We start from the raw sequence: 71,851 nt of genomic DNA, 5'->3' as shown, positions 1-71,851 counted from the left end.
GTGGAATCTATATGGATAGAGCTGCAGAATACCAAAGGGCAAAAGACGTTAGTGGGAGTTGTGTACATACCTCCAAACGGTAGTAGTGATGTTGGTGAGGGCATCAAACATGAAATTAGGGGTGCGTGCAATAAAGGTGCAGCAGTTATAATGGGTGACTTTAATATGCACATAGATTTGGTTCACCAAACTGGAAGCAATACGGTGGAGGAGGATTTCCTGGAGTGCATAAGGGATGGTTTTTTAGACCAATATGTCGAGGAACCAACTAGGGGGGAGGCCATCTTAGACTGGGTGTTGTGCAATGAGAGAGGATTAATTAGCAATCTCGCTGTGCGAGACCCCTTGGGGAAGAGTGACCATAATATGGTGGAATTCTGCATTAGGATGGAGAATGAAACAGTTAATTCAAAGACCATAGTCCAGAACTTAAAGAAGGGTAACTTTGAAGGTATGAGGCGTGAATTGGCTAGGATAGATTGGCGAATGATACTGAAGGGGTTGACTGTGGATGGGCAATGGCAGACATTTAGAGACCGCATGGATGAACTACAACAATTGTACATGCCTGTCTGGCGTAAAAATAAAAAAGGGAAGGTGGCTCAACCGTGGCTATCAAGGGAAATCATGGATAGTATTAAAGCCAAGGAAGTAGCATACAAATTGGCCAGAAATAGCAGCGAACCTGGGAACTGGGAGATATTTAGAACTCAGCAGAGGAGGACAAAGGGTTTGATTGGGGCAGCGAAAATGGAGTAGGAGAAGAAGCTTGCAGGGAACATTAAGACGGATTGCAAAAGTTTCTATAGATATGTAAAGAGAAAAAGTTTAGTAAAGACAAACGGTGGTCCCCTGCAGTCAGAATCAGGGGAAGTCATAACGGGGAACAAAGAAATGGCAGACCAATTGAACAAGTACTTTGGTTTGGTATTCATTGAAGAGGACACAAACCACCTTCCGGATATAAAAGGGGTCGGAGGGTCTAGTAAGGAGGAGGAACTGAGGGAAATCCTTATTAGTCGGGAAATTGTGTTGGGGAAATTGATGGGATTGAAGGCCGATAAATCCCCAGGGCCTGATGGACTGCATCCCAGAGTACTTAAGGAGGTGGCCTTGGAAATAGTGGATGCATTAACAGTCATTTTCCAACATTCCATTGACTCTGAATCAGTTCCTATGGAGTGGAGGGTAGCCAATGCAACCCCACTTTTTAAAAAAGGAGGGAGAGATAACAGGGAATGATACTGAAGGGGTTGACTGTGGACGGTTGAGCCACCTTCCCTTTTTTATTTTTACGCCAGACAGGCATGTAGAATTGTTGTAGTTCATCCATGCGGTCTCTAAATGTCTGCCATTGCCCATCCACAATCTGACATCGGTAGTGGGTAAAATGATGGAATCAATTATTAAAGATGTCATAGCAGTGCATTTGGAAAGAGGTGATATGATAGGTCCAAGTCAGCATGGATTTGTGAAAGGGAAATCATGCTTGAAAAATCTTCTGGAATTTTTTGAGGATGTTTCCAGTCGAGTGAACAAGGGAGAACCAGTTGAAGTGGTATATTTGGACTTTCAGAAGGCTTTCGACAAGGTCCCACACAAGAGATTAATGTGCAAAGTTAAAGTACATGGGATTGGGGGTAGTGTGCTGACATGAATTGAGAACTGGTTGTCAGACAGGAAGCAAAGAGTAGGAGTAAATGGGGACTTTTCAGAATGGCAGGCAGTGACTAGTGGGGTACGGCAAGGTTCTGTGCTGGGGCCCCAGCTGTTTACACTGTATACTAATGATTTAGACGAGGGGATTAAATGTAGTATCTCCAAATTTGCGGATGACACTAAGTTGGGTGGCAGTGTGAGCTGCGAGGAGGATGCTATGAGGCAGCAGAGCGACTTGGATAGGTTCGGTGAGTGGGAAAATGCATGGCAGAAGAAGTATAATATGGATAAATGTGAGGTTATCCACTTTGGTGGTAAAAACAGAGAGACAGACTATTATCTGAATGTTGACAGATTGGGAAAAGGGGAGGTGCAACGAGACCTGGGTGTCATGGTACATCAGTCATTGAAGGTTGGCATGCAGGTACAGCAGGCGGTTAAGAAAGCAAATGGCATGTTGGCCTTCATAGCGAAGGGATTTGAGTGCAGGGGCAGGGAGGTGTTGCTACAGTTGTACAGGGCCCTGGTGAGGCCATACCTGGAGTATGTGTACAATTTTGGTCTCCTAACCTGAGGAAGGACATTCTTGCTATTGAGGGAGTGCATTGAAGGTTCACCAGACTGATTCCCGGGATGGCGGGACTGACCTTTCAAGAAAGACTGGATCAACTGGGCTTGTATTCACTGGAGTTCAGAAGAATGAGAGGGGAACTCATAGAAACGTTTAAAATTCTGACGGGGTTAGACAGGTTAGATGCAGGAAGAATGTTCCCAATGTTAGGGAAGTCCAGAACCAGGGGACACAGTCTAAGGATAAGGGGTAAGCCATTTAGGACCGAGATGAGGAGGAATTTCTTCACCCAGAGAGTGGGGAACCTGTGGAATTCTCTACCACAGAAAGTTGTTGAGGCCAATTCACTAAATATATTCAAAAAGGATTTAGATGATGTCCTTACTACTAGGGGAATCAAGGGGTATGGTGAGAAAGCAGGAATGGGGTACTGAAGGTGCATGTTCAGCCATGAACTCATTGAATGGTGGTGCAGGCTAGAAGGTCCGAATGGCCTACTCCTGCACCTATTTTCTATGTTTCTATGTTTCTAAATACAGTGGAGGAGGATTTCCTGGAGTGTATTTGGAATGGTTTTCTTGACCAATATGTCGAGGAACCAACTAGAGGGCTGGCTATCCTAGACTCGGTGATGTGGAATGAGAAAGGACTAACAGCAATCTTGTTGTGCGAGGCCTCTTGGGGAAGAGTGACCACAATATGGTACAATTCTTTATTAAGATGGAGAGTGGCACAGTTAATTCAGAGACGAGAATCCTGAACTTGAGGAAAGGTAACTTCAATGGTATGAGATGTGAATTGGCTAGAATAGACTGGCAAATGAGACTTAATGGGTTGATGGTGGATAGGCAATGGCAAACATTTAAAGATCATATGGATGAACTTCAACAATTGTACATCCCTGTCTGGAGAAAAAACTGAAACGGGGAATGTGGCTCATCCGTGGCTAAGAAGGGAAATTAGGGATAGTGTTAATTCCAAGGAGAGGCATATAAATTGGCCAGAAAAAGCAGTAAACCTGAGGACTGGGAGAAATTTAGAATTCAGTCGAGGAGGACAAAGGGTTTAATTAGGAGCGGAAAAATAGAGTATAAGAGGAAGCTTGCAGGGAACATAAAAACTGACTGCAAAAGCTTCTGTAGATATGTGAAGAGAAAACGATTAGTGAAGACAAACATAGGTCACTTGCAGTCAGAATCAGGTGAATTTATAATGGGGAACAAAGAAATGGCAGACCAATTGAACAAATACTTTCGTTCTGTTTTCACGAAGGAAGATACATATAACCTTCTGGAAATACTTGGAGACCGAGGGTCGAGCGAGAAGTAGGAACTGAAGGAAATCTTTATTAGTCAGGAAATTGTGTTAGGCAAATTGATGGGATTGAAGGCCAATACATCCACAGGGCCTGATAGTCTGCATCCCAGAGTATTTAAGGAAGTAGCCCTAGAAATAGTGGATGCATTGGTGATCATTTTCCAACAGTCTATCGACTCTGGATCAGTTCCTATGGACTGGAGGGGAACTAATGTAACAACACTTATTAAAAAAGGAGGGAGAGAGAAAATGTATAATTATAGACCGATTAGCCTGACATCAGTAGTGGGGAAAATGCTGGAATCAATTATTAAAGATGAAAAAGCAGCACATTTGGAAAGGAGTGACAAGATCTGTCCAAGTCAGCAAGGATTTATGAAAGGGAAATCATGCTTGACAAATCTTCGAGAATTTATTTAGGATGCAACTAGCAGAGTGGACAAGGGAAAACCAGTGGATGTAATGTGTTTGAACATTCAAAAGGCTTTTGACAAGGTCCCACACAAGAGATTAGTTTGCAAAATTAAGGCATATGGTATTGGGGGTAATGTATTGATGTGGGTAGAGAACTGGTTGGCAGACAGGTAGCAGGGAGCAGGGATAAATGGGTCCTTCTCAGTATCGCAGGCAGTGACTAGTTGGATGCCACTGGACTCAGTGTTGGGACCCCAGCTATTTACAATATACATCAACGATTTAGATGGAATCAACGGAATTGATTGTAATATCTCCAAGTTTGCAGGTGACTCTAAGCTTGGTGGCGGTGTGAGCTGTGAGGAGGATGCTAATAGGCTGTAGGGTGACTTGCACAGGTTCGGTAAGTGGGCAAATACATGGCAGATGCAGTATAGTGTAGATAAATGTGAGGTTATCCACTTTGGTGGCAAAAACGTGAAGGCAGAATATTATCTGAATGGTGACAGATTAGGAAAAGGGGAGGTGCAACGTGACCTGGGTGTCATGGTACATCAATCATTGAAATTTGGCATGCAGGTACAGCAGGCAGTGAAGAAGACACATGGCATGTTGACCTTCATAGCTGGGGAATTTGAGTATTGGAGCAGGGAGGTCTTACTTCAGATTTAAAAGGCCTTGGTGAGGCGTCACCTGAAATATTGTGTATCAGTTTTGGTCTACTAATCTGAAGAAGGATGTTCTTGCAATTGAGGGAGTGCGGCGAAGGTTCACCAGACTTATTCACGGGATGGCAGGACTGACATATGAGGAGAGACTGGATCGACTGGGCCTGCATTCACTGGAGTTTAGAAGAATGAGAGGAGATGTCATAGAAACATATAAAATTCTGACGGTACTGGGCAGGTTAGAGGCAGGAAGAATGTTCCCGATGTTTGGGGAAGTCCAGAACCAGGGGTCAGAGGCTAAGGGATAAGGGGGAAGCCATTTAGGACCGAGATGTGGAGAAACTTCTTCACTCAGAGAGTTGTTAACCTGTGGAATTCTTTGCCACAGAGAGTTGTCGATGCCAGTTCGTTAGATATATTCAAGAGGGAGTTAGATGTGGCCCTTAAGGCTAAAGGGATCAAGAGGTATGGAGAGAAAGCAGGAAAGGGGTACTGAGCTGAATGATCAGCCATGATCTTATTGAATGGTGGTGCAAGCTCGAAGGGCCGAATGGCCTTCTCCTGCACCTATTTTCTACGTTTCTATATTTCTATGTCCTGCTACTGCTTTTTTAATAATGGACGCCAACATTTTCCCAACCATAGACGTTAGGCTAACTGGTCTATAGTTTCCTGCTTTTTGTCTTCCTCCTTTTTTAAATAGGGGCATTACATTTGCTGTTTTCCAATCTGCTGGGTCCTCCCCAGAATCCAGGCAGTGCATGTCCACAGATCCCTGAAATTAGCAGGCCAGGTCGATAAGGTGGTTAAGAAGGAATATGGAATGCTTGCCTTTATTATCCGAGGAATAGAATACAAGATATGTGGTCGGTGGGGCAGGTTTGGCCACTGCTGGAGTACTGCGTGCAGTTCTGGTCGCCATATTACAGGAAGGACATGATTGCACTGAAGAGGATACAGAGGAGATTTACGAGTCTGTTTCCGGGAGTGGAGAATCTTATCCATGAGGACAGATTGGATAGGCTGGATTTGTTTTCCATGGAACAGAGCCTGAGGGGAGACTTCATTGAGCTGTATAAAATTATGAGGGGCCTAGATATAGTGGATAGAAAGGGCCTATTTCCCTTAGCAGAGGGGTCATCAACAAGGAGGCATAAATTTAAAGTAATTCGTAGAAAGTTTAGAGGGGACATTTCTTCACGCAGAGGGTTGTGGGGGTCTGGAACTCACTGCCTGAAAGGGTGGTAGAGGCAGAAACCCTCACCACATTTTAAAAGTGCTTGGATGTGCACCTGAAGTGCAGTAACCTGCAAGGTTATGGACCTAGAGCTGGAAAGTGGGATTAGGCTGAAGAGCCTCTTGTTGGCCGACGCGGACACGATGGGCCGAAATGGCCTCCTTCCGTGCTGTAAACTTCTATGATTCTATGATCTCCTTCACAAAGAGTTGAGGTGCGTGTGAGGTGACTTGGGCACATCTTTCCTCACGTGACAACATTTCAAAGGCAACTCAACGACTGTAAAGCACTTTGGGGCATCATGAGTTCCTGACAGACGCTGCAGGAATGCAAGTCCTTCTTTGCAAAAGTTCGATGCAAATTCAAAATTCGCGGCAAAATGAGGGCTCGTCCGGGATTTGAACCCTGTACCGCTCGCATATTTCAAATAATAACCCCGAAGCGAGAATCATACCTCTAGACCAACAACCCAACTATGTAATGTATTTGGAGATAATGTGTAACCATTATTAAGCAATTTTAGTTTGTTGCTATTCCTGATTGGAGGAGCACATGAGACGGAATCAGTGACTTTGTCTTTTTGACATGTCTTCTGAAGCGCCACACGGTCCCACTCCTGCAGTCAATGACCTGTCGGTACGTTAATGTATCCATCATCATCATCATCATAGGCGGTCCCTCGAAATGAGGATGACTTGCTTCCACGCCAAAAAAGGATGAGTTCATGGTAGTATGGTGTTACTCCTCCCTGTGCGATCCCCAAGTTTGGCCAGGGAGCGTACAGCACCTTTGGTGCCTGACCTGACGGCCTCTGCATTTCACTCAACAAGTGAGACACCATAAGTAAAGAATAATCGCGACTTGACAGACAACCAAAAAATGGGAAGCTATTCTGATCCCGGCAGGAACTTCTATATTTCTGAAAATGTCCCACCAAGGTGGAATTGTGATCTCTAGAATCTTTCTCCCGATCTCAATTGTTTTCTGTTCTCGAGAATCGAAATGTTTTTGTGAGATTACTACAGCTGCTAGCAGAGCAGTAAGTTGTTCGGGTAGTGGGGGAATTTCATCGCCAAATGTACAACATAATCCTGCAGGTTTGTGATGTTTTCTCTCACAGTGAGGTGAACAGTGGAGGGTTCAGGAATGGGGACAATCCGTTCCTGGGACACTTGAACTTCTGCCTCGGGTTTAAAGCAAAAACTGCTGTCACTGACCGGACACCAGAAGTGTCCATGTTGGTAGTGGGGCGCACTGGTGGTGACACAATATGTCCCACCCCCGATGTATGCTCCCTGTGGAGGGACATGGTTTTGTGCCATTACCTCCATGGTACAGTTGATAGACTGTGCACCAGCAGCTTTAAACCCACACTGTGGTTTAGAATAGGTGTTCAAGTGCTGGGGACACAGTATTATGTGTGCACCCGGAGAGGTCAGTGCCCGTCACAGCGTGTTCCCACTTTATGACATCGGGTGGGACTGCTGTGAAATGAACATGTGGAGCTCCTTGAATGACTCCAATGTTCTCCACCCTGTATACAGTGTGGGAAGGGCTGTCCCACCCATGACCGACATCCTTAGTACTATCCCCATGATGGTGTGATTAGAACATCGCGATCGACTGGGACAGGGTAAGTTTCAGAAGCTAGGCCGAGCTGGCACGGGCGTAGTGAGTTACTGTACGGGTGGAGGGCTGCGCGGTGCTTGTTACTGATCCCGTAGGGGACTAAATCTTGTTTTAAATCGTCCAGGTTGTTGCGGCCCTCGCCCAACAACCATGCCCCGTACAGCACACACACCTCGTTCTGTGCAACCTGGTCAGAAGCATTCCTATCCTCCCGTATGAGTGCATTCCCTGTCTGTGCATGTTTTTCCAGCTCAGCCACGATTTCCTTTCAATGGATCATCATAGCCTGGTCCTCGTGTAGCTCTGAGCCTTCTCCTGTGTTTTCTTCTTTCATGATATTTCTCAATTGGTTCTTTAGACCATTTATCTGCATGTGTAGTTCTATATCTTCCAGGCTATTTATCACAGAGGATCCTGCATGATATGCAGTTAAAATGTCGTTCAAGGTGCCCCTTCTAGGTCTTCCCGTGCCCATGGTGTCCCTAGCGTATAGGATGTATATATCTGTTTTGTCTCCATTCTCAAATTCTAAATCATAAAAGTTCTTGAACATTTCTCTGAGTAGGGCCTGGTATAGCTGCTCTGTTTCCTTCGGGCACCAGTCAGGTATTTGTACCTCGGTAAAGTTTAAAATAACTGAAGCTACTGCATAATGTAGCCCCTGGTATAACACCTTTTCGGTTGGTACCAATACTAATCTGTTCCCGAGTCACTTGGTGGTGGTCGGACACCTTTCTATTATTGTTCTCACTGGCGGGGTCGTGGGCAGGGGTTTCTTAATGTGTGCTGTAAGTTCGGTGGTGTTAATTGGGAGTGGGGAGTGTGGGACCACACACCCGTGTAGGCTGGAATCCCACCCCATCCCTTCCCCCTCATCTTGCCATTGCCTGGCAAAGGCGATTGATATGCCTGCAGGACAGATATCCTCTGACCACCACATGCAGACGTAAATTCGCTGTTCAGACTCCCACCACTTGTTCTAACACACCTTCACTCCTCCCCGTGTCCCCGTGATGGTACGGTACGTGTCATTCCCGAGTCTTTCCCAGTCAGAGTGCTGATCCCCCACATCCTTGCTCAGCTTCCTGAGCCAGCACCATCTACCCAGGGGAATCTTTCCTTTACAAGTCAAACACACGTTTTCCCTCCGTGACAATGACCCACGCAGCAACGACCCGTATCCTGGGGCATGGAATGGAGGCCTCCCCAGAGGTAAACCCTTCCTGGCTGGAGTAGTGGGTGGAATGAGACCCCATCCACCCTGGCCACCTTCCCTCGTGGGCGTACACGGCGAGCTCTTCCACACCCGGGGTGTCACCACCTGCAGTCACGATCGGTGCTCCTTCTCCTGAGACCATAAATGGGGGATTCTTCCACGTCTCCTCAGCTGTCACTGCTCATCCTTATCAGGGTGAGCAGGAACAGGACCCTGTTCATGTTGTTATCGATCTTGTAGTGCCTCTTTTACTGCCGACAAGGTGGGGTCTTTTCCTTTCCCCAACACATATGTTACTATTTAGTCACCGGCTGTCGGCTGAAACTCTTAACTTCTATATTGATATAAACATCCTTATCCTATTCTACTCGTTTCACACCTTCCATATGTGTGGTTTCCTTTCGGTTGTGGTGCCCTGAAATCATTACACGCATAATCTACACTACGCTAGATTCTTACTAAACATACCTTAACACATATCGTATTATTTATGTACATCTACCACCCATCTCCGGGTGGCCAGGTTAATTCCTGTCCTTCTCTTTTCTTCCCTGGCCTCTGTGTTTCCAGCGGGGCCGGTCGTAGGTCGGACTCTACCGCAGGACCTGGAGTGTCCTGACCGGAGGTGGGTCTGAGTCCCACACTATTGGGGGAATGTTATCTCCGGTGATACAGCACACCGCTCCTTTGGGGGTGGCTGCCTGGTTCATTTTGTCCCCTGGAGGATCTGCTTGGTTGAGGGCCGTGGGCTGGGGACCCCCAATTAGTGGCTGGTCCACCACTATCTTTTCTGGGGCTCCCTCGTCGCCCGAGGCGACCGGCTGGGTGTCCCTGCTCGCAGGCTGGTCCCTGATCTTAGGTACGCTTTCACGGCAGGTCCCTCTCCCGGGGCTGAACCACTTAAATTGGGGCGCTGGTGACCGCGGTGCCTTAGGCCGTGGCGTGCGGAGAGTCGTTCTCAGGTTTTGACCCCTGGGGGTGCGTCCGAGTCCCAAATGATTGGGGGGATAGCTCCTCCAGTAACTCAGTCCATCGCCCCTCTGGGTACAGTCTGTGGGTCTGCCACGTCCCCTGTGGGATTTCCACAGTCGGGGGCTGCTGGCTGAGGGTCCCTGCCTTTAAAACGGTTCTCTGTTTCTGGCTGTCCCTTACGTTTAGCTGCTGTCCCGGGGTTGAAATGTTTGCACTGGTTTATGTGGAACCACTTTGTACGGCGAGGCATTTTCACGGCACAGACCATGGGGCTTGCCTTGTCGACAATGTGGTACGGCCCCATGTACAGTGCCTCATAAACCCCTACTCGAGCGTAGTTGCTGACCACAACCTGGTCCCCTATCTCCCATTCATGCTGTTTCAGGGGCTCCAGCAGCAGTCAGTAGCTCCGATGCTGTTTTCCCATATTGTCAGCAGCCTGCCAGTGAATCTGTTTAATGTGTTCAAACAGGTTCCTGACGAAGCTGTCCCAGCTCGCTTCCCGGAGCTGACCTTCCGTGAGTACCGGGGCTAATACATGGGTGGGGGTTCGCCTGGCTCTGCCGGTCATGAGCTCATACAGGGAGTACCCCGTGATCTTTGACTGGCTGGCCCGCATCCCTATGAGGACCAGTGGTCGGACCTCTACCCACCTCTTGGGTGAGTCCCCTGTCTCTTTTCGCAGCCTTTCTTTGATGTTGCGGTTTATACGCTCCACAGCCCGGATGACTGCGGGTTGTGGGCGACATGCCATGTACCTTTAATGCTGAGCACCTTAAGGATCTCCTGCATCACCTGCCCGGTGAAGTGGCTCCCCACGTCGGACTTCACGTACTGGGGAAGTCCCCATCGGGAGACCACCTCCCTGACCAGGATCCTGGCTGTTCCCAGGGCAGTGGCTGTTCGGCATGGGAAGGCTTCCACCCATTTGGTGAATACATCCACCAACACGAGACAGTACTTGTAACCTCCCTGGGCAGTGGGTAGGGGCCCAATGTAATCGACCTGGATCGACTGCCAGGATCCCTCTACCCTCCTGATATGTCCCATAGACACCTTCCTTTTCTGGGGGTCGGGGTTGTTGGCAGCGCACACCAGACAGCTGGCACAGAACTCACGGACGTCTTCCCTGAGTCCAGGCCACCACCCTGCCTGTTCCACCCGTTGCCAAGTGGTCTCAGGTCCAGGGTGTCCTGCTCCTGGACCCTCGTGGGCCAGCTGGAGGAATTCTCTCCGCTGTTGCTGGGGTACTACCCATTGCTCCCCCCTGAACAGCATTCCTTCTGTACGGGCCATCTACCCTATCCCCTTTTTCTTGCGTGTTCAGGACAGTTTTGGGGACGGGGTCTTGGATCTGAACCGTTTTTAGTTCCGGGGACAATGCTACCCCTGCCCTCCCTGTCATCCCAATCCTGCCCCTGACTGCTGCGATGGGGCCTGGGTTGTACAGATCCGAGAGCTTGCCTGTGCACGCACCTTGCTTGGCCAACATGTCAGCCTGCTGGTTTCCCTCGCTACGGGGTTCAGTGGTGGAATGTGCCTTCACTTTATGTATATAGATCTTCCCTTCCTCCCCCACGGCTGTCATGATCTTTTCCAGTCGGGGCTTAATTGCCAGGGGTCTCCCGTCTGCAGATGTGTATCCGCGACGGGACCAGATAACCAAGTACTCCAGACACGAATTGCATGTGAACATACTGTCCGAGAAAATCGTGTGTGGGCTGGGGAATTCTTCGGGGTGTGTGACTACATACACCACCGCAGACAGTTCAGTGTGCTGGGCACTCATCGTTCTGGGGAGTTTAATCACCAGGGCAATGCCTGCCTCTGGGTCATAAACTCCGCAGCCTGTGAGTCGTTCACCTGCAGATCCGTGCTTGAACAGTACACAAGGATCTCTCAGCCTCTGCGGTGTAACCCAGCCCGAAAACCGATGATAATTTCCCACCGTACACCGGTGGGCGGTCCCTGGTTAGATCATGTTGGCTGCGAGCCTTGGCTCGCAGAGACCCTTTACCCTCAGGTCCATCTGGCAGAGGAGTAGGGTCCAGCGAGCAATGCAGGCACTGCTCTCTGTCCCGTCCTTGATCCGACCGTCCAGGCGCATTTGGGAGGGCGGATGGTGGGGACCGCCCTGTGAGGATCAGTGAACTTTTCACAGCCCAGTGAGTGGCTAGGAGGTGCCGCTCACAGTTGGAGTGTCCCTTCTCCACATCCGTGAGTATCCTGGAGGAGGAGACCACTGGTCTCAGCCGGCCGTGCCGCTCTTGGAGCAGTACTGCACTCAGGCTGTCCCTTCACTGGCTGCTACCTCCAGGAAAAACTCTTTACCCCCATCAATAGCCCCTAGAGCTGGTGCGATCTGCAGGTCTTTCTTGAATTGGATAAATGCTGCCTCTCAGCCTTCGTCCCATTCCCACTCCACTCCCTTGTGTCGGAGTCGGAGCAGAGGGGCTGCTGTGGCTGCATAATCCTCAATGAGATCTCTGCTGTACCCGGTTAGCCCGAGAAAAGATCTTGCTTCTGTTACTGTGTCGGGAGCTGGTAACTTCTGCACTGCTTCCCTTCTAGCTTTGTCAATGTCCCTTTCCCCAGCGCGCACAGCCAGTCCCAGGAATTTTACTTCCTTCAGGCCGATCTGTGCCTTTGTGGGATTCACTTTAAACCCTTCTTCTTTCAGCAGCTCCAGCAGTTCAGCCAGCAGTGGACCATGCTCCTCCCCCTCATCGGTGAACAGGAGCAGGTCGTCCACATACTGTACCAGCTGCTGGGGTCTGCTGATGCTCTTTAAACAGTTGGCCATACATTGATGGAAAATGCTAGGGCTGTTGTGGAAGCCCTGAGGGAGACAGTTCCAAGTGTATTGCTGTCCTTTAAAGGTAAAAGCAAACTTGTACTGATCGTTCCTTCTTAAAGGTATGGACCAAACCCGTTGGAAATGTCCAACACTGTGAAGGTGGTCGCGGAGGCTGGGATACGTCCAATGAGGTCGACGACAGCAGCAACAGTGGGTGCACAGGCGGGGATGTTACGGTTGAGTACTCGATAGTCCACCGTGGCTCTCCAGGAGTTGTCCTGTTTCTTAACCGGCCACAACGGAGAGTTCACATGGGTAGCTATTGGTCTCAATACCCCTGTTTCACTAAAGAACCCAAGGCTGTTTCCATGTCTGCCTCCGCGTCCCTGGGGAAGTTATACTTTTTCTACGGTCGGGTCATAGGGTCCCCATCTATGCTAACCTCGACCACGTTTATCCTCCCACAGTCGTGTTTGTGAGTGGCAAAAGCTGCAAGATTTGCCCTTACATACTTTTGGTACTCCATCGGAGTGTTACTGACCAGTGATTCACGGTCGTAACACTCCTTTGGCTTCATGGTGCACACTGTCCCCTTTCCCCGTTTTTCTGGGATAACCATCACCTCACTCTCCTGTCCCGTACAGACTGACCCCCAAAGACAGTCGTTTCTTAAATCCACTAGGATCCCGTGGCCTAGAATAAAGTCAGCCCCCAGGATCCCTCTCCCTTCCTGTTCCCACATCATCAGGACACAAGTTCACTTGGTGTGGAGTGTTCCTAAATGAACAGAGAGCGGAATGGAGAATGAGCCAACCTGCTCGGTGCCTGTGAAACCCACTAAGCTCTCGGGGACCCCGTTAGACAGAGGTGAGGTGGCGGGGTTATTTACATAGACAAGGGTGCTTGATGCACCGGTAACCAGCAGGTCAGTCCCTTTCACCTTCTCCACTTCCATCTGAACGGTCGGTCTCCCCCACGCATCGTACTCGAGGGAACACAGGGGAACAGGCTGTGACTGTTCTAGTCACTGTTTTGGGTGGGATGGGGCAGATGGGATTTCGGTACCGGTGGCGGTGGCTACCCTCCCAGAGCCATCCAGCATTGTTCGCAGCGCAGTCAGAAAGGTATCAAACGTGTGGGGAGGGGCTGGCTTCTCGGTCTCGGTCTTTTGGGCAGGGGCAGGAGAACTCTTCCCTGCGCTACTCTTCCATGGGTTTCTACAATCCTTTCTCCAGTGCCCACTCTTTCCGCTCCCAAAACAGGTAAGTTTTGTACCGGAGGGGTTGCCCCCCTCGTGGCACCATTCCCTCTTGTCCTGACTAGGTCTGATTTCGAGGACCCTTCCCTTGGGTGGGTGCTCTTCCATCCCCCTGCCGTTCCAGTAGGCTCGGGTCAATTCCCTGACCACTCCCTGTTCGGTGGCCTGGGGATTTCTCGGGTCAAACCAGGCCTCAGCCTTTGTCCTTATACGTGGTAAACTGTTTGCCATCAGGCTTCGTAGCCAGTGGGCTCTCTCATCCCGGCTTAGGTGATTCCGCTCGAGGTCCCCTCCACAGACGCTCTGGTACACAGGCCACAGCCTGTCTGCGAAAACCTGTCGGGTTTTCCCTGTGAGCTGCACTGTTGGGACTCCCATCATTACAGTCCATGGCTTCTAGATATCTTCCTGGACAGCTGCACATGTCCTCTGCCCCCTTTTACTCTCGGCAGAGAGGGACTGGTACAGCTTGCCGTCAAGTGAGAGGAGGTGCATATTTGCTATCTCAGCATCATCACACGCGTTAATATCCCTTGCCTGTTCCACTTCCATAAAGTGGACTGAGGTGTCCCCCTTTGGGGTGAGCTTTCCCAGGTGACTTATCATAGCTCTAAGGTGTTGGTTCATGTGGGGAACCACAAACTGACTTTCCACGGGCCCCAGACCCCCAGCACCGGTGGGCGGGCCAAACGTTTGTTGCCGGACCAGGCACATTGGCCCTGGTTCTGGCCCTTCCTGTTCAGGCTCGCCGACCCCTCCTCCCTGCTGCCAAGCCAAGCTGAAACTCGGGGCCACAGGTGGTGGTGGTCCGCTATCCCTGTCCGCCCCACAACTCGTTCACCCTCCTGCTGCCGAACCGGTATAGTCACCGGCACCACAGGTGGTGGTTGAACAGTTTCCTCCTTCTCTTCCAGGTTTACCCGGGCCATACCCGGGTTTATTAGGAATACCTTGCCTTTTGCCTTGCACAGAGCAAGGGTTAAACTTTTGTTTGTTGCTGGCAGGGACCGTGGTCTCCTGACTCAAACCCATTAGTGCTGGCTACTTTATAAGCTGCTGTACGTCTCTTAACTTATCCTCCAGCTCTTTTACTTGAAGGGTGAGGCGAGTGTTTTCCTCCCACAGTATCTTTTCATTATTCTTCGCCTCGGTAACCTGACACTGAAAATAGTCCTGGCTGTTTTTGCACCTTTCCATTCGCTGTTTCTTTCCATGTTTTAGTTTACGGAGTTCCCCCCACACCTTTCTTCTGCCATAGCCCTGTCATGTGATGTTTCTGCACATTCACATCGTTCTGCCTGCAGTGACTCGATGTTCTTATCTAGGGGTTGGACCTGTTGCTGTCGTCAGGACAACCAAATTGCCTTTTCTACTGATTCCTTATGGTACTTGCTGGCTGTCCACTGGGCCGCAGCGTCTCCTGAACGCTCAGCGCGCAACAGACCAAGCACCCATTCCTTAGTGACATTCACTTTCTTGTACACATAGGAGGAAATCCTCTCTTCCATCTTTATTCTTTCCTCCAAAACAGCAATCTCTGCATCACATCCTTTACACCAAAGTCCTGCCATGGTCGCCATTCTGTCGGGCGTGGTGTGTGGGGTGAGGTTCACCTCTGACCTTCTGAGCGGTTTGAATCGCTCGCACTATCTGGGTTCTAGACTTTGGATTTATTTGGGAATGTGACAAAGTGCAAGAAACAACTGGTTTTGGTGCAAAGAACCTCAATTTTATTCAGAGCAAGAACGTAAAATATCGAGCTTGTAATTACTAAAATAAAAAAACACTTATCATACTTTAAAGGGGTTACAGAAAAATAATACACCTCCCACCTCCCAATGCCTAACTCTGACTCGGTGAAACTCGAGGGCAAACAGGGATTATGCTCACCAATCCTCTTATTGTCAGTTGGCGGTGGTTTGCAGTTTCGAGGTTCGCTGGACTCTGTAAGTTCTGCTTGCCGTACCCCGAACGTCGTGGAAGACTTCTTACTGCGTGGTCTTCAGTTGGGTGGTGTCCGCTGATGCAGTAGTGTGCGTATTGGATTTATGGGGTGAGTACCCACTTTCTTCCGTCAGCAGTAGGTTTTAAAGTTCTTTTGGGTAATGTTTCACCTGTTGGTATCGAGGAACAGATTGTAGAGGGGAAACTTTCAAACTTCGGTTTCTTCTTGAGGACTTTTGTTCTTCGAATTTGTCGATCGCGGTGTTTTCGATGTTACCACATTGGCTGTGGTCAGTTGCTGCCACGATGATGATGTCCGAAGTTACTGGGAACTGCTTTCTCTGCTGTGATGATGTTCTTCCTTCTCCTTCGGTAGCAGGGCAGTGTGGTCCAGGAGTATCGTCGAGGCTGAAGATGTCGGAGCTCAGAAGAGCTGTATAGGAGGCTGTGTAGCAAGCTCTCTGGAAGGCTTGTTACAAACTGCTGCAGCGATCTCTCTCCTTTTTCCCTCCTTCCCGTTCTCCTTCTTTTGTTAAAAATCTGGGATCCAGTTATACTTTGGGAGCCGTTCTAATCTGCGTGACAAATGAGCCCCGAATCTTTGTTTTAATTTTGGCGTGCTTGATATCTCTTTGTTATATTTTGGCGGGCCCATTAATGGTAACCTGTCTCGGATGTGTCGATCTTTTTAATTTGTTAATTGATCGTGAAAATTAGATTTTTGGTATTTGCAATGTCTGCCGACACCTGGGTTTTCCATGCGGGCTGGATGGGCCATTGTCATTATGTATACGCTGGATGGGTTTCCTGCTCAGAGTGATGGCTGGCTATCTCTGGGTTGATTGTTGCTATGTTAATGTCCCCCAGGGAGATGGGTTTTCGAGTTTACACAATTCCCCAGACAATTTGTTCAGCTTCAATATCCCAGACAGATTCAATACCCAAACTGCTTTCTTTGAACGATCCTTTAGTTCTCCACCCTTTCCACACGGAACCAATCTGCCTTATAAAATCCCAAATTTGATTAAAACTAGTAGTTTCTTCCATATGCACTTTAAGATCCCAAACTTTCTGGTTGATTGTTCCAAATTAAATTTCCTTTCCAATCAGTCCACACACTGCGGGGTTGTCCAACGAATTTTTGCAATCCTACTCCGGCACCTATTTTCTATGTTTCTATGTTTCAAAAACTTTGGCATGATTGGTTCCATGGTGTAATGGTGAGCATTCTGGACTCAGTAAACCAGTGATCTGAGTTCACATTGTGGTGGGACCTCAATTCTTGCTGTCCCTGCTGCTGAAAATTTGGGACAAACAAGTGAAAGACAAGTGGGCAGTTGTGTTGCCTTTGTCAGTGATGCTTGATCTGCGAGTCTAGTTGTCAAATCGTGTGTTCATCCATCAGTTACCTGTTACAAATCAGCGGAGGATAAACCAGTTTTTTATCTTATGCTGCCTTTACCTGCACAATGTGTGCTGAGATTATCTGTGCAATATGCTTTCAGCAGGATGAATAAAAGCAACGCTTTTTGAAATGCAGGCACTGCATGTTTTGCACTCGAAAAAATTTGCATTTTCTTTTCATGCCAAGCATTTACATTAATGCATTGCAATGCCAATGCAATTTTTACCTGTCAAGACTGAAGTACAAGCTGTGATGAACAGTGTGAAACAAAAACAGGCACTTGAGAACCCAAAGCCTCGACGGCATCTGTGTGAATTGGTCTGCATCGATAATTAGCAGAACGTAAAGAGGGGAACGCTATGGAAGAGAAAAGTCTGAGCCAAAGTGTAATGTTGGAGATGATTTTATTGTTTTTGAGAAATGTTTCAAATAATTTTTGCATTGTTGGTTCCATGGTGTAATGGTAAGGACTCTGAATTCAGCGATCTGAGTTCAAATCTTGGGGGAACCTGAATGCTTGTTGACCCAGCTGCTGAAAATTTGGGACAAACAGATGAAAGACACCTGGTGGGCAGTTTTGTTGCCTTTGTCATTTAAGCTTGATCGACAAGTCTCGTTGCCAAATCGTGTGTTCATTCACTGGAGTTTAGAAGGATGAGAGGGGATCTCATAGAAACGTATAAGATTCTGACGGGACTGGACAGGTTAGATACAGGAAGAATGTTCCCGATGTTGGGGAAGTCCAGAACCAGGGGTTATAGTCTTAGGATAAGGGGTAGGCCATTTAGGACCAAGATGAGGAGAAACTTCTTCACTCAGAGAGTTCTTAACCTGTGGAATTTCCTGCCGCAGAGAGTTGTTGATGCCAGTTCATTGGATATATTCAAGAGGGAGTTAGATATGGCTCTTACGGTTAAGGGGATCAAGGGGTATGGAGAGAAAGCTGGATGGGGGTACTGAAGGAATGGTCAGCCATGATCTTATAGAATGGCGGGGAAGGCTCGAAGGGCCGAATGGCCTAATCCTGCACCTGTTTTTTTCTATGTTTCTATGTTGCTAACCATCAGTTACCTGTTACAAATCAGCGGAGGAGAAATCAGTTTATTGTCTATAATACTGCCTTTACCTGCACAATGTGTGCTGAGATTATCTGTGTAATATGTATTCAGCAAGATGAACAAAAATAACGCTTTTTGAAATACAGGCACTGCCACGAGAGATAAAAAAAGGCCGAACCAAAGTGTAATGTTGGAGATGATTTTGCTGTTTTTGAGAAATGTTTCAAAGATTTTGGTGTAGTTGGTTCCATGGTGTAATGGTGAGCACTCTGGACTTTAAATCTAATTATCTGAGTTCAAATATCAGTAGAACCCGAATGCTTGTTGTCCCAACTGCTGAAATTTAGGGACAAACAAGTGAAAGATACCTGGTGCTGGAGGGAAGTTTTGTTGCCTTTGTCATTGATGCTTGATCTTCAAGTCGAGTTGTCAAATCGTCTGCTCAACAATCAGTTACATTTTACAAATCAGCGGAGGAGAAATCAGTTTGTTGTCTAATGCTGCCTTTGCCTGCACAATGTGTGCTGAGATTATCTGTGCAATATGCATTCCGCAGGATGAATAAAAGCAACGCTTTTTGAAATGCAGGCACTTCATAGAAACATCGAAACATAGAAAATACTTGCAGGAGTAGGCCATTCAGCCCTTCGAGCCTGCACCATCAAACAATAAGATCATGGCTGATCATTCACCTCAGTACCCAATTCCTGCTTTGTCTCCATACCTCTTGATCCCTTTAGCCGTCAGGGCCACATCTAACTCCCTCTTGAATATATCCAATGAACTTTTATCAAAAACTCTCTGCAGTAGTGAATTGCACAGGTTAACAACTTTCTGAGTGAAGAAGGTTCTCCTCATCTCGGTCCTAAATGGCTTACCCATTATTCCGAGACTGTGTTCCATGGGTCTGGACTTCCCCAATATTGGGAACATTCTTCCTGCATCTAACCTGTCCAGTCCCATCAAAATTTTATATGTTTCTATGAGATCCCCTCTCATTCTTCGAAACTCCAGTGAATAAAGGCACAGTCGATCCAGTCTCTCCTCATATGTCGGCCCTGCCATCACGCGAATCAGTCTGGTGAACCTTTGCACTCGACAAAACGTTGCATTTTCTTTTCATGCCAAGCATTTTACATTAATGCATTGCAATGCCAACGCACTTTTTACCTGGCAAGACTGAAGTACAAGCTGTGATGAACAGTGTGAAACAGAAACAGCTACTCGACGGCATCTGTGTGAATTGCTCTTCGTCGATAATTAGCAGAGTGCAAAGAAGGGAAACTGACATGAAACATGAGAAAAGGCCGAGCCAAAGTGCAATGTTGGAGATGATTTTTTTGTTTTTGAGAACTGTTTCAAAGATTTTTGTGTGGTTGGTTCCATGGTGTAATGGTGAGCACTCTGGACTTTGAATCCAGTGACCTGAGTTCAAATCTCAGTGGAACCTCGATTCTTGTTGTCCCAGTGGCTGAAAATTTGGGACAAACAAGTGAAAGACACCTGGTGTTGGTGGGCAGTTGTGTTGCCTTTGTCAGTGATGCTTGATCTGCGAGTCTCGTTGTCAAATCGTGTGTTCAACAATCAGTTACCTGTTACAAATCAGCGGAGGAGAAACCAGTTTTTTTATCTAATGCTGCCTTTACCTGCACAATGTGTGCTGAGATTATCTGTGCAATATGCTTTCAGCAGGATGAATAAAAGCAACGCTTTTTGAAATGCAGGCACTGCATGTTTTGTACTCGAAAAAATTTGCATTTTCTTTTCATGCCAAGCATTTCCATTAATGCATTGCAATGCCAATGCACTTTTTACCTGTCAAGACTGAAGTACAAGCTGTGATGAACAGTGTAAAACAAAAACAGGCACTTGAGAACCCAAAGCCTCGACGGCATCTGTGTGAATTGGTCTGCATCGATAATTAGCAGAACGTAAAGAGGGGAACGCTATGGAAGAGAAAAGTCTGAGCCAAAGTGTAATGTTGGAGATGATTTTATTGTTTTTGAGAAATGTTTCAAATAATTTTTGCATTGTTGGTTCCATGGTGTAATGGTAAGGACTCTGAATTCAGCGATCTGAGTTCAAATCTTGGGGGAACCTGAATGCTTGTTGACCCAGCTGCTGAAAATTTGGGACAAACAGATGAAAGACACCTGGTGGGCAGTTTTGTTGCCTTTGTCATTGATGCTTGATCGACAAGTCTCGTTGCCAAATCGTGTGTTCATTCACTGGAGTTTAGAAGGATGAGAGGGGATCTCATAGAAACGTATAAGATTCTGACGGGACTGGACAGGTTAGATACAGGAAGAATGTTCCCGATGTTGGGGAAGTCCAGAACCAGGGGTTATAGTCTTAGGATAAGGGGTAGGCCATTTAGGACCAAGATGAGGAGAAACTTCTTCACTCAGAGAGTTCTTAACCTGTGGAATTTCCTGCCGCAGAGAGTTGTTGATGCCAGTTCATTGGATATATTCAAGAGGGAGTTAGATATGGCTCTTACGGTTAAGGGGATCAAGGGGTATGGAGAGAAAGCTGGATGGGGGTACTGAAGGAATGGTCAGCCATGATCTTATAGAATGGCGGTGAAGGCTCGAAGGGCCGAATGGCCTAATCCTGCACCTGTTTTTTTCTATGTTTCTATGTTGCTAGCCATCAGTTACCTGTTACAAATCAGCGGAGGAGAAATCAGTTTATTGTCTATAATACTGCCTTTACCTGCACAATGTGTGCTGAGATTATCTGTGTAATATGTATTCAGCAAGATGAACAAAAATAACGCTTTTTGAAATACAGGCACTGCCACGAGAGATAAAAAAGTCCGAACCAAAGTGTAATGTTGGAGATGATTTTGCTGTTTTTGAGAAATGTTTCAAAGATTTCGGTGTAGTTGGTTCCATGGTGTAATGGTGAGCACTCTGGACTTTAAATCCTATTATCTGAGTTCAAATCTCAGTAGAACCTGAATGCTTGTTGTCCCAACTGCTGAAATTTAGGGACAAACAAGTGAAAGATACCTGGTGCTGGAGGGAAGTTTTGTTGCCTTTGTCATTGATGCTTGATCCACAAGTCTAGTTGTCAAATCGTCTGCTCAACAATCAGTTACCTTTTACAAATCAGCGGAGGAGAAATCAGTTTTTTGTCTAATGCTGCCTTTGCCTGCACAATGTGTGCTGAGATTATCTGTGCAATATGCATTCCGCAGGATGAATAAAAGCAACGCTTTTTGAAATGCAGGCACTTCATAGAAACATCGAAACATAGAAAATACTTGCAGGAGTAGGCCATTCAGCCCTTCGAGCCTGCACCATCACACAATAAGATCATGGCTGATCATTCACCTCAGTACCCAATTCCTGCTTTGTCTCCATACCTCTTGATCCCTTTAGCCGTCAGGGCCACATCTAACTCCCTCTTGAATATATCCAATGAACTGTTATCAAAAAGTCTCTGCAGTAGTGAATTGCACAGGTTAACAACTTTCTGAGTGAAGAAGGTTCTCCTCATCTCGGTCCTAAATGACTTACCCATTATTCCGAGACTGTGTTCCATGGTTCTGGACTTCCCCAATATTGGGAACATTCTTCCTGCATCTAACCTGTCCAGTCCCATCAAAATTTTATATGTTTCTATGAGATCCCCTCTCATTCTTCTAAACTCCAGTGAATAAAGGCACAGTCGATCCAGTCTCTCCTCATATGTCGGTCCTGCCATCCCGTGAATCAGTCTGGTGAACCTTTGCACTCGACAAAACGTTGCATTTTCTTTTCATGCCAAGCATTTTACATTAATGCATTGCAATGCCAACGCACTTTTTACCTGGCAAGACTGAAGTACAAGCTGTGATGAACAGTGTGAAACAGAAACAGCTACTCGACGGCATCTGTGTGAATTGCTCTGCGTCGATAATTAGCAGAGTGCAAAGAAGGGAAACTGACATGAAACATGAGAAAAGGCCGAGCCAAAGTGCAATGTTGGAGATGATTTTTTTGTTTTTGAGAACTGTTTCAAAGATTTTTGTGTGGTTGGTTCCATGGTGTAATGGTGAGCACTCTGGACTTTGAATCCAGTGACCTGAGTTCAAATCTCAGTGGAACCTCGATTCTTGTTGTCCCAGTGGCTGAAAATTTGGGACAAACAAGTGAAAGACACCTGGTGTTGGTGGGCAGTTGTGTTGCCTTTGTCAGTGATGCTTGATCTGCGAGTCTCGTTGTCAAATCGTGTGTTCAACCATCAGTTACCTGTTACAAATCAGCGGAGGAGAAACCAGTTTTTTTTATCTAATGCTGTCTTTACCTGCACAATGTGTGCTGAGATTATCTGTGCAATATGCTTTCAGCAGGATGAATAAAAGCAACGCTTTTTGAAATGCAGGCACTGCATGTTTTGTACTCGAAAAAATTTGCATTTTATTTTCATGCCAAGCATTTACATTAATGCATTGCAATGCCAATGCACTTTTTACCTGTCAAGACTGAAGTACAAGCTGTAATGAACAGTGTGAAACAAAAACAGGCACTTGAGAACCCAAAGCCTCGACGGCATCTGTGTGAATTGGTCTGCATCGATAATTAGCAGAACGTAAAGAGGGGAACGCTATGGAAGAGAAAAGTCTGAGCCAAAGTGTAATGTTGGAGATGATTTTATTGTTTTTGAGAAATGTTTCAAATAATTTTTGCATTGTTGGTTCCATGGTGTAATGGTAAGGACTCTGAATTCAGCGATCTGAGTTCAAATCTTGGGGGAACCTGAATGCTTGTTGTCCCAGCTGCTGAAAATTTGGGACAAACAGATGAAAGACACCTGGTGGGTAGTTTTGTTGCCTTTGTCATTGATGCTTGATCGACAAGTCTTTTTGCCAAATCGTGTGTTCATTCACTGGAGTTTAGAAGGATGAGAGGGGATCTCATAGAAACGTATAAGATTCTGACGGGACTGGACAGGTTAGATACAGGAAGAATGTTCCCGATGTTAGGGAAGTCCAGAACCAGGGGTTCTAGTCTTAGGATAAGGGGTAGGCCATTTAGGACCAAGATGAGGAGAAACTTCTTCACTCAGAGAGTTCTTAACCTGTGGAATTTCCTGCCGCAGAGAGTTGTTGATGCCAGTTCATTGGATATATTCAAGAGGGAGTTAGATATGGCTCTTACGGTTAAGGGGATCAAGGGGTATGGAGAGAAAGCAGGATGGGGGTACTGAAGGAATGGTCAGCCATGATCTTATAGAATGGCGGGGAAGGCTCGAAGGGCCGAATGGCCTAATCCTGCACCTGTTTTTTTCTATGTTTCTATGTTGCTAACCATCAGTTACCTGTTACAAATCAGCGGAGGAGAAATCAGTTTATTGTCTATAATACTGCCTTTATCTGCACAATGTGTGCTGAGATTATCTGTGTAATATGTATTCAGCAAGATGAACAAAAATAACGCTTTTTGAAATACAGGCACTGCCACGAGAGATAAAAAAAAGGCCGAACCAAAGTGTAATGTTGGAGATGATTTTGCTGTTTTTGAGAAATGTTTCAAAGATTTTGGTGTAGTTGGTTCCATGGTGTAATGGTGAGCACTCTGGACTTTAAATCCAATTATCTGAGTTCAAATCTCAGTAGAACCTGAATGCTTGTTGTCCCAGCTGCTGAAATTTAGGAACAAACAAGTGAAAGATACCTGGTGCTGGAGGGAAGTTTTGTTGCCTTTGTCATTGATGCTTGATCCACAAGTCTAGTTGTCAAATCGTCTGCTCAACAATCAGTTACCTTTTACAAATCAGCGGAGGAGAAATCAGTTTGTTGTCTAATGCTGCCTTTGCCTGCACAATGTGTGCTGAGATTATCTGTGCAATATGCATTCCGCAGGATGAATAAAAGCAACGCTTTTTGAAATGCAGGCACTTCATAGAAACATCGAAACATAGAAAATACTTGCAGGAGTAGGCCATTCAGCCCTTCGAGCCTGCACCATCACACAATAAGATCATGGCTGATCATTCACCTCAGTACCCAATTCCTGCTTTGTCTCCATACCTCTTGATCCCGTTAGCCGTCCGGGCCACATCTAACTCCCTCTTGAATATATCCAATGAACTGTTATCAAAAACTCTCTGCAGTAGTGAATTGCACAGGTTAACAACTTTCTGAGTGACGAAGGTTCTCCTCATCTCGGTCCTAAATGGCTTACCCATTATTCCGAGACTGTGTTCCATGGTTCTGGACTTCCCCAATATTGGGAACATTCTTCCTGCATCTAACCTGTCCAGACCCATCAAAATTTTATATGTTTCTATGAGATCCCCTCTCATTCTTCTAAACTCCAGTGAATAAAGGCACAGTCGATCCAGTTTCTCCTCATATGTCGGTCCTGCCATCACGCGAATCAGTCTGGTGAACCTTTGCACTCGACAAAACGTCGCATTTTCTTTTCATGCCAAGCATTTTACATTAATGCATTGCAATGCCAACGCACTTTTTACCTGGCAAGACTGAAGTACAAGCTGTGATGAACAGTGTGAAACAGAAACAGCTACTCGACGGCATCTGTGTCAATTGCTCTGCGTCGATAATTAGCAGAGTGCAAAGAAGGGAAACTGACATGAAACATGAGAAAAGTCCGAGCCAAAGTGCAATATTGGAGATGATTTTTTTGTTTTTGAGAACTGTTTCAAAGATTTTTGTGTGGTTGGTTCCATGGTGTAATTGTGAGCACTCTGAACTTTGAATCCAGTAACCTGAGTTCAAATCTCAGTGGAACCTCAATCCTTGTTGTCCCAGTGGCTGAAAATTTGGGACAAACAAGTGAAAGACACCTGGTGTTGGGGGGCAGTTGTGTTGCCTTTGTCAGTGATGCTTGATCTGCGAGTCTCGTTGTCAAATCGTGTGTTCAACCATCAGTTACCTGTTACAAATCAGCGGAGGAGAAACCAGTTTTTTTATCTAATGCTGCCTTTACCTGCACAATGTGTGCTGAGATTATCTGTGCAATATGCTTTCAGCAGGATGAATAAAAGCAACGCTTTTTGAAATGCAGGCACTGCATGTTTTGTACTCGAAAAAATTTGCATTTTCTTTTCATGCCAAGCATTTACATTAATGCATTGCAATGCCAATGCACTTTTTACCTGTCAAGACTGAAGTACAAGCTGTGATGAACAGTGTGAAACAAAAACAGGCACTTGAGAACCCAAAGCCTCGACGGCATCTGTGTGAATTGGTCTGCATCGATAATTAGCAGAACGTAAAGAGGGGAACGCTATGGAAGAGAAAAGTCTGAGCCAAAGTGTAATGTTGGAGATGATTTTATTGTTTTTGAGAAATGTTTCAAATAATTTTTGCATTGTTGGTTCCATAGTGTAATGGTAGGGACTCTGAATTCAGCGATCTGAGTTCAAATCTTGGGGGAATCTGAATGCTTGTTGTCCCAGCTGCTGAAAATTTGGGACAAACAGATGAAAGACACCTGGTGGGCAGTTTTGTTGCCTTTGTCATTGATGCTTGATCGACAAGTCTCGTTGCCAAATCGTGTGTTCATTCACTGGAGTTTAGAAGGATGAGATGGGATCTCATAGAAACGTATAAGATTCTGACGGGACTGGACAGGTTAGATGCAGGGTGAATGTTCCCGATGTTGGGGAAGTCCAGAACCAGTGGTTATAGTCTTAGGATAAGGGGTAGGCCATTTAGGACCAAGATGAGGAGAAACTTCTTCACTCAGAGAGTTCTTAACCTGTGGAATTTCCTGCCGCAGAGAGTTGTTGATGCCAGTTCATTGGATATATTCAAGAGGGAGTTAGATATGGCTCTTACGGTTAAGGGGATCAAGGGGTATGGAGAGAAAGCAGGATGGGGGTACTGAAGGAATGGTCAGCCATGATCTTATAGAATGGCGGGGAAGGCTCGAAGGGCCGAATGGCCTAATCCTGCACCTGTTTTTTTCTATGTTTCTATGTTGCTAACCATCAGTTACCTGTTACAAATCAGCGGAGGAGAAATCAGTTTATTGTCTATAATACTGCCTTTACCTGCACAATGTGTGCTGAGATTATCTGTGTAATATGTATTCAGCAAGATGAACAAAAATAACGCTTTTTGAAATACAGGCACTGCCACGAGAGATAAAAAAGGCCGAACCAAAGTGTAATGTTGGAGATGATTTTGCTGTTTTTGAGAAATGTTTCAAAGATTTCGGTGTAGTTGGTTCCATGGTGTAATGGTGAGCACTCTGGACTTTAAATCCTATTATCTGAGTTCAAATCTCAGTAGAACCTGAATGCTTGTTGTCCCAACTGCTGAAATTTAGGGACAAACAAGTGAAAGATACCTGGTGCTGGAGGGAAGTTTTGTTGCCTTTGTCATTGATGCTTGATCCACAAGTCTAGTTGTCAAATCGTCTGCTCAACAATCAGTTACCTTTTACAAATCAGCGGAGGAGAAATCAGTTTTTTGTCTAATGCTGCCTTTGCCTGCACAATGTGTGCTGAGATTATCTGTGCAATATGCATTCCGCAGGATGAATAAAAGCAACGCTTTTTGAAATGCAGGCACTTCATAGAAACATCGAAACATAGAAAATACTTGCAGGAGTAGGCCATTCAGCCCTTCGAGCCTGCACCATCACACAATAAGATCATGGCTGATCATTCACCTCAGTACCCAATTCCTGCTTTGTCTCCATACCTCTTGATCCCTTTAGCCGTCAGGGCCACATCTAACTCCCTCTTGAATATATCCAATGAACTGTTATCAAAAAGTCTCTGCAGTAGTGAATTGCACAGGTTAACAACTTTCTGAGTGAAGAAGGTTCTCCTCATCTCGGTCCTAAATGACTTACCCATTATTCCGAGACTGTGTTCCATGGTTCTGGACTTCCCCAATATTGGGAACATTCTTCCTGCATCTAACCTGTTCAGTCCCATCAAAATTTTATATGTTTCTATGAGATCCCCTCTCATTCTTCTAAACTCCAGTGAATAAAGGCACAGTCGATCCAGTCTCTCCTCATATGTCGGTCCTGCCATCACGCGAATCAGTCTGGTGAACCTTTGCACTCGACAAAACGTTGCATTTTCTTTTCATGCCAAGCATTTTACATTAATGCATTGCAATGCCAACGCACTTTTTACCTGGCAAGACTGAAGTACAAGCTGTGATGAACAGTGTGAAACAGAAACAGCTACTCGACGGCATCTGTGTGAATTGCTCTGCGTCGATAATTAGCAGAGTGCAAAGAAGGGAAACTGACATGAAACATGAGAAAAGGCCGAGCCAAAGTGCAATGTTGGAGATGATTTTTTTGTTTTTGAGAACTGTTTCAAAGATTTTTGTGTGGTTGGTTCCATGGTGTAATGGTGAGCACTCTGGACTTTGAATCCAGTAACCTGAGTTCAAATCTCAGTGGAACCTCGATTCTTGTTGTCCCAGTGGCTGAAAATTTGGGACAAACAAGTGAAAGACACCTGGTGTTGGTGGGCAGTTGTGTTGCCTTTGTCAGTGATGCTTGATCTGCGAGTCTCGTTGTCAAATCGTGTGTTCAACCATCAGTTACCTGTTACAAATCAGCGGAGGAGAAACCAGTTTTTTTTATCTAATGCTGTCTTTACCTGCACAATGTGTGCTGAGATTATCTGTGCAATATGCTTTCAGCAGGATGAATAAAAGCAACGCTTTTTGAAATGCAGGCACTGCATGTTTTGTACTCGAAAAAATTTGCATTTTATTTTCATGCCAAGCATTTACATTAATGCATTGCAATGCCAATGCACTTTTTACCTGTCAAGACTGAAGTACAAGCTGTGATGAACAGTGTGAAACAAAAACAGGCACTTGAGAACCCAAAGCCTCGACGGCATCTGTGTGAATTGGTCTGCATCGATAATTAGCAGAACGTAAAGAGGGGAACGCTATGGAAGAGAAAAGTCTGAGCCAAAGTGTAATGTTGGAGATGATTTTATTGTTTTTGAGAAATGTTTCAACTAATTTTTGCATTGTTGGTTCCATGGTGTAATGGTAAGGACTCTGAATTCAGCGATCTGAGTTCAAATCTTGGGGGAACCTGAATGCTTGTTGTCCCAGCTGCTGAAAATTTGGGACAAACAGATGAAAGACACCTGGTGGGTAGTTTTGTTGCCTTTGTCATTGATGCTTGATCGACAAGTCTTTTTGCCAAATCGTGTGTTCATTCACTGGAGTTTAGAAGGATGAGAGGGGATCTCATAGAAACGTATAAGATTCTGACGGGACGGGACAGGTTAGATACAGGAAGAATGTTCCCGATGTTAGGGAAGTCCAGAACCAGGGGTTCTAGTCTTAGGATAAGGGGTAGGCCATTTAGGACCAAGATGAGGAGAAACTTCTTCACTCAGAGAGTTCTTAACCTGTGGAATTTCCTGCCGCAGAGAGTTGTTGATGCCAGTTCATTGGATATATTCAAGAGGGAGTTAGATATGGCTCTTACGGTTAAGGGGATCAAGGGGTATGGAGAGAAAGCAGGATGGGGGTACTGAAGGAATGGTCAGCCATGATCTTATAGAATGGCGGGGAAGGCTCGAAGGGCCGAATGGCCTAATCCTGCACCTGTTTTTTTCTATGTTTCTATGTTGCTAACCATCAGTTACCTGTTACAAATCAGCGGAGGAGAAATCAGTTTATTGTCTATAATACTGCCTTTATCTGCACAATGTGTGCTGAGATTATCTGTGTAATATGTATTCAGCAAGATGAACAAAAATAACGCTTTTTGAAATACAGGCACTGCCACGAGAGATAAAAAAAAGGCCGAACCAAAGTGTAATGTTGGAGATGATTTTGCTGTTTTTGAGAAATGTTTCAAAGATTTTGGTGTAGTTGGTTCCATGGTGTAATGGTGAGCACTCTGGACTTTAAATCCAATTATCTGAGTTCAAATCTCAGTAGAACCTGAATGCTTGTTGTCCCAGCTGCTGAAATTTAGGGACAAACAAGTGAAAGATACCTGGTGCTGGAGGGAAGTTTTGTTGCCTTTGTCATTGATGCTTGATCCACAAGTCTAGTTGTCAAATCGCCTGCTCAACAATCAGTTACCTTTTACAAATCAGCGGAGGAGAAATCAGTTTGTTGTCTAATGCTGCCTTTGCCTGCACAATGTGTGCTGAGATTATCTGTGCAATATGCATTCCGCAGGATGAATAAAAGCAACACTTTTTGAAATGCAGGCACTTCATAGAAACATCGAAACATAGAAAATACTTGCAGGAGTAGGCCATTCAGCCCTTCGAGCCTGCACCATCACACAATAAGATCATGGCTGATCATTCACCTCAGTACCCAATTCCTGCTTTGTCTCCATACCTCTTGATCCCGTTAGCCGTCCGGGCCACATCTAACTCCCTCTTGAATATATCCAATGAACTGTTATCAAAAACTCTCTGCAGTAGTGAATTGCACAGGTTAACAACTTTCTGAGTGACGAAGGTTCTCCTCATCTCGGTCCTAAATGGCTTACCCATTATTCCGAGACTGTGTTCCATGGTTCTGGACTTCCCCAATATTGGGAACATTCTTCCTGCATCTAACCTGTCCAGACCCATCAAAATTTTATATGTTTCTATGAGATCCCCTCTCATTCTTCTAAACTCCAGTGAATAAAGGCACAGTCGATCCAGTTTCTCCTCATATGTCGGTCCTGCCATCACGCGAATCAGTCTGGTGAACCTTTGCACTCGACAAAACGTCGCATTTTCTTTTCATGCCAAGCATTTTACATTAATGCATTGCAATGCCAACGCACTTTTTACCTGGCAAGACTGAAGTACAAGCTGTGATGAACAGTGTGAAACAGAAACAGCTACTCGACGGCATCTGTGTCAATTGCTCTGCGTCGATAATTAGCAGAGTGCAAAGAAGGGAAACTGACATGAAACATGAGAAAAGTCCGAGCCAAAGTGCAATATTGGAGATGATTTTTTTGTTTTTGAGAACTGTTTCAAAGATTTTTGTGTGGTTGGTTCCATGGTGTAATTGTGAGCACTCTGAACTTTGAATCCAGTAACCTGAGTTCAAATCTCAGTGGAACCTCAATCCTTGTTGTCCCAGTGGCTGAAAATTTGGGACAAACAAGTGAAAGACACCTGGTGTTGGGGGGCAGTTGTGTTGCCTTTGTCAGTGATGCTTGATCTGCGAGTCTCGTTGTCAAATCGTGTGTTCAACCATCAGTTACCTGTTACAAATCAGCGGAGGAGAAACCAGTTTTTTTATCTAATGCTGCCTTTACCTGCACAATGTGTGCTGAGATTATCTGTGCAATATGCTTTCAGCAGGATGAATAAAAGCAACGCTTTTTGAAATGCAGGCACTGCATGTTTTGTACTCGAAAAAATTTGCATTTTCTTTTCATGCCAAGCATTTACATTAATGCATTGCAATGCCAATGCACTTTTTACCTGTCAAGACTGAAGTACAAGCTGTGATGAACAGTGTGAAACAAAAACAGGCACTTGAGAACCCAAAGCCTCGACGGCATCTGTGTGAATTGGTCTGCATCGATAATTAGCAGATCGTAAAGAGGGGAACGCTATGGAAGAGAAAAGTCTGAGCCAAAGTGTAATGTTGGAGATGATTTTATTGTTTTTGAGAAATGTTTCAAATAATTTTTGCATTGTTGGTTCCATGGTGTAATGGTAGGGGCTCTGAATTCAGCGATCTGAGTTCAAATCTTGGGGGAACCTGAATGCTTGTTGTCCCAGCTGCTGAAAATTTGGGACAAACAGATGAAAGACACCTGGTGGGCAGTTTTGTTGCCTTTGTCATTGATGCTTGATCGACAAGTCTCGTTGCCAAATCGTGTGTTCATTCACTGGAGTTTAGAAGGATGAGATGGGATCTCATAGAAACGTATAAGATTCTGACGGGACTGGACAGGTTAGATGCAGGGTGAATGTTCCCGATGTTGGGGAAGTCCAGAACCAGGGGTTATAGTCTTAGGATAAGGGGTAGGCCATTTAGGACCAAGATGAGGAGAAACTTCTTCACTCAGAGAGTTCTTAACCTGTGGAATTTCCTGCCGCAGAGAGTTGTTGATGCCAGTTCATTGGATATATTCAAGAGGGAGTTAGATATGGCTCTTACGGTTAAGGGGATCAAGGGGTATGGAGAGAAAGCAGGATGGGGGTACTGAAGGAATGGTCAGCCATGACCTTATAGAATGGCGGGGAAGGCTGGAATGGCCTAATTCTGCACCTGTTTTTTTCTATGTTTCTATGTTGCTAACCATCAGTTACCTGTTACAAATCAGCGGAGGAGAAATCAGTTTATTGTCTATAATACTGCCTTTACCTGCACAATGTGTGCTGAGATTATCTGTGCAATATGTATTCAGCAAGATGAACAAAAATAACGCTTTTTGAAATACAGGCACTGCCACGAGAGATAAAAAAAGGCCGAACCAAAGTGTAATGTTGGAGATGATTTTGCTGTTTTTGAGAAATGTTTCAAAGATTTTGGTGTAGTTGGTTCCATGGTGTAATGGTGAGCACTCTGGACTTTAAATCCTATTATCTGAGTTCAAATCTCAGTAGAACCTGAATGCTTGTTGTCCCAACTGCTGAAATTTAGGGACAAACAAGTGAAAGATACCTGGTGCTGGAGGGACGTTTTGTTGCCTTTGTCATTGATGCTTGATCCACAAGTCTAGTTGTCAAATCGTCTGCTCAACAATCAGTTACCTTTTACAAATCAGCGGAGGAGAAATCAGTTTGTTGTCGAATGCTGCCTTTGCCTGCACAATGTGTGCTGAGATTATCTGTGCAATATGCATTCCGCAGGATCAATAAAAGCAACGCTTTTTGAAATGCAGGCACTTCATAGAAACATCGAAACATAGAAAATACTTGCAGGAGTAGGCCATTCAGCCCTTCGAGCCTGCACCATCACACAATAAGATCATGGCTGATCATTCAGCTCAGTACCCAATTCCTGCTTAGTCTCCATACCTCTTGATCCCTTTAGCCGTCAGGGCCACATCTAACTCCCTCTTGAATATATCCAATGAACTGTTATCTAAAACTCTCTGCAGTAGTGAATTGCACAGGTTAACAACTGTCTCAGTGAAGAAGGTTCTCCTCATCTCAGTCCTAAATGGCTTACCCATTATTCCGAGACTGTGTTCCATGGTTCTGGACATCCCCAATATTGGGAACATTCTTCCTCCATCTAACTTGTCCAGTCCCATCAAAATGTTATATGTTTCTATGAGATCCCCTCTCATTCTTCTAAACTCCAGTGAATAAAGGCACAGTCGATCCAGTGTCTCCTCATATGTCGGTCCTGCCATCACGCGAATCAGTCTGGTGAACCTTTGCTCTCGACAAAACGTTGCATTTTCTTTTCATGCCAAGCATTTTACATTAATGCATTGCAATGCCAACGCACTTTTTACCTGGCAAGACTGAAGTACAAGCTGTGATGAACAGTGTGAAACAGAAACAGCTACTCGACGGCATCTGTGTGAATTGCTCTGCGTCGATAATTAGCAGAGTGCAAAGAAGGTCAACTGACATGAAACATGAGAAAAGGCCGAGCCAAAGTGCAATGTTGGAGATGAATTTTTTGTTTTTGAGAACTGTTTCAAAGATTTTTGTGTGGTTGGTTCCATGGTGTAATGGTGAACACTCTGGACTTTGAATCCAGTGATCTGAGTTCAAATCGCAGTGGAACCTCAATTCTTGTTGTCCCAGTGGCTGAAAATTTGGGACAAACAAGTGAAAGACACCTGGATTTGGTGGGCAGTTGTGTTGCCTTTGTCAGTGATGCTTGATCTGCGAGTCTAGTTGTCAAATCGTGTGTTCAACCATCAGTTACCTGTTACAAATCAGCGGAGCAGAAACCAGTTTTTTTATCTAATGCTGCCTTTACCTGCACAATGCGTGCTGAGATTATCTGTGCAATATGCTTTCAGCAGGATGAATAAAAGCAACGCTTTTTGAAATGCAGGCACTGCATGTTTTGTACTCGAAAACATTTGCATTTTCTTTTCATGCCAAGCATTTACATTAATGCATTGCAATGCCAATGCACTTTTTACCTGTCAAGACTGAAGTACAAGCTGTGATGAACAGTGTTGAACAAAAACAGGCACTTGAGAACCCAAAGCCTCGACGGCATCTGTGTGAATTGGTCTGCATCGATAATTAGCAGAACGTAAAGAGGGGAACGCTATGGAAGAGAAAAGTCTGAGCCAAAGTGTAATGTTGGAGATGATTTTATTGTTTTTGAGAAATGTTTCAAATAATTTTTGCATTGTTGGTTCCATGGTGTAATGGTAAGGACTCTGAATTCAGCGATCTGAGTTCAAATCTTGGGGGAACCTAAATGCTTGTTGTCCCAGCTGCTGAAAATTTGGGACAAACAGATGAAAGACACCTGGTGGGCAGTTTTGTTGCCTTTGTCATTGATGCTTGATCGACAAGTCTCGTTGCCAAATCGTGTGTTCATTCACTGGAGTTTTGAAGGATGAGAGGGGATCTCATAGAAACGTATAAGATTCTGACGGGACTGGACAGGTTAGATACAGGAAGAATGTTCCCGATGTTGGGGAAGTCCAGAACCAGGGGTTATAGTCTTAGGATAAGGGGTAGGCCATTTAGGACCAAGATGAGGAGAAACTTCTTCACTCAGAGAGTTCTTAACCTGTGGAATTTCCTGCCGCAGAGAGTTGTTGATGCCAGTTCATTGGATATATTCAAGAGGGAGTTAGATATGGCTCTTACGGTTAAGGGGATCAAGGGGTATGGAGAGAAAGCAGGATGGGGGTACTGAAGGAATGGTCAGCCATGATCTTATAGAATGGCGGGGAAGGCTCGAAGGGCCGAATGGCTTAATCCTGCACCTGTTTTTTTCTATGTTTCTATGTTGCTAACCATCAGTTACCTGTTACGAATCAGCGGAGGAGAAAACAGTTTATTGTCTATAATACTGCCTTTACCTGCACAATGTGTGCTGAGATTATCTGTGCAATATGTATTCAGCAAGATGAACAAAAATAACGCTTTTTGAAATACAGGCACTGCCACGAGAGATAAAAAAAGGCCGAACCAAAGTGTAATGTTGGAGATGGTTTTGCTGTTTTTGAGAAATGTTTCAAAGATTTTGGTGTAGTTGGTTCCATGGTGTAATGGTGAGCACTCTGGACTTTAAATCCAATTATCTGAGTTCAAATCTCAGTACAACCTGAATGCTTGTTGTGCCAACTGCTGAAATTTAGGGACAAACAAGTGAAAGATACCTGGTGCTGGAGGGAAGTTTTGTTGCCTTTGTCATTGATGCTTGATCCACAAGTCTCGTTGTCAAATCGTCTGCTCAACAATCAGTTGCCTTTTACAAATCAGCGGAGGAGAAATCAGTTTGTTGTCGAATGCTGCCTTTGCCTGCACAATGTGTGCTGAGATTATCTGTGCAATATGCATTCCGCAGGATGAATAAAAGCAACGCTTTTTGAAATGCAGGCACTGCATAGAAACATAGAAACATAGAAAATACTTGCAGGAGTAGGCCATTCAGCCCTTCGAGCCTGCACCATCACACAATAAGATCATGGCTGATCATTCACCTCAGTACCCAATTCCTTCTTTGTCTCCATACCTCTTGATCCCTTTAGCCGTCAGGGCCACATCTAACTCCCTCTTGAATATATCCAATGAACTGTTATCAAAAACTCTCTGCAGTAGTGAATTGCACAGGTTAACAACTTTCTGAGTGAAGAAGGTTCTCCTCATCTCGGTCCTAAATGGCTTACCCATTATTCCGAGACTGTGTTCCATGGTTCTGGACTTCCCCAATATTGGCAAAATTCTTCCTGCATCTAACCTGTCCAGTCCCATCAAAATTTTATTTGTTTCTATGAGATCCCCTCTCATTCTTCTAAACTCCAGTGAATAAAGGCACAGTCGATCCAGTCTCTCCTCATATGTCGGTCCTGCCATCCCGTGAATCAGTCTGGTGAACCTTTGCACTCGAAAAAACGTTGCATTTTCTTTTCATGCCAAGCATTTTACATTAATGCATTGCAATGCCAACGCACTTTTTACCTGGCAAGACTGAAGTACAAGCTGTGATGAACAGTGTGAAACAGAAACAGCTACTCGACGGCATCTGTGTGAATTGCTCTGCGTCGATAATTATCAGAGTGAAAGAAGGGAAACTGACATGAAACATGAGAAAAGGCCGAGCCAAAGTGCAATGTTGGAGATGATTTTTTTGTTTTTGAGAACTGTTTCAAAGATTGTTGTGTGGTTGGTTCCATGGTGTAATGGTGAGCACTCTGGACTTTGAATCCAGTGATCTGAGTTCAAATATCAGTGGAACCTCAATTCTTGTTGTCCCAGTGGCTGAAAATTTGGGACAAACAAGTGAAAGACACCTGGTGTTGGTGGGCAGTTGTGTTGCCTTTGTCAGTGATGCTTGATCTGCGAGTCCAGTTGTCAAATCGTGAGTTCAACCATCAGTTACTTGTTACAAATCAGCGGAGCAGAAACCAGTTTTTTTATCTAATGCTGCCTTTACCTGCACAATGTGTGCTGAGATTATCTGTGCAATATGCTTTCAGCAGGATGAATAAAAGCAACGCTTTTTGAAATGCAGGCACTGCATGTTTTGTACTCGAAAAAATTTGCATTTTCTTTTCATGCCAAGCATTTACATGAATGCATTGCAATGCCAATGCACTTTTTACCTTTCAAGACTGAAGTACAAGCTGTGATGAACAGTGTGAAACAAAAACAGGCACTTGAGAACAGATAGCCTCGACGGCATCTGTGTAAATTGCTTTTGTGTTGCTTTCACGGGAAATTAACCCCTCACCTTCTTTTGCACAATCAAAGAAATGCTAACTGAGGGACAGTCGATACTACAATCATTTGTCCTGTGCTTTGAGGAGCGGGCAGGGAAGTTGACCTGAGTCCATGATCGGATCGGCCATGATCGTATTAAATGATGGAACAGGCTCGAGGGGCGTATGGCCGACTCCTGCTCCTATTCCTTATGTTCTTATGTTCTTGCGTATGTTCGCCTAATTTGTAATCTGCGCCTGATTTTTTAATGTGGAGAACAGGTTTTTTCAGTTCGACAAAAATCTTCACTTGCTACATTCTAACTTAGTTTGGAGGACGTTTTCACTGTCGAAACTTTGAAATCAGGCGTCAGTGGCCGGACATGCCCCCTTTTGAAGAAAAAATTCTGTTCCAAAGTGGAACTGTTCTGCCTGACTAGAACTGCAGAAAATATAATGTGGAGAATTGCGATTTCTAAGATAGTCTGTTCTCCACCAGTTGCTCCTAAAAATCAGGCGCAAATCATGTGGAAACTTGGGCCCCATATATGTATCAATAGAATCAATTTCCACCAGTTTCTTTAAACCCAATCACATAATTTTTTTCTAGTGGGCTGGATGGAGGAACATGATCCATGTAAAAAATTGTTATCGTTTTACTTGAACTGAATGCTCATAAAATATTGGAGTGGGAACAAACTGGATAATAGCACTGCTGGCAACATTTGCGGAATATAGTCGTGCAGCCAAAACGCACAATGACAACCTGGGACTGTGCGGCACCGAACACTCGGGGAAAAACAGTTAAACACTTTGTACCTGGGTGGGCTTGAACCACCAACCTTTTGGTTAACAGCCAAAAGCACTAAACCATTGCGCCACAGGGACGGATGGAAGTATAAAGTGCAACACATCCACAACCAGGGTGTCAGTCAGTTAAAGCTTCAGTTTGCTCTGACCGGTATGGAACTTGTCCACTCTCAGTTGTACTTTTCCCAAATAAATGAAGGGACATTCATTGTGGATGCGTGGAAGCAGTCTGGTCTCGCACACTGCAGACACTTCCATGTCACCACCAACCAGCTCTCCCACAACCGGTGTGATCTACCTTCCAGCCTTCCGGTGCCTTGTCTGTGACAAAGTATTCTGATTGTCGCGAAGCCGGTATTAAGTTTTAATTCCTTTTCAGCTCCTGGCTGAGGATATTCCTGTGATTAAATGGGAACTAAATGCTTACAGGGACAGTTGGATTCACCGTTTCTTTGCTTGGTGAAATTTCCAAGATTGAAAGCGACGCACATCAACCCCAAACGTCCCGTGAGATGGAAGCCCAGTTGCTGTTTCAAGCTTGAATGCAGGTACAAGCAAAACTTATTCAAAGAAAGTCCAAGTCCCTGAGACGCCTGATTGTTTGCACCAAACTCTTTGCAAAGAGTTGAGGTTCATATTTGGTGATCTGGGCACATCTTTCCCCAAACTACAACACTTCAAACATAACTCAATGGCTGTAAAGCGCTTTGGGGCATCATGAGTTCCTGAAAGGCGCTGCAGATATGCAAGTCCTTCTTTGCAAAAGTTCGATGCAATTTCAAAATATGCGAGCAATATCAGGGCTCCTCTGGGACCCCTCGTAAATTTCAATGAACAACTCCGAAGGGAAATCACAGCCCGAGACCAATGAGCCAACTGTTTGACAAACGTGAAGATAAGGTGTAACCATGATCAAAGCATTTTTTTGTGTGTCGCTATTCAGAACATAAGAACTTAAGAACTAGGAGCAGGAGTAGGCCATATGGCCCCTCGAGCCTGCTCCGCCATTTAATATGGTCATGGCTGATCCGATCATGGACTCAAGTCCACATCCCTGCCCGTTCCACATAAGCCTTATTCCCTTATCAGTTAAGAAGCTATCTCTGTCTTAAATTTATCAAATGTCGTGGCTTTCTCAGCTCTCTGAGGCAGTGAGTTCGACAGATTTACAACCCTCTGAGAGAAGAAATTCCTTTCATCACAGATTTAAATGGGAGGCCCCTTATTCTGAGATTATGTCCCCAAGTTCTAGTCTCCCCTATCAGTGGAACCATCCTCTCTGCATCCACCTTATCAAGCTCCCTCATTACCTTATACGTTTCGATAAGATCACCTCTCATTCTTCTGAATTCCAATGAGTAGAGGCCCAACCTACTCAACCTTTTCTCATAAGTCAACCCCTCATCTCCGGAGTCAACCCAGTGAAACTTCTCTGAACTGCCTCCAAAGCAAGTATATCCTTTCGTAAATATTGTAAGTGTTTGTGATCCTCGCCCAATTGCCAGACGGACGGTTTGAATCGCCCCCACCTTACGAAAGTTCTAGATCCGGGAATTATGATTCAGAGTGTAAATTAAATGAGTCACAGAAAGGGATGCTTCGGTGATAAATCGTACTATATTTATTTGGTCTAACATACAATGGCTAAAACATGCACTGCTAAACTAAATCACTGTCTCTGTGGAGAATTAAATCCAGGTTACAAACAATATACATACAGTACAGAAATGAACCTAGTAACACGCAGTAATTCCCTGGTGGATTCTAACCCCACCCCTACCAATGAATTACCCTCCCCAGAATAGCCCTGAAAAGCTTCACTTCTGAGAAAACCCTGAGCCCTTACCCAGCTGGCCTGGGATATCTGGTTACTGGCTTGGGACACTCCCGACCATGTTCACCACCACACGCAGCCGGTTTCCTTGCTCAGCTCAGTGCCTGGTCTTCAGTCTCGGTGGCTTCTTCTGCAAAACTGCGGCCCCTTCCTCTGGTACATCGATCGGTAGAGCGAGAGCGAGAGGGAGAGGGGGCTCTCTCTAGACACAAGCTGCAAGCTGCAAGCTCCAAGCTTCACACCAAGCTCCAAGCTAAAAATAAAGTGGAAAGGACCCTGTCTTTCTGGGAGTCTTGCTACCCCTATCTTTCCCGCCAATCTTTAAAACCCCTTTGTTTATGAGCACGGGTACTTAGTCAGTGATGGGCCATCCCACCCATGCATTGGGCTGATGGCCCTTAGTATGGGCATCTCTCTGAGCCTTTGTGTTGGGAAAGACCCAGCTCCTCCTTGGCTGGCCAGGCTGGTGGGTTCATTATTCTGTGTCTCCTTCTGAGATGGAAGTGAGAAGTGCTTTTACAAATTAGAGTGGCTTTGTCAGTGGCCCCCCTTCCTGGCCGGCAGCTCTTTTGTCAATGGATGACTGACAGCTCTTTTGTCCCAGCTAACTTCCATGCGTTCTCTGGAGTTTTAACAAAACCAGCTTTTTCACATATCTGCGCAGGGTGTCCCCAGCACAGGGAAAATAGCCTCAGAAAAATAAAATCCACAAAATATTCTCGACTGAGTCCATTCTTTAAACAGAAACTTTGCGATCTTTTCATTCTGCTCTGCTAATTATCGATCTTGCCACGTAAAAAGTGCGTTGCAATTGCAATGCATTAATGTAAAATGAATGAAAAGAAAATGCAACGTTTTGTCGAGTGCTAAACATGCAGTGCCTGCATTTCAAAAAGCATTGCTTTTATTCATCCTGCGGAATGCATATTGCACAGATAATCTCAGCACACATTGTGCAGGCAAAGGCAGCATTAGACAACAAAGTGATTTGTCCTCCGCTGATTTGTAGCAGATAACTGACGGTTGAGCAAACAATTTGACAACTCGACTTGTAGATCAAGCTTCAATGACAAAGGCAACAAAACTGCCCACCAGCACCAGGTGTCTTTCACTTGTTTGTCCCAAATTTTCAGCAGCTGGGACAACAAGAATTTAGGTTTCACCGAGATTTAAACTCAGATCGCTAGATTTAAAATCAAGAGGGCTCACCATTACACCATGGAACCAACTATGGCAAAACTTTTGAAACATACTTCGTCACAGACAAGGCACCGGAAGGCTGGAAAGTAGATCACACCGGTTGTGGGAGAGCTGGTTGCTGGTGACATGGAAGTGTCTGCAGTGTGCGGGGCCAGACTGCTTCCACACATCCACAATGAATGTCCCACCCTTTACTTTGGAAAAGTACAACTGAGAGTGGATAAGTTCCATCCCGGTCGGAGCAACCTGAAGCTTTAACTGACTGACACCCTGGTTTTGCATGTTTTGCAGTGTGTATCTGTGGCGCAATGGTTTAGCGCATTCGGCTGGTAACTGAAAGGTGGGTAATCCAAACCCATCTCCGGGCGAAGCCTTTTAATGTTTTTCCCCGAGGATTCGGTGCCGCACAGTTCCGGGTTGTCATCGTGCATTTTGGCTGCACGAATATATTCCGCAAACATTGCAAGCTGTGCTGTTATCCAGTGAGTTTCCACTCCAATACTTTTATGAGCATTCAGCACAAGTAAAACGATAACAATTTTTTACATGTATCATGTTCCTCCATCCAGCCCACTCAAAATAAATTATGTTATTGGGTTTAAAGGAACTGGTGAAAATTGATTCTATTGAGCCATATATAGAACTGGAACTTCGGTCTCAAGTGCTCCTCCTATCAAGAATAGACACACACACAATCAATGGTTTTACAACTGAGTCATAAACACTTACAATTTCTCATACAGCATGTAAATGAGATAGGGATAAAAATTCATCACATGTAAAGAGAAAATGAATGATTAAAGATACTACTGTCCCTCAGTAACTATATTATTATTTATTTCATCTTGAAAAAGGTTATCGGTTATTTAACGGTGATTAAATTAATTCTTATTTTTTCATATTTGCTGCATGTCGTCAATTTTATAAGGTTTTGAATTGAAAAAAGCTGTTACAGAAGTTACCGCCCTGACCTGGAATCGAAGCTGTTTTTCGGTGGTATAAGGAGTGGTTTTACACAATCATTGAAAGGTGACTTCAAAGAATCACGTGGCGTTAAATTCAGATCACTGTTACAATATGTTAAGGTGTGAATAAAGTGGATTGAAAAGGACAATAATGACACCAAGCATTACGATGCAGCGATGCAGCAATGCAGCGTTCCCTGGTGGTCCAGTGATTAGGATTCGGCGCTCTCACCACCGCGGCCCTGGGTCGATTTCCGGCCAGGGAAATTGCACTTCCATCAAAATTAAAACCTTACAAGAAAGAGTTACATGCATCTCATGTGAAAAAAAGATTCATTGATTTAAACATCATTAATTAATCCATTGTAGAACTTCAATCATTTATTTTGCCCTGAGTATGTGAGGAACTTTTATCCCGATCTCATTGTATTTTAGGAGCATGGTCCAGCCCCGGTATCTCCACCTGTGAAAGCAGGAAACTTCTGGAAATACACAACAGGACGGGTAGCCTTTGACAACCAATTAAACCCAGGTTACAGACTCTCTCCCTTCACCTGCCCTTTGCGGGACACTTGTTCCCCTTTAATTTTACAGACTGACTGAGTTCACTAACTGCGGGGAGAGAGTAGGTGTCTCCGCGGCCCGACTGTGCTAACATGGAAGATAACACGATGGGGTTGTGGGGTGGTGGGTGGGGATCAGTGACATGTTTGTGTAAAGGGCAGCGGAGGAGAAGGATTGACAGCTGTCAGTGAGGGACAGAAGTTGTTTAAGGTGAGCCAACACATTCCCGATCAGCACAGAAGGCATTCACTGCTCAGCTGCCCTCTGCTGTACTTCTGGTCAGAGCGGTTTCCGCAGTGGAGCCCTTATCACGTTTGCTTTCCACGTGAAAGGATCCCGTGCAGGAAGATTATGTTTAAACTTGCTGTGGATGAACAGTCATGGGCGAGTTTATTCTCCTGTCAAAAGGGCGACAGTGGCTTCTCCCTTATTCTTTAATTGCTCTTTATTTCACTTCACTAAATAGATATATTTGAGTGAGAGAAATTGTTCCAGAGTGTCGCCCACTTCATCTTTTGTTCCCTTTTAAACACATAAAATGAGGCCGGGGAATAAATACAGAAAACAAAGCAGAGGGATATAGACAAGAGGAAGAGAGAAGGGGAAATACTGTCCCCACCCAGAACTAATGCAGAAACCCCTCTGCTGCGCTCGGGGCGGCCACCCACAGCCTGGATACACCAACGTCCCAACAGCTCATTGACTGTCGGAGTGGGACCGTGCGGCGCTTCAGAAGACAGGACGAAAAAGCAAAGTCACTGATTCAGTCCCATGTGCTTCTCTGACTGACACCGGGGAAACGGTGAGACAGATTTTGGAGCATAGGTCTGGTTATTGTGAAACAGCAAAGAAAATATTACGTCTGGAATTAAATTATTTAATGCGTATCCTGCTCGTTTAGTGGTTAGGCATTCACAGAGGGAGTCCGAGTTCGGAAAGTAACTTTTTAATTCAAACTTTTTTCAAATAATTACATGCAATTAATTAAACTCTGTGGGAGGCGGGGTGATTAAAACATCACCGATCGGAAAGGAATTGTCCGCGGGAAGCCTCCAACCGGAATTTTTGGGCCAATATTCCCACCCGGATTGTTTTGCAGATTTACAGTCAATACTTCAATAACTGAACTGGAATAATTTCAGGAGCTTTCATCATCGATGATATTTTACACCCTATCTGACTTAACACACTCTGAATTTTTGAAATTGGTTTCAAATGTTCATTGCTCAGAAGACAAGGAACCTGGGGTACGCCAGGCCAGTGCACCACAAGGCCAGAGCGGTGCCGTACGTGATGTGGGAAAAGATAGAAGGCGAATTGGACCGCCTGCAGAGGGAAGGCATCATCTTGCCAGTCGAATTCAGTGACTGGGCGAGCCCGATTGTTCCGATGCTCAAGGCGGTTGGGTCGGTCAGGATATATGGTGATTGCAAAGGCCACCATTAATCGGGTGTCACTCCAAGACCAGTACCCGTTATCGAAAGCGGAGGACCTCTTTGCGACACTATCCGGTGGCAAAGTTTTTTCAAAATTGACCTCAGCTTACATGACCCAGGAGCTGGCGAGTGAGTTGAAGAAGCTGACCACCATCATGACACACAAGTGGTTGTTTGCGTACAACAGATGTCCGTTCGGGATTCGCTCGGCCGCCGCGATCTTCCAATGAAATATGGAAAGCCTCCTCAAGTCGATTCCAGGGACGGTGGTTTTTCAGGACGACATCCTCATCACGGGTTACGATACTGAAGAACACCTCCACAAGCTGGAGGAGGTGCTACGCAGACTGGACCGGGTAGGGCTGCGACTGAAAAAGGCGAAGTGCATCTTCCTAGCTCCAGAGGTAGAATTCCTGGGGATGAGGGTAGGAGTAGACGGGATGAGCCCTACTGCGTCCAAGAAGGAAGCGATCCAGAGAGCACCCAGACCCCGTAACACGACGGAGCTGCGTTTGTTCCTGGGGCTCCCCAACTATTTGGTAACTTTCTTCCCAAATTGAGCACGCTGCTCGAGCCGCTACACGTGCTCCTAAGCAAAGGTCGCGAATGGGTCTGGGGGGACAGCCAGGAAAGGGCTTTTAATAGAGCACACAATTTGTTATGTTCCAACAATCTGTTAACGCGATATGACCCATGTAAGAAACTTGTGTTAACGTGCGATGCGTCGTCCTATGGTGTCGGGTGTGTGTTGCAGCATGTCAATGCCAAGGGTCAGTTACAGCCGGTAGCTTATGCCTCCAGAAGTCTGTCCCAGGCAGAAAAGGGCTACGCGATGATAGAAAAGGAGGCGCTCGCATGTGTATATTCGGTAAAGATAATGCCCCAGTACCTGTTTGGCAGGAAATTTGAGCTGGAGGCAGATCACAAACCCCTAACGTCACTTTTGGCCGACAACAAGGCCATAAATGCAAACGCATCGGCCCGCATATAGAGGTGGGCACTCACGTTATCTGCCTATGACTACACAATTCGGCACAGACCGCGCACTGAAAACTGCGCCGATGCACTCAGCAGGCTCCCACCAGCCACAACTGAGGGGACTACCGAGCATGCTGCTGAGAGGGTCATGGCTGTTTAAGCTTTCACAAGCGAAGGCTCACCTGTGGCAGCCCGTCAGATTAAAGTCTGGACAAATATAGACCCTAGTCAAGAAATATGTCCTGAATGGGGACTGGGCAGCCACGTACAGGGTATGCCCTGAGGAATTTAAACCATTTCACAGGGGCAGGGATGAACTCTCGATTCAGGCCAATTGCCTACTATGGGGAAACCGCGTAGTCTTGCCCCAGATGGGCAGAGAGGTGTTCATCAGAGAACTCCACAATAAGCATCCGGGCATTGTCATGATGAAGGCAATTGCCAGGTCACACGTTTGGTGGCCAGGGATAGATGCAGATGTGGAAGTTTGTGTTCGCAGGTGCAACACGTGTGCCCAGCTGGGCAATGCGCCCAGGGAAGCCCCCCTTAGCCCCTGGCCATGGCCCACCAAGCCTTGGTCACGCATCCATGATGACTACGCAGGTCCTTTCATCGGAAAAATGTTTTTTGTTGCAGTCGACACCCATTCCAAATGGATCGAGTGTGACATTTTAAATTCAAGCACATCCTCTGCCATGGTAGAAAGTCTACGGGCAATGTTCGCCGCCCACGGTCTACCGGACATCTTGGTCAGCGACAATGGCCCGTGCTTCACAAGCACTGAATGCCAGGACTTCATGGCAGGCCATAGAATTAACCATGTCAGAAAGGCACCGTTCAAGCCAGCCTCAAACGGCCAGGCAGAGCAAAAAGTGCAGATAATCAAACAAAGGATGCTCAGAATCCAAGGGGGTTCCCGACAAAGCCACTTATCACGCCTCCTGTTGGCCAATAGATCCCGACCACACTCGCTCACAGGGGTTCCACCCGCAGGGCTGCTAATGATAAGGACGCTCAAAACCCGTTATTCCTTATACACCCCACCATGAAAGAAATTGTTGAGAGCAGGTGCCAATCACAATATAACTACCATGGCAGGAATGCGAGGGCTCGATATATTGGTGTAAACGACCCTGTTGTTGTCCATAACTACATTGCAGGGCCTAAATGGCTCGCAGGCACTATGATTGCCAAAGAGGGCCATAGGATTCTGGCAGTTAAACTTACCAATGGACAAATCTGCCGCAAACACGTGGATCAAACAAAAAGGAAGTTCAATAACCCCATAGAAGAAGCAGAGGAAGAACACGATATAGAGTTCACTCTAGCACAGGTGACCGAACACCGGAACCAAAGGGAGGAGAGCCCAGTCACTGTGGGCAGTCCGGATAGGCCTGAGGCACCGCAAACAGCAGACACACAGGCCAGCGCCCAACAACCGGAGCCCCAACTCAGACGCTCGACAAGAGAGCGTAAACCACCAGAAAGACTCAACCTGTGATCCCAATAAGACTTTGGGGTAGAAGGTGATGTCATGTATTCAACCAGCATTGTCACCCATGCATAAACTGACAAGTTGTAGACTGTGAGAACAATGACCACTAGGTGGTGAACTTGTGGGAGACACGCCTAACCTGGACCTTCAGGTATAAAAGGGGAAACATAGAAACATAGAAACATAGAAAATAGGTGCAGGAGTAGGCCATTCGGCCCTTCCAGCCTGCACCGCCATTCAATTAGTTCATGGCTGAACATTTAACTTCAGTACCCCATTCCTGCTTTCTCGCCATACCCCTTGATCCCCCTAGTAGTAAGGACCTCATCTAACTCCTTTTTGAATATATTTAGCGAATTGGCCTCAACAACTTTCTGTGGTAGAGAATTCCACAGCTTCACCACTCTCTGGGTGAAGAAGTTCCTCCGCATCTCGGTCCTGAATGGCTTACCCCTTATCCTTAGACTGTGACCTCTGGTTCTGGACTTCCCCAACATTGGGAACATTCTTCCTGCATCTAACCTGTCTAACCCCGTCAGAATTTTATATGTTTCTATGAGGTCCCCTCTCATTCTTCTGAACTCCAGTGAATACAAGCCCAGTTGATCCAGTCTTTCTTGATAGGTCAGTCCCGCCATCCCGGGAATCAGTCTGGTGAACCTTCGCTGCACTCCCTCAATAGCAAGAATGTCCTTCCTCAGGTTAGGAGAACAAAACTGTACACAATACACCAGGTGTGGCCTCACCAAAGCCCTGTATAACTGTAGCAACACCTCCCTGCCCCTGTACTCAAATCCCCTTGCTATGAAGGCCAACATGCCATTTGCTTTCTTAACCGCCTGCTGCACTTGCATGCCAACCTTCAATGACTGATGTACCATGACACCCAGGTCTCTTTGCACCTCCCCTTTTCCTAATCTGTCACCATTCAGATAATAGTCTATCTCTCTGTTTTTACCACCAAAGTGGATAACCTCACATTTATCCACATTATACTTCATCTGCCATGCATTTGCCCACTCACCTAACCTATCCAAGTCGCTCTGCAGCCTCACAGAATCCTCCTCGCAGCTCACACTGCCACCCAACTTAGTGTCATCCGCAAATTTGGAGATACTACATTTAATCCCCTCATCTAAATCATTAATGTACAGTGTAAACAGCTGGGGCCCCAGCACAGAACCTTGCGGTACCCCACTAGTCACTGCCTGCCATTCTGAAAAGTCCCCATTTACTCCTACTCTTTGCTTCCTGTCTGACAACCAGTTCTCAATCCATGTCAGTACACTACCCCCAATCCCATGTGCTCTAACTTTGCACATCAATCTCTTGTGTGGGACCTTGTCGAACGCCTTCTGAAAGTCGAAATATACCACATCAACTGGTTCTCCCTTATCCACTCTACTGGAAACATCCTCAAAAAATTCTAGAAGATTTGTCAAGCATGATTTCCCTTTCACAAATCCATGCTGACTTGGACCTATCATGTCACCTCTTTCCAAATGCACTGCCATGACATCCTTAATAATTGATTCCATCATTTTACCCACTACCGATGTCAGGCTGACCGGTCTATAATTCCCTGTTTTCTCTCTCCCTCCTTTTTTAAAAAGTGGGGTTACATTGGCTACCCTCCACTCCATAGGAACTGATCCAGAGTCAATGGAATGTTGGAAAATGACTGTCAACGCATCCACTATTTCCAAGGCCACCTCCTGAAGTACTCTGGGATGCAGTCCATCAGGCCCTGGGGATTTATCGGCCTTCAATCCCATCAATTTCCCCAACACAATTTCCCGGCTAATAAGGATTTCCCTCAGTTCCTCCTCCTTACAAGACCCCCCGACCCCTTTTATAACCGGAAGGTTGTTCGTGTCCTCCTTCGTGAATACCGAACCAAAGTACTTGTTCAATTGGTCCGCCATTTCTTTGTTCCCCGTTATGACTTCCCCTGATTCTGACTGCAGAGGACCTACGTTTGTCTTTACTAACCTTTTTCTCTTTACATATCTATAGAAACTTTTGCAATCCGTCTTAATGTTCCCTGCAAGCTTCTTCTAATACTCCATTTTCCCTGCCCTAATCAAACCCTTTGTCCTCCTCTGCTGAGTTCTAAATTTCTCCCAGTCCCCAGGTTCGCTGATATTTCTGGCCAATTTGTATGCCACTTCCTTGGCTTTAATATTATCCATGATTTCCCTTGATAGCCACGGTTGAGCCACCTTCCCTTTTTTATTTTTATGCCAGACAGGAATGTACAATTGTTGTAGTTCATCCATGCGGTCTCTAAATGTCTGCCATTGCCCATCCACAGTCAACCCCTTAAGTATCATTCTCCAATCCATCCCAGCCAATTCACGCCTCATACCTTCAAAGTTAGCCTTCTTTAAGTTCTGGACCATGGTCTCTGAATTAACTGTTTCATTCTCCATTCCAATGCAGAATTCCACCATATTATGGTCACTCTTCCCCAAGGGGCCTCGCACAACGAGATTTCTAATTAATCCTCTCTCATTACATAACACCCAGTCTAAGATGGCCTCCCCCCTAGTTGGTTCCTCGACATATTGGTCTAAAAAACCATCCCTTATGCACTCCAGCAAATCCTCCACCGTATTGCTTCCAGTTTGGTTAGCCCAATCTATGTGCATATTAAAGTCACCCATTATAACTGCTGCACCTTTATTGCACGCACCCCTAATTTCCTGTTTGATGCCCTCCCCAACATCACTACTACTGTTTGGAGGTCTGTACACAACTCCCACTAAGCTCCACCCACTTCCATCACTTGTGTGCTAAGGAATGAAGGACAGGTCACAGACTGACCTTCTCTCAAGCATGGGCCTCGTGTGCATTTATACTGTAATGTAAGGACATATCACTTATGACTCCAGGAATCCGGTGCAACTTTTGTTAAAATTAACAGGACCGACTATTTCACAGAAAGAATCTTCTCGAACATAATGTTTTTAGATCATGTACTGGTCGATCTTTCTTCGGTGCAAAGTGGATGAACTGACCCTTCCCCACATTGAACCCCAGTAATCACAGTCAAGGGGAGATTTAATAGAGATTTTCAGAATTATGGGGAAACTGTTTCCACGGGCAGGAGTGTCGGTAACCAGAGGATACAGACATAAGATAATTGGTAAAAGGAATAATCCGGGGCAGGGGATGTGGGGTGAGGAGATGTATTTTTACCTGCTCCTGATCCTTACATGTTTATGATCTTATGACCTTCCACAGGAGAACAAACTCGTCCCTGAGCATGTATGAGGAGAAAGCTCCAGAAAATATTCAATATTCCCACCCGGTGAGCTTTCGCGTGTGAGGCGAACGTGTTAACCGCGACACTGCAGAAACATCTCCACTTCCAGCACCAGGTCAGACGGAAATGTTAAGCGAGCAGGTGAACTGCTGAATTCCACTTTTAAGGAATTGGTCGTGGTGCCAAGCAAATGAGTTTTGCTCAATGACGATAATGAAGAAGTGGGATTTGAACCCACACTTCCAGAAAAAACTGCAAACTGTATACAGCACCTGAGACCGCTCGGCCATCCTGACTATTTAATGCTGTATGTGGCCATCTGCAGGTTGATTTTAAACTTTTGTATCCTGTCACATGAAATAAATGAGGGCAGCAGGCGTATCTCTGCCTGACACCGGGGAAATAGTGAGACAGACCTTGAAGTGAAATAACGAGCAATTAAGGAATAAGGGAGCCCTTTGCCAGGAGAATAAATAGCAAATAAAAACAGCAAATGCTGGAAATCTCAGCAGGTCAGGCAGCATTTGCCAGGAGACTAAACTCTCCTCCGATTGTTCCTCTACAGCAAGTTTAAACATAATGTTCCCTCCCGGATTGTTTTGCTGAATGGTTACTGAAGGACAGTTGATATTTCAATAACTGAACTGTAATAATTTCAGGAACTTTAATCATAGATGACATTTTACACCCTATCTGACTTAACACTCTCTGTATTTTATGAGATTGGTTTAAAATGTTCATTGCTCAAAAGACAAGGAACCTCGGGTACTTGTGTTCAATTTATTTCACAACAAATATATTCTAAAATTATGTTATTGCCTGGGCTTGAACTTGGGACCTTTTGAGTGTGAGAAACTAAGATGATAACTGCTACACTACAGAAAACCATGTTTAACTGCCTGCCCAGAGAGAAGTGTTAAGCCAGAAGGTGTCATTCTGAATCCCTTTCTGTGAAAAAATCATTACACAAACATTTCTTTGACTGAAGCTGCACAAGTCAAAAATGTTCCTTTCAAAGTCGTTAAACTCCCAACTTTCCGTGCCCCCCGAATCTTCTGAATCAGAAAGCTCTAGTTGTACCGACTCAATCCATAAATAACAAATAAAAACAGAATTGCTGGAAATCTCAGCTGGTCAGACAGCATCAGCGTTTTTACCAGGACACTAAGCTCGTCTCCGAATGTTCATCCACAGCAAGTTTAAACATAATATAGAATCATGGAACGGTTACAGCACGGAAGTAGTCCGTTCGGCCTGTCTAGCCCGTGCCGACTCTCAGCTAGTCCCACTCCTCCGGCCTTTACCCGTACCCCTGAGGTATTTTTCCTTCAGACACTTATCCAAATCCATTTTGAAAGATAAGGTTAATTCTGCCTCTGCCAACCTTTCAGGCAGCGCATTCCGGATCCGAACCACTCGCTGCCAAATGGCCTCCTCCTGTTCCTATGTTCCTGTGTATAAAGTCTGGGAAACACACGATCAATTCCTGCCACTCGCACAGCCTTCCTAAATATAGCACCGTCATTCTATTCTCATAAAACCAGCTCCTGAAGTATCGGCCAGCTGTGTTGGTTGGAGCTCTGGTTATGTTCCTTCGACAACATCTACCACTGTGTGTCTGTAGTGTAGTGGTTATCATGTTCCCCAAACACACCAAAGGTCCCCGGGTGGAATCATTTTGAAAAATTGAAAATGGACCGAATGGCCGACTCCCGTTCCTAATTCTTACGTTCTTATGATCTTATGTCCTTTCACTGGTGAACAATCTCTACCCTGAACATGCATGAGGAGAAAGGTCCAACAAAATATTCCCACCTGGGGAGCTTACCCGTGTGAGGCGAACGTGTTAAACGCTACACTGCGGACACATCTCCACTTGCTGCACCAGGTCAGACGGAAATGTTAAGCGAGCAGCAGAACTGCTGAATCCCACTTTTAAGGACTTTGTCGTGGTGTCAGAACAAATTCTGGGTGAGCCTCCATTTGCCGGCCAAGTTTGAACTTGCGGTTCGAACTTTTACAAAGAATGACTTCCATTTTTACGTGGCCTTTCAACAACTCAGGATATGCCCAAGTGATTTAAAGTCAATGAAGTACCGATGGAGCCTTGTAATGTGGGGAAAGATGGGCCCCAATCACCCCACACACATCTCAACTCTTTCAGAAGCAAGAGAGTGTGTAACCTGGGTCTATAACATAAAGTAATGGGGTCATTAACGATTAAAGCCCATTATTCATCCTCTCACACACCTCAATGATATTTATGCAATGAATTGATGAAAATTTCAATAACTGAACTTTACTGAGTTAAGGAACTTTAATCATTGATGAAGTTTTATCCCCTATCTGATTTTACACACACTGTATTTTAGGAGAGTGAGTTAAAATGTTCATCGCTCATGATACAAGGAACCTGGGGCGACTTTGTAAAATGTATTCCACAGAAAAATATTCTCCAAAATAATGTTTCTGTCCGTGCTCAAACCGAGGATATTTCACATGTGCAGCGAAGGTGATAACCGTTACTCGACGGAAACCTCTGCTTACACCTCGAAAAAAAGCATCCTGCAATGCTGCCTCACTTCCCAGCAACAGATCAAAGCCGCAAACAAACCCATAGATTATTCCCACTTCCCCATCTCCACAGATACTGCCCGACCTGCTGAGTGTTTCCAGCATTTTCTGTTTTTACTGAATACACAAACACAGGTATTTGTTCAAAACCAAACTGGAGGTGGCCACACACAGATCAAACAGAGCCAGAGAGACAGACAGGATCGGGAAACTCCGGGAAATGGGGCGAAACCAACAGGCGCCTGGCTGCAATCACCGACAGGGACGTGTGATTTACATAATCCTGGCTAGCTCAGTAGATACAGCATGAGGCTCTTAATCTCACTATTGTGGGTTTGAGCCCCATGTTGGGCAAATCATTATCATTAAATTTTATGTCGCTTTCTCGGGCAAACTTCATTAATTAACCGATCAGCTTCTTTTGCACAGTGAAAGTAATGTTCACTGAGAGAGACTCGATAATTGAATAATTGCTTCTGTACTTTGCATGTTAACTGTTAAACCATATCCCATTTTACACACTGTACTTCAGGCATCTGATTCAGAATGTTCATTGTAACATGAACGTGCCCCTGGGGAAACAGTGAGACAGGTTTTAGAGCAAGGGTCTGGTTATTGTGAAACAGCAAACACAATATCAATTCCGGAAGAACAACAGCTAAATTAACTGATTTGAACACACAGCCTCCTGATCGGGAGTTTGACCCGTAACCTTTGCACCAGGATGTCCAGATTCTACAACAGTCCCAGCGGATCGGAAGGTAGAAAATGTAACATCGCTATTCAAGAAAGGAGGGAGAGAGAAAACCGGGAACGACAGGACAGTTAGTCTTACATCAGTCATCGGGAAAATGCTGTAATCCATTGTTAAGGAAGTGGTGTCAGGGCACTTCGAAAATTATAACATGATTCGACAGAGTCACCATGGTTTTATGTCAATGTCATGGGCAGGTCCAGAAAATAATCAAATAAGACTAATATTAAGCTGGCCTTCATATCTTGCGAACTCGATCACCAGCAAGTGATCAGGAAGGCCAATAGAATCTTGGCCTTTATTGCAAAGAGGATGGAGTATACAAGCAGGGAAATCTTGCTCCAGTTATACAAGGTATTGGTGAGGCAACACCTCGAATACTGCATGCAGTTTTGATTTCCATATTTACGAAAGGATATACTTGCTCTGGAGGCAGTTCAGAGAAGGTTCACTGGTCGATTCCGGAGTTGAGGTGGTTGACTTCTGAGGAAAGGTTGTTTTGATTGGGCCTCTACGCATTGGAATTCAGAAGAATGGGTCGTAATCTTATCCAAATGTATAAGATTATGAGGGGGCTCGACAAGGTGGATGCAGAGTGAATGTTTCCACTAGTGGGGGAGACTAGAAACAGATCTTAGAATAAGGGGCCACCCATTTAAAACTGAGATGGGGAGAAATTTCTTCCCTCAGAGGGTTGCAAATCTGTGGACTTCGCTGCCACAGAGAGCTGTGGAAGCTGGGACATTGAATATATTTAAGTCAGAAATTGATAATTTCTTAAATGATGAGGGAAAAAGGGTTATGGGGAGCGGGCGGGGAAGTGGAGCTGAGTCAATGATCAGATCAGCCATGATCTTATTGAATGGTGGAGCAGGCTCGAGGTGCAGTGTGGCCTACTCCTGCTCCTATTTCTTTTGTTCGTATAACTGGAACACAAGGGGACAGATGTTATGTGCAGCTACACAAAGCCCTGGTTCGACTTCACTTGGGGGACTGTGTTCAGTTCTGGTACCGCACAGACAGCATCTGCTTTTTTGCCAGGAGACGAAACTCGTCTCCGATTGTTCATCCACAGCAAGTTTAAACATAATGTTCCCGCCCGGGATAGATCCAGGAACTTTTCACATGTAAAGCAAACGTGATAACCGCTACACTACAGAAACCTCTGTTACAAGAAGCATACCAGAGGGGAGCTGAACAGTGAGCTCCGTCGGTGCTGATCGGGACCGATGCTGATGTGGAAGCAAGTCATCCTCGACTCCGGGGGATTGCCTCAGAAGAAGAGAGGAGGATCAGGAATGTGTTGGCTCACCTTAAACAACTTCTGTCCCTCACTGAAAGCTCTCAATCCTTCTCCTCCGCTGCCCTTTACAGAAATGTCACGTAATTACCACCCACCATGTTCACTTCCACATCCTCACAGTGGGCCACAGAGACTACTGCCGTCTCCCCGCGATCAGCGAACTCACCCAGTTTGTAAAGTTACACCCGGAACAAGTGTCCCGCAAAGGGCAGGAGAAGCCAGAGAGTCTGTAAACTCAGTGTGTAACAGGAAATAACGGGGTTATTAACGGTGATTACTGCAATTCATCATCATCATCTGCAGTCCCTCGAAATCAAGGAAGACTTGCTTCCACTCTAAAAGTGAGTTTTCAGGTGACTAAACCGTCCAATACGGGAATTACAGTCTCTGTCACAGGTGGGATAGACAGTGGTTGAAGGAAAGGGTGGGTGGAACTGGTTTGCCACACGCTCCTTCCGCTGCCTGTGCATGTGTTCTGCATGCTCTCGGCGATGACACTGGAGAGACTCCAGATCCTCTTCCTCCACTTAGGGTGGTCTTTATCCAGGGACTCCCAGGTGTTGGTGGGGATGTTGCATTTTATGAAGTGGCTTTGAGGGTTCTTCAAACGTTTCCTCTGCTCAACTGGGGCTCGCTTGCAGTGCAGGAGTTCCGAGTAGAGCGCTTGCATTTGGAGTCTTGTGTCAGGCATGCGGACAATGTGGAACGTCCAATGGAGCTGGTCAAGTGTGGTCAGTGCTTCGATGCTGGGGATGTTGTCCTGATTGAGGACGCAAATGTTGGTGCATCTGTCCTCCGAGGGGATTTGTTGGATTTTGCAGAAACATCTTTGGTGGTATTTCTCCAGTGACTTGAGGTGCCACTGTATAAGGTCCATGTCTCTGAGCCATACAGGAGGACGGGTATCAGTACAACCCTGTAGACCATGAGCTTAGTGGCAGATTTGAGGACCTCATCTTCGAACACTCTCTTCCTCAGGCGGCCGAAGGCTGCACTGGCGCACTGGAGGCAGTGTTGAACCTCGTCGTCGATGCCTTCCCTCGTTGATAATAGGCTCCCGAGGTATGCAATTATTCATCCTCTCACAGACCTCACTTATTTTCATGCGATAAACTGATTGAGAATAGAAAGAGGGTTCGTGCTCGGGATCTTAACCACTCGACCACCAAGGAAAAATTATGATAATGGTATATATTATATATATATATATATCTATATTAATAGAATCAAAGAATCAGAAAGTTTCAGCACAGAGTGAGGCCATTTCGGCCCATCGTGTCCCCGCCGGCCGACCAAGAGCTATCCAGCCTAATCCCACTTTCCAGCTCTCGGTCCAGAGCTCTGTAGGCTGCAGCACTTTAAGTGCACACCACGTACTTTTAAATGTGGTGAGGGTCCCTCCCTCTACCACCCTTTCAGGCATTGAGTTCCAGACACCAGCACCCTCTGGGTGATGAAATGTCCCCTCATATCTCCTCTAAACCTCCCCCAATTACTTTAATTCTACGCCCCTTGGTTGTTGACCCCTCTGCCAAGGGAAACAGGACCTTCCTATCCATTCTATCTCGGCCCCTCAATTTTATACACCTCAACCAGGTCTCCGCTCAGACGCCTCTGTTGCAAAGAAAACAGATTCAGCATCTCCAAACTATCCTCATCGACAAAATTCTCCAGACCAGGCAACATTCTAGTAAATCTCCTCTGCACCCTTTCCAGTGAAATCACATTATTCCTGTAATGTGGTGACCAGAACTGCACACAGTACTCCAGCTGCGGTGTAGCCAGTGTTTTGTACAGTTCAAGCATAACCTCCTTGCTCTTGTATTCCATGCCTTGACTAATATCGGCAAGTATTCCAACTGCCTTCTTAACCACATTAACTACCTAGCCTGCTACCTTCAGGGATCTGAGGACCTGCACTCCAAGGTCCCTTTATTCCTCTACACATTTCAGTGTCGTACCATTTAATGTGTATTCCCCTGCCTTGTTAAACCTCCCCAAATGCATTACCTCACACTTATCTGGATTGAATTCCATTTGCCACAGTTCTGCCCACCTGACCAGTACATTGATCAGCATCATCATAGGCGGTCCCTCGATCGAGGACGATTTGCTTCCATGAGTTCACAGGTGTTTCGATGAAGGACCCGATGTTCCAGTCCTGAATCCAATTGAGGGGGTGGAAAATGCCTTTGTGTGGATTTTTTTAACGTGAGGTGACCGTTGCACCCCAGCCACACACGGGCTTGACAGAGCTAGGTCTTGGTCCAGTGGCAAGGGTTAACCAAGACGACAGGAGACCAGCTCTGCTGCACGGACCTAGCGGGCAAACATATCACAGTGTGGGCTGGGCCCGTGCTGCCCCTGGGCCCTCGGCTCTTCTGGGCCCCGTATCCTCATCTGTCGCACCTCCTCCACGATCTGTCGCCGCTCCTCCACCATAAACATTCACCGCATCGCGCCACAAACACTCACCGCTCATCCTCCCCGACCTTCCCACTCCTCTGCACCTGGGCCCTGCCGATGTTCCTGCTCACGCTCCAAAATGACGACCAGGGTTTTGATGACGTCACTCAGACGCCCATCTCAAAAACGTCGGTATTTGTTTAAATACCTTAAAAATGTTAACATATATGTAATAAAGCTTGAAGCACCTCCCGGAATTCCTTCTAAGATGGGATTATGGTTTGTTGATCCAGATTCCAGAATCCATGGAGAGATGTTACCCGTGGTATAAGGTGGTGTGGCTGGATTCCGATGGACTGCATGGATAGCTTACCAACTTCGCTTGTTGTTTTACTATCATCGCGCTGGTCCCTCGGAGAACAGTGTGAAGTGGTGGGAGGATCAATGTGGCCAGGATTCGTGTCCTGGTCAATATTTATCCCTCAATTATCATCACAGAGACAGATGATCTGGTCATCATCACACTGCTGCCTATAGGAGCCTGCCATGTGCAAATTGGCGGCTGTGTCTCCCACACTACAAGAGCGACCGCACTTCAAAAAGTACTTCATTGGCTGCAAAGCGCCTTGAGACATCCATTGATATCTTCCTGTAGTCCGCCACTTTCTTCTTCATTATCAACCACTCAGCCTATTTTAGTGTCATCTGCAAACTTCTTACTCATACCCTCAACATTTCAGTCCAAATCATTGATGTATACCACAAAAAGCAAGGGACCCAGCACTGAGCCCTGCAGAATCCCACTGGATCACAAAATCACCCATCAACCATTATGCTTTGATTCCTGCCTCTGAACAAATTGTGGACCCAACTTACCACTTTGCCCTTGAATCCCATGGGCTCTTACATTCCTAACCAGTCTGCCAAGTGCGACCTTATCAAAAGCTTTGCTAAAGTGCATATACATTATATCATACCACTGCCCTCAACAACCCTCCTGGTTACCTCCTCGAAAAATGAAATCAACTTAGTCAGACATGACCTTCCCTTGACAAATTCATGTTGACTATCCTTGATTAATACATTTCTTTCCAAATGAAGATTTATCCTGTCCCTCAGGATTTTTACAAATAATTGTAAAAGGTTCAGCTGACCAGCCTGTATTTACTCAATCCCTTTCTCCCTTTTTAAACAAAGGTATAACGCTAGCAGTGCTCCAATCCTCTGGCCCCGCACCTGTAGCCAGTGAGGATTGGACAATGGTGGTCAGAGCCTCTGCTATTTCCTCTTCTGCTGCTCTTATCAGCCTGAGATACATTTCATCCGGGCCTGGGGAATTATCCACTTTCGAAGCTGCTGAACCACCAATACTTCCTCTCTCACTATGTTTATTTCATCTAATATTTCACACTTCTCCACCCTCATTGCAAAGTCCACATCGCCCCTCTCTTTTGTGAAATCAGATGCAAAGTATTCATTAAGAATCCTACCCAAGTATTCTGCCTCCGCGTACAGATTCCCTTTATGGACTCTAATCGGCCCCACTCTTTCTCTACTTATCATCGTGCTCTTAATGTATTTATAAAACATCTTTGGGTTTTACCAGATTTTTTTGCCAACATTCTCTCATGCTCTCTCTTTGCTTTCCTGATATATTTTTTAATTGCACCTCTGCACCTCGAGAGTTTCTGCAGTATTGAGTTATCGGTATCTGTCATAAGCTTCCCTTTTTTTCGTTAGCTTTCCCTGTATGTCCCCTGACATCCTGGGAGCTCTGATTTGTTAGTCCCATCTTTGTTTTAAGGGAACATACTTGCTCTGTCCCCTCAGGATCTCCTGCTTGAATGCCTCCCACTGCTCTGACACTGATTTACTAGCAAGTAGCCGTTCTCAGTCCACTTTGGCCAAATTCCATCTCAGCTCAGCAAAATTGGCTTTACCCCAATTGAGAACTATTATTTCTGGTCCCCTTTGTCCTTTTCTATCACTACCCTAAACCTTACTGAGTCTGATCACTCGCATCAAAATGCTCTCTCACTGATACCCCTCATACCTGCCCCTCTTCGATCACAAGACCCAGTCCAGAACCGCCCCTCCCTTGATGGGCTTGTTACATACTGGATAAAGAATTTCTCCTGAATGCATTTTAGGAATTCTCCACCATCTGCACCATTCACACTCTAATTTTCCCAGTTAATATTCGGGTAGTTAAAATCCTCCACTATTACAGCTCTATTGGTTTTGCACTTCTCAACATTCTGCCCATATATTTGTTCTTCTATTTCCCTCTAACTGCCCGGGTGTCTATAGTGCACTCCCAGTAGTGCGATCGCCCCTTTTTTGTTCTTCAATTCAACCCACATGGCCTCGTTTGATGACCCCTCTAACACATCTTTCTTTTAACAGCTGCAGGATCCATCAATAATCTCTCACAACTCAACTGAAAGCAGCTGGAATGTGTAGCTTTGAGAGGGGCTTTCTGCACCGTCAGGGCTGGAAACTGTAGAGTTTGAATGTCTACCGAACGGTTCAGAGTATTCAGCAAATATAGCAGGACTGGGAGACATTGTGCTTTGTTAATACTGAACCAGAAATGCACATTATTCAATGCTTCTCATATTTAATTGAGCACGTTTTCAGCTGGTTTTGAAACGGGAACCATTTGCATGTTAAGCGAATGTGATGACCACTACACTACGGAACACACGCTTTCAAAACAGACTGCAACCTGAATGCAGCAACTTAGACCGCTCGGCCATCCTGCATGCTCAATATTATGTGTGGCCACCTGCAGTTTGATTTTGAACCTTTGTGTCCTGTCACATGAAGTAAATGAGGACAGCAGGCGTATCTCTGCCTGACACCGTGTAAACAGTGAGACAGACCTTGGAGCAAGGGTCTGGTTATTGTGAAACAGCAAAGAAAATATTAATTCTGGAATTACCCAAAGGAACAGGGACCTCAACATGATTAAAAAACGCAACTTTCTGATCAAGAGGCAGACACACCACCGCTGCACCACGAGGCCTAAACACTGAGTCTGAGATGTTCGTCTATATGAAGGTTCTGCAATAAAAGGGGCTTTAAAATCCCCGCCCATTCCCACCGGGTGTCAGAAGCAGCGCTCAACTGCCAGTCACCATATGTTTATTTGTTAAACTTTTGTGTTGCTTTCACGGGAAAGCATCATTAATTAACCCATCACCTTCTTTTGCACAATGAAAGAAATGCTAACTGAGGGAGAGTCGATACTTTAATCAATAAATACAGCGAATGCTGGAAATCTCAGCAGGTCAGGCAGTATTTGCTCGGAGACGAAACTCAGCTCTGATTGTTCATCCACAGCAAGTTTAAACATAATGCTCACACTTGGGATCGAACCAGGGACCTTACACGTTTTAAGCAAACGTGATAACTACTACACTACGGAAACCTCTGGCAAAGCAGCCCCAACAGAGGGGAGCTGACCAGTGAGCTCCCTCTGTGTTGATCGGGAATGTGCTGGCTCACCTTAAACAACTTCTGTCCCACACTCAAAGCTCTCAATCCTTCTCCTCCGCTGCCTTTACAGAAATGTCACGGATCACCCAGCCACCGTGTTCACTTCCACATCCTCACAGTGGGGCCACAGAGACTCCTACCGTCTCCCCGCGATCAGCGAACACACCAATTTGTAAAATTAAACCCCGAACACCTGTCCGGCAAAGGGCAGGAGAAGCGGGAGAGTGTGTAAGCTCATTCTGTAACAGATATTAGTGGGGTTATTAACGGCGATTACAGCAATCATTAATCCTCTCACACACCTCAATTATTTTTCTGCGATGAACTGATTGAGAATGGAAAGAAGTTTAATGCTCGAGATCTTAACCACTCGACCATAGAACAGCTTCGATAATTTGTATAAATATAAAAATATATATTTATTTATGGACCTGAATATCAACGGCTAGCTGCCGAGACCTCATGGCGCGACGGTAGTGCATCTAACATTGAGCGAGAGAAATTGTTCCACAGTGACACCCATTTCATCTTTTGTTCCCTTTTAAACACTAGAAACTGAGCCAGGGGAATAAATAGAGAAACCAAAGCTCAACGATACAGACAAGAGGAAGAGCGAAGGGGAAATACTGTCCCCACCCAGAACTAATGCAGAAACCCCTCTGCTGCGCTCAGGGTGGCCACCCACAGCCTGGATACACTAACGTCCCAACAGCTCATTGACTGTAGGAGTGGGACCGTGCGGCGCTTCAGAAGACAGGTCGAAAAAGCAAAGTCACTGAATCGATCTCATGTGCTCCTTCTGCCAAGAATAGCTACACACAAAAAATGCTTTTATAAAAGTTACACCTTATCTCCAAGTTTGTCAAAAAGTTAGCTTGTTGGTCAAGGGGTATGATTCTCGTTTCTGGCTTGTTAATTGAAATTTGCGAGAGATCCCGGCCGAGCCCACTATTCTGCCGCCAATTTTGAAATTACATCGAACTTTTGCAAAGAAGGACTTGCATTTCTGGAACACCTTTCAGGAACTCATGATGCGTTAAAGCGCTTTACAGTCGTTGAGTTATGTTTGAAGTGTTGTAGTGTGGGGAAAGATGTGCCCAAATCACCCCACACGAACCTCAACTCTTTGCGAAGGAGTTCGGTGCAAATTATCAGGGACTTGGACTTTCTTTGAATGAGTTCTGCTTGTACCTGTATTCAAGCTTGAAACAGCAACCAGGCTTCCATCTCACGGGAGCAGCGTGTCGTGGTTAGCGAGTAGGTGACGAGGTTTGGGGTTGATGTACGTCACTTTCAATCTTTGAAATTTCACCAAGCAAAGAAATGATGAATCCAACTGTCCCTGTAATCCTTTTGTTCAGGTTTAATCACAGGAATATCTGCAGTCAGGAGATGAAAAGTAATTAAAACCGACGACTGGCTTTGGGACAATCAGTATACTTTGTCACAGACAAGGCACCGGAAGGCTGGAAGGTAGATCACACCGGTTGTAGGAGAGCTGGTGGGCGGTGACATGGAAGTGTCTGCAGTGTGCGGGACCAGACTGCTTCCATGCATCCACAATGAATGTCCCTCCCTTTATTTGGGAAAAGTACAACTGAGAGTGGACAAGTTCCATCCCGGTCGGAGCAATCTGAAGCTTTAACTGACTGAAACCCTGGTTTGGGATGTCTTGCAGTTTATATTTAAGTTAGTCTCTGTGGCGCAATGGGTTAGCGCATTCAGCTGTTAATCGAAAGGTTGATGGTTTGAGCCCACCCAGGGACGAAGCCTTTAACTGTTTTCCTCGAGGATTCGGTGCTGCACAGTTCCAGGTTGTCATTGTGCGTTTTGGCTGCACGAATATATTCCGCAAACATTGCCAGCTGTGCTGTTATCCAGTGAGTTCCCACTCCAATACTTTTATGAACATTTAGTTCATGGAAAACGATAACAATTTTTTACATGGACCATGGTCCTCCATCCAGTCCACGAGAAATAAATTACATTATTATGTTTAAAGGAACTGGTGGAAATTGTCTGACCGATCGTTATGGCTTTGCTCAGATTCTGAGAGTCAACAGTTTGCGAAGAATTATCTCATGGCCAATGCCTAGCATGAAAATGTCTCTCAGCATTTGTTCTAGGAATCCCTCAAATTTGCAATGTCCTGCGAGGCGCCTTAATTCGGCGACATAGCTCGCCACTTCCTGGCCCTCCGACCGTTGGCACATGTATAACCGATACCTCGCCATCAGATCGCTTTCTTTAGGATTTAGATGCTCGCAGACCAGCGTACACAATTCTTCATAGGATTTAGTTGTTGGTGTCACCAGAGCTAGAAGATTCTTCATGAGGCCATAGGTTGCTGCCCCACAGACGGTGAGGAGGATCGCCCTTCATTTGGCAGCGTTCTCGTCGCCTTCCAGCTCGTTGGCCACGAAGTATTGGTCGAGTATCTCCACAAAGGCTTCGCAATCGTCCACTTCTCCAGGATACCAACTGTTCCTTGCATTTTTGCGTGGTTGTTCATTGTCTCGTCGCCAATTGATACGCTCATAATAAAGGATGAAACTTAGTATTGTGAACACTGAGTAAGTGTGACCTTAGCTCCTTTAATAAGACTCCAGAGTACAGGTACCTCATGGGTGGCCTGCTAACATACCGTGCTCCCAAGGGATACTGGGATCCCTTGGGATTCCGACAGGTAGGCCCTCTGATGATGGTGTGCACAGGTTGTCAAGGGTTAAATACATAACACAAGATGTGAACAGAAATCAACCATCAAAAGCCCTGTCATTAACCGCAAAGGGTTTCCTGCAATTTTCTGATCGCAAAGCGCTTTCAGTCCTTGTCCTTAAAATTGCAGACGTGGAAATTGGGGAGTTTAATGACTTTGAAAGGAGGACATTGTTGTTTGGTGCCGTTCTGGTCAGAGAAATGTTTGTGACAGGAACTTTTTGCAGAGAGAGGGATTGAGCATTTCAGCTTGTTGCTGAACTCTTCTCTCTGGGCACTGAGCTGAGCAGCAGTTTCTGTCGTGTGGAGTTTATTACATTTCCTTCACACGTGAAAAGTTCCCGGTTCAAGCCTGCGCAGAAACATTATTTCTCAAACAAAAACTTGTCTGCAATAAAAACTGCTTTGGATGCATTGTTGAATGAGCAATGCACATTTAAAACCAGTCTCCTCCAATACAGATTGTGTAAAATCAGATCGGGGATAAAACTTCATCACGGATTAAAGTTTCATGAGTTATTAAAGTTCACTTTTAGAAGTTTTGACTGTCCCTGTCAGCATTTCATTCATTCTGTAAAACAACACTTTCGGTTTACACCAGCGGATCTCAGCTGCATTTGAAACCCACAAACAACTCATTAATTATTCGCTCTTCCCCAGTTCCAGAGCTCAGAGTGTTATTGTCCATCCCTGGGATACAAGCTACCTCGGACCCGGACCAAAGCTCCCCGTACACCGAGCACAGGCTCAGGAAAACCCCGGGGAAGAGGTTTACCGGTCACTGGGCCTTCCAGCAGCCCTGAACAACCGCCCGGTCTGAAATTTTCCAGATTAAAACTTGTATCTGGAACATCTAACAGTCAGGAGGGCCGAGCGGTATGAGGCGCTGCTTTCATTATTTGATTAAATTATCAATTCTCCCTCAGTTCGCATTTTTATCATTGTGCAAAAGAAGATCATGGGTTCATTAATGATGTTGACCCGCGAAAGCAACACAAAAGTTTAATGAAAAGTAATCGTCCAACGTGGGGCTCGAACCCACGACCCTGAGATTAAGAGTCCCATGCTCTACCGACTGAGCTAGCCGGGCTTCTCAACATTTACCCTGTCAATCCCCTTCAGAATATTGTCCGTTTCAATGAGATCACCTATCATTCTTCTAAACTCCAGAGAGTATCGGCATGTTCTGCACAATCTCTCACCATCGGACAGTCCTCTCATCCCAGGAATCGGTCTGGTAAACCTCCATTGTACCACCTCCAAGGCAAGTGTATTCTTCCTCAGAAAAGGAGACCAAAACTGTGCGCAGTACTCCAGGTGTGGTCTCACCAGGGCCCTGTACAATTGGAGCAGGATTTCCTTACTCTTGCACTAAGGGCGGAATATTAGGTGCTATGGTCTGAATATCCTGATTTTCTGCTGATTCTACGGTTGTATAAAAAGTTATTGAAATTCGACAGTCACTCGGCAAACATATTTGTATTTCCTTCAGTGTGCAACACTGATGGATGGATTAATGATGATTGAAACAATTATTCAGTATTTCACAGACTTGAATTATATTTGTCAACTTGCTCTGTAAAAATGCTTTCCCTGACCAGGAATCAAACCCAGACCAGGGCAGTGAGAGCACCGAATGCTAACCACTAGACTACCAGGGAACACTGCTTGCAGCCTCTGCGATAGCTTTAAATATAGTCAGCTTACAATCACAGCTGAGAATTGTGCGGTGACACGGCGTGTAACTGGATTTGCTGGGAGCAGCGTGGAGGCCCCGACCTGCGTGAGAACACCAGCGGCTGGTCGGGGCCATAAAAGGAGCGGTGAGCGGCGGCCTGTGAGCAGCGTGGTGGTGTACCACGGCAAGGTACAGTGCGAGCTGGTGCAGGAGGGCGACGGCAGCGAAGAGTGACGTCATCAAAGTCCAGGTCGGTGATTGGAGCGTGGGCAGGTACAGCACGAGCAGCGAGAGACTGTGGAGGGATGTGATCGGGGACCAGGGGCGGCGTGAGTTCAGGGCCAGGGGCCCAGTGGCAGCACGGGCCAGCCCACACTGCGATATGTGTGGGCACTGGGTCCGTGCAGCAGAGCTGGTCTCCAGTCGTCTTGGATAACACTTGCCACTGGACCAAGACCTCGCTCTGTCAAGCCCGTGTGATGGCTGGGGTGCAACGGTCACCACACGTTAAAAAAATCCACGCACAGGTATCTTCCACACTTTAACATGCAGTTCGGGACCTGGAATATTAGGTCCATCATTGAAACACCTGTGAACTCATCCTTTTTTGGCGTGGAAGCAAGTCATCCTCGCTTCGAGGGACTGCCTATGATGATGATGAACTGGATTTGCTGCAGTCCGCGGGCAGCAGGTGATGAAAGTGGGCGTGAGAGGGTGAGTGACAGGTGGGCACTGCTTCTGATGCTGTCTGACCCACAGTTGGAGTGGCCGGGGATTTTAAAGCCCTTTCATTGCACCAATGCAGGGTAAATGAAACTGTGTTTCAGGAACCTTCATGTATACAACCATGGGCATCCTGCACTATAGACCTCGTGGTGCAACGGTCGTGTGTCTGACTCCAGATCAGAAGGCTGCGTGTTTATATCACGTCGGGGTCACTGTACTTTTCCATATTGTTCTTCCGGAATTGAGATTTTCTTTGCTGCATCACAATTTACTTTCCCATCCATCTTTGTACAATCAGCAAACTTGGCTCCATTACACTGGGTCCCTGTATCCCTGGGATAGGGGAGGGAAGACACACCGGAGAAGTGTGAGCTTGTGGACCGGAGTAGTTGCAGCTGCTGGAGCTGTGCGTTTTGTCGGGGAGGGACGGGGGGAGAGCCCGCCGAGCGACCGGAGAAGTGAGAAGCTGCTGTGCTTTTCATCGGGTTTGACACTGTTTAAAAATGGCAGAATGCCAAGTTTTCTCTCCCGACTGCCCATGCGCGAAGGTGCCGGCAGTATTTCCGGTGCAGGCATTTGGCTCCGCCCCCCACTTCACCATCGACACCACGCCAGGACTCCGGGGACTGTACACAGCGGCCAGGATGGGGCGAGTTTTTCCGCGCGCCGTTTCCAGCGAGCAAAGTCGGTGCGCTTGAGGTCAGTGCGCCGACAAAACTGCTTGGGGAAAATCTAGTCCTTGAAGAGTAAGGAGTACACTGAAGGAAATACAAATATGTTTGCCAAGCAACTGTCAAATTTTAATAACTTTTTATACAACCGTCAAATCAGCAAAAAACAGGGCACTCGCCCCATAGTACCTAATATATAGCCCACAGTACAAGAGTAAGGAAGTCTTGCTACAATTGTACAGGGCCCTGGTGAGATGAGGACAAACTTCTTCACTCAGAGAGTTGTTAACCTGTGGAATTCTCTGTCGCAGAGTTGTTGATGCCAGTTTGTTAGATATATTCAAGAGGGAGTTAGATGTGGCCCTTATAGCTAAAGGGATCAAGGGGTATGGAGAGAAAGCAGGAAAGGGGTACTGAGCTGAATGATCATCCATGATCTTATTGAATTGTGGTGCAGGCTCGAAGGGCCGAATGGCCTACTCCTGCACCTATTTTCTATGTTTCGATGGTTCTATGTCCTGCTACTGCTTCTTTAATCATGGATTCCAACATTTGCCCAACCACAGATGTTAGGCTAACTGGTCTATAGTTCCCTGCTTTTTGTCTGCCTCCTTTTTTAAATAGGGGCATTACATTTGCAGTTTTCCAATCTGCTGGGTCCTCCCTAGACTCCAGCGAGTGCATGTCCACAGATCACTGAAAGTAGCAGGCCAGGTCGGTAAGGTGGTTGAGAAGAAATATGGAATGATTGCCTTTATTAACCGAGGCATCGAATACAAGAGATGGGGTCGGTGGGGCAGGTTAGGTCACAGCTGGAGTACTGCGTGCAGTTCTGGTCGCCATATTACAGGAAGGACATGATTGCACTGAAGATGGTGCAGAGGAGATTTACGAGGATGTTGCCGGGAGTGGAGAATCTTCGCCATAAGGACAGATTAGAAAGGCTGGATTTGTTTTCCATGGAACAGAGACTGAGGGGAAACCTCATTGAGATGTAGTGGATAGAAAGGACCTATTTCCCTTAGCAGAGGGGTCAACAACAAGGAGGCATAAATTTAAAGTAATTGGTCGAAAGTTTAGAGGGGATATTTCTTCACGCAGAGGGTTGTGGGGGTCTGGAACTCACTGCCTGAAAGGGTGGTAGAGGCAGAAACCCTCAACACATTTAAAAAATGCTTGGATGTGCACCTGAAGTGCCGTAACCTGCAGGGTTATGGACCTGTAGCTGGAAAGTGGGATTAGGCTGGAGAGCCTCTAGTTGGCCGGCGCGGACACGATGGACCGAAATGGCCTCCTTCCGTGCTGTAAACTTCTTTGATTCTATGAACTCATTTGCAAAGAGTTGAGGTGCGTGTGAGGTGATTTGGGCACAACTTTCCTCACATGACAACATTTCAAAGGTACTTAACGGCTGAAAAGCGCTTTGGGGCATCATGAGTGACTGACAGACGCTGCAGAAATCCAAGTCCTTCTTTGCAAAATTTCAATCCAATCTCAAGGTTGGTTTGGGATTTGAAGCCAGGATCTTTCTGCAAATTTCAAGTAACAACCACGAAGCAAGAATCTTACCCCTGGACCAACAAACCACCTGCTTAGCAACTGTGGAGATAAGATGTAACCATTATTGAAGCATTTTTAGTGTATATTGCTATTCTTGATCGGAGGAGCACATGAGACGGAATCAGTGACTTGGCCTTTTCGACATGTCTTCTGAAGCGCCGCACGGTCCCACTCCTGCAGTCAATGAGCTGTTGGGACGTTAATGTATCCATCATCATCATCATCATAGACGGTCCCTCGAAATGAGGATGACTTGCTTCCACGCCGAAAAGGGATGAGTTCACAGGTGTTTCAATGAAGGACCCGAACGACATCCCGAAGGGTGGAAGATGCCTGTGCGTGGATTTTTTTAACGTGTGGTGGCTGTTGCACCCCAGCCATCACACGGGCTTGACAGAGCGAGGTCTTAGTCCAGTGGCAAGGGTTAAGCAAGACGACAGGCGACCAGCTCTGCTGCACGGACCGAATGCACACACATATCGCAGTGTGGGCTGGGCCGTGCTAACCCTGGGCCCCTGGCCCCAAACTCATACTTCCGCTGGGCCCTGATCACGTCCCTCTGCAGTCTCTCGCCGCTCCTTTGGCCCGATCTCGCCACTCCTGCTGTATCTGCCCACGCTCCAATCACAGACCTGCACCTTGATGACATCACTCTTCGCTGCCGCCGCCCTCCTGCACCAGCTCGCGCTGCTCCCTGGAGTAGTCTCCCGGGACCTCCACGCTGCTCCCAGGGCCGCTCGCCGTTCCTTTTATGGCCCCGACCTGCCGCTGGTGTTCTCCCGTTAGTGTATCCAGGCTGCGGGTGGCCACCCCGAGCGCAGCAGAGGGGTTTCTGCATTAGTTCTGGGTGGGTACAGTATCTTTCCCCTTCTCTCTTCCTCTTGTCTATATCCCTGTGCTTTTATTTCTCTATTTATTCCCTCTGTCTCAGTTTCTAGCGTTTTAAAGGGAACAAAAGATGAAATGAGTGTCACTGTGGAACAATTTCTCTCACTCAAAGTTAGATGCACTACCGTTGCACCATGAGGTCGAGGTAGCTAGCCGTTGATATTCAGGTTCATATATAAATATATATAAATATATCTATATGTATCATAGCCGTTCCCTGATGGTCGAGGGGTTAAGATCCGGCGCACTACCCTGGTTTCAATTCTCGATCAATTCATCGCATAAAAATAATTGAGGTCTGTGAGACGATTAATAATTGCTGTAATCACCATGAATACCAATACTTTCAGCGATAGACCGAGCTTACAGACTCTCTGGCTTCTCCTGCCCTTTGCCGGGCACGTGTTTGGGGTTTAATTTAGTAAACAGGGCGAGTTCGCTGATCGCGGGGAGACGGTAGGAGCCTCGTGGCCCCACTGTGAGGATGTGGAAGTGAACACAGTGGCTGGGTGATCCGTGACATTTCTGTAAAGGGCAGCGGAGGAGAAGGATTGAGAACTTGCAGTGTGGGACAGAAGTTGTTTAAGGTGAGCCAACACATTCCCGATCAGCGCAGAGAGAGCTCACTGGTCAGCTCCCCTCTGTTGGGGCTGCTGTGCCAGAGGTTTCTGTAGTGCAGTGGTTATCACATTTGCTTTGTACGTGAAAAGTACCCGGTTTGATTCTGGGTAGAAACATTATGTTTAAACTTGCTCTAAGAGAACAATCGGAGGAGAGTTTAGTCTCCTGGAAAATGCTGCCTGACCTGCTGAGATTTCCAGCATTTGCTGTCGTTATTAGCTATGTATTCTCCTGGTAGAAAGGCTCCCTTATTCCTGAATTGCTCTTTATTTAACCAATAAATAGATAACTTTCAGTGGGAGAAAACGGATCCACCGGGGACCTTTCGCGTGTGAGGCCAACGTGATATCCGCTACACTGCAGCCCATCAAAGGGTGAGAAACCACTGAATATAAAGGATGAGCTCACAAATATCAGGGGCAGTGCAGTCTGGTCAACGTCAAACCCCCCTTTCTTATTCAGCAGAGGCATGAACGGGAGTCAGATGCCACAAAGTTTAATTAAAGATATAAATACAAGTAAAACTTCCAAATCTTTTCACTGTAAAATTCTTTCACTTTATTTGAAATCCTACTGCGTTGAATCTGAAAATGATCACCATGGGATTTTATCTTCGCTGCTGATTCTAATTTCTCTGCACGGAAGGAATAACCGGTGCTGTTAAATTTGACAAAAGTTGCCCCAGATTCCTGGTGACATCGGCAATACAGTGTGTAAAATGGGTTAACATGCTGAAGAACATAAGAACAAAAGAAATAGGAGCAGGAGTCCGTCATACGCCCCTCGAGCCTGCTCCGCCATTTAATACGATCATGGCCGATGCGATCATGGACTCAGGTCCACTTCCCTGCCCGCTCCTCAAAGCACAGGACAAATGGTTGAAGTATCGACTGTCCCTCAGTTAGCATTTCTTTCATTGTGCAAAAGAAGGTGACGGGTTAATTAATGATGCTTTTCCGTGAACGCAACACAAAAGTTGAAGAAAAAAACATATGGTGACTGGCAGGTGAGCGTTGCTTCTGACACCTGGTGGGAATGGGCGGGGATTTTCAAGCCCCTTGAATTGTGAAAGCTTCATATAGAGGAACATCTCAAACACATTGTGTCGGCCTCGTGGCGCAACGGTAGCGCGTCTGACTCCTGATCAGAAGGTTGCGTGTTCAAATCACGTCGGGGTCACTGTTCTTTCAGAATTAATATTTTCTTTGCTGTTTGGCAATAATCAGACCCTTGTTCCAAGGTCTGTCTCATTGTTTCCCCAGTGTCAGGCAGAGATACGCCTGCTGCCCTTATTTAATTCATGTGCCAGGACACAAAAGTTCAAAATCAACTTGCAGGTGGCCACACACACCGCCGAGCGGTCGAAGGTGCTGTGATTAGATCGCAGTTTTCTCTGGAGGTGTGGGTTTGAATTCAACTTCTGACATTTCTTGTTTTTAATCATAAAACGAAACTCATTGTTTGACACCACGACCAACTCCTTAAAACTGGGATTCAGCAGTTCACCTGCTCGCTTAACATTTCCGTCTGACCTGGTGCTGAAAGTGGAGATGTTTCCGCAGTGTCGCGGTTAACACGTTCGCCTCACACGCGAAAGCTCACCAGGCGGGAATATTTTCTGTAGCTTTCTCCTCATGCATGCTCAGGGGCGAGTTTGTTCTCCTGTGAAAAGTTCATAAGATGATAAGCATGTAAGAATTAGGGGCCGGAGTACGCCATTCGGCCCCTCGAGCCTGGTCCACCATTCAAGAAGATCCTGGAAGTTCCTCGACAGCAAGTTTAAACATCTGGGGCAGAGCCAACAGGCGACTGTCTGCAATCAGTGAGAGAACGGTCTGTTTGGCAGAAGTCTGGCGAGCTCAGTCAGTGAAATATAAGACTTTTAATCTCAGGGTCGTGGTTTCGACACCAACATTGGACATTTACATTTTTCATAGAATTATAGAATGATCGAAGTTTGCAGCACATAAGGAGGGCATTTTGGCCCATCACTTCCACCCCGGCCAACAAGAGGCAATCCAGCTTCATCCCACTTTCCAGCTCTGGGTCCATAACCCTACAGGTTACGGCACTTCAGGTGCACATCCAAATACTTTTTACATGTGGTATCTGCCTCCGCCATTCTTTCAGGCAGTGAGTTCCTGACCCCCACAAACCTCTGCATGAAGAATTTTACCTTCAAATCCTCTTTAAACCTTCTACCAATTACTTTAAATATATGCCCCCTGGTTGTTGACCCCTCTGCTATCCACTATATCTCGGCCCCTCATAATTTTATACATCTCAATGTTGTCTCCCCTCAGCCTCCTCTGTTCCAATGAAAACAAACCCAGCCGATCCAATCTGTCCTCATAGCTAAAATTCTCCAAGCCTGGCAACATCCTCGTAAATCTCCTCTGTACGCTCTCGTACAATCACATAATTGCTGTAATACGGTGACCAGAACGACACACAGTACTCCAGCTGTGGCCGAACCAGTGTTTTATACATTTCAAGCATAACCAACCTGCCTCAGCCAATAAAGGTAAGCATTCCGTGCGCCTTCTTACCCACCTTATCCAACTGGCCTGCTGCCTTCAGGGATCTGTGGACATGCACTCCAAGGTCCCTTTGTTCTTCCACACTTCTCAATTTCCAACCATTTAATGTGTGTTTCTTTCCTTGTTTGCCCTCCCCAAATGCACAGCCTCACACTTCTCTGGATTAAATTAGTATCACCTGAAAACGTTTTAATCATACCTCCTATATTTAAGTTTTGATCATTGATGTTGCCACTAAAAGCCAGGGACCTAGCAGTGAGCCCTGTGGAACCCCACTGGAACCATCCTTCCAGTCCCAAACACTCCAATCAAACATTACCCTTTGCTTCCTGCCTCTGAGCCAATTTTGTATCCGACTTGCCACTTTGCCCTGGTCCCATGGGCTTTTACTTTCGTGACCAGTCTTCCATGTGGGAACTTGGTGAAAGCTTTGCTAAAATCCTTATATACTACATCATACGCACTGCCCTCATCAATCCACTTGGTTACCTCCTCAAAAAATTCAATCAAGTGAGTCAGACAAGACCTTCCCTGAACAAATCTCTGCTGACTATCAGTGATTAACCCATGTCTTTCTAAATGCAGAAATTAAATCATTGATAAATTTTATCCTGCTTTCACGGGAAAACACCATTAATTAACTGATGATCTTTGTTGTGCATGTATAAAATAAGTATACATCCTGTACACTCAATGTACAGTTGCATAAGACCATTGGATGTATCTTCACACTGTATACACTATGCTTGTACCACCAGAGGGTGCAACTGGTGGAGACCTCGGGGTCACCTGTACACGACAGGTAACCAGGTATAAAAGGGAGCTCACAGTACTGTACCCTCACTCAGGAGCTGCAATAAGTGGACGAAGGTCACCACAGTTCAAGTACAATACCTTACCTCGTGGAGTCATTACTAGAGTGCTTACAAACACAATAACTGGTGACGAGATTACGAATTTCCATGTGACAATGGCTAACCTTGGCACGTTTGAACAATTCGCCGATGGGGAAGATTGGGAGGCCTTTGTGGAAAGGCTCGAACACTTCTTTATTGTGAATGACGTGGGGGGAGACGACCCGACATCGCTGGCTGCGAAGTGCTGAGCTATCCTGCTCAGCAGTTGTGGGCCCACCGTCTATGGCCTTGTCAGGGACCTGCTCGTCCCAGAGAAGACAATAACATATGTGGAGCTCGTAACGCTGATACAGGAACAGCTCAAACCTATAGAGAGCATCCTCACAGCCAGACACCGGTTCTCTCGCCAAGAAATCGCAAAATATGCTGCAGACCTGAGACGATTGGCTGCACCATGTGATTTTAGCGATCACCTCACCGAAGTACTAAGGGACATCTTTGTTACTGGAATCGGTCACGAGGGCCTTCTCCACAGGCTGCTCTCTGCGGACACCACGGTCACCCTGCAGAAGG

The 71,851-nt window shown here is 45.8% G+C and overlaps 10 non-coding genes across 10 annotated transcripts; 8 read left to right on the top strand and 2 right to left on the bottom strand.

The window, feature by feature from the left end:
• The first annotated feature begins 19,523 nt into the window (after nucleotides 1-19,523).
• trnaq-uug (transfer RNA glutamine (anticodon UUG)) lies at nucleotides 19,524-19,595 on the top strand. The gene has a single exon. It is a non-coding gene; the product is annotated as a tRNA-Gln (tRNA).
• Nucleotides 19,596-22,169: 2,574 nt separating this feature from the next.
• trnaq-uug (transfer RNA glutamine (anticodon UUG)) lies at nucleotides 22,170-22,241 on the top strand. The gene has a single exon. It is a non-coding gene; the product is annotated as a tRNA-Gln (tRNA).
• A 2,577-nt stretch (nucleotides 22,242-24,818) lies between these two features.
• Nucleotides 24,819-24,890, top strand: trnaq-uug (transfer RNA glutamine (anticodon UUG)). Its single transcript has one exon. It is a non-coding gene; the product is annotated as a tRNA-Gln (tRNA).
• Nucleotides 24,891-27,464: 2,574 nt separating this feature from the next.
• Nucleotides 27,465-27,536, top strand: trnaq-uug (transfer RNA glutamine (anticodon UUG)). The gene has a single exon. It is a non-coding gene; the product is annotated as a tRNA-Gln (tRNA).
• Nucleotides 27,537-30,113: 2,577 nt separating this feature from the next.
• trnaq-uug (transfer RNA glutamine (anticodon UUG)) lies at nucleotides 30,114-30,185 on the top strand. The gene has a single exon. It is a non-coding gene; the product is annotated as a tRNA-Gln (tRNA).
• Nucleotides 30,186-32,752: 2,567 nt separating this feature from the next.
• On the top strand, nucleotides 32,753-32,824 carry trnaq-uug (transfer RNA glutamine (anticodon UUG)). Its single transcript has one exon. It is a non-coding gene; the product is annotated as a tRNA-Gln (tRNA).
• A 2,574-nt stretch (nucleotides 32,825-35,398) lies between these two features.
• On the top strand, nucleotides 35,399-35,470 carry trnaq-uug (transfer RNA glutamine (anticodon UUG)). The gene has a single exon. It is a non-coding gene; the product is annotated as a tRNA-Gln (tRNA).
• A 1,275-nt stretch (nucleotides 35,471-36,745) lies between these two features.
• On the bottom strand, nucleotides 36,746-36,819 carry trnan-guu (transfer RNA asparagine (anticodon GUU)). Its single transcript has one exon. It is a non-coding gene; the product is annotated as a tRNA-Asn (tRNA).
• A 25,935-nt stretch (nucleotides 36,820-62,754) lies between these two features.
• Nucleotides 62,755-62,827, bottom strand: trnak-cuu (transfer RNA lysine (anticodon CUU)). The gene has a single exon. It is a non-coding gene; the product is annotated as a tRNA-Lys (tRNA).
• Nucleotides 62,828-68,988: 6,161 nt separating this feature from the next.
• trnar-ccu (transfer RNA arginine (anticodon CCU)) lies at nucleotides 68,989-69,060 on the top strand. The gene has a single exon. It is a non-coding gene; the product is annotated as a tRNA-Arg (tRNA).
• The last annotated feature ends 2,791 nt before the right edge of the window (nucleotides 69,061-71,851 follow it).

Source organism: Pristiophorus japonicus, unplaced genomic scaffold (assembly GCF_044704955.1).
Source record: "Pristiophorus japonicus isolate sPriJap1 unplaced genomic scaffold, sPriJap1.hap1 HAP1_SCAFFOLD_42, whole genome shotgun sequence".
NCBI classification, from domain to species: Eukaryota; Metazoa; Chordata; class Chondrichthyes; family Pristiophoridae; genus Pristiophorus; species Pristiophorus japonicus.
The sequence above is the reverse complement of the archived record's forward strand: the minus strand, read 5'-3'. Positions and strand labels throughout refer to the sequence as shown.